This window comes from Aegilops tauschii, chromosome 4 (genome assembly GCF_002575655.3).
Source record: "Aegilops tauschii subsp. strangulata cultivar AL8/78 chromosome 4, Aet v6.0, whole genome shotgun sequence".
Classification (NCBI taxonomy): domain Eukaryota; kingdom Viridiplantae; phylum Streptophyta; class Magnoliopsida; order Poales; family Poaceae; genus Aegilops; species Aegilops tauschii.
Genome location: NC_053038.3, coordinates 74397921 through 74470009, shown reverse-complemented (window position 1 = coordinate 74470009; position 72089 = coordinate 74397921). Strand labels below are relative to the sequence as shown.

General features: G+C 49.0%; 1 protein-coding gene across 4 annotated transcripts; it reads right to left on the bottom strand.

Moving 5' to 3' along the window:
* Nucleotides 1-38200: 38200 nt before the first annotated feature.
* On the bottom strand, nt 38201-70165 carry LOC109743092 (SWI/SNF complex subunit SWI3C homolog). Of its 4 annotated transcripts, none has more exons than XM_020302173.4 (9): nt 70029-70165; nt 69405-69941; nt 68750-69321; nt 67686-68040; nt 67484-67557; nt 61939-62030; nt 61669-61739; nt 61426-61568; nt 38201-38956 (listed from the first exon to the last, which is right to left on the bottom strand). In XM_020302173.4, exons 1-9 carry the CDS (start codon nt 70054-70056, stop codon nt 38471-38473), a joined length of 2358 nt encoding a protein of 785 aa, XP_020157762.1. In that variant the 5' UTR covers nt 70057-70165; the 3' UTR covers nt 38201-38470. The 4 variants fall into 4 exon arrangements, with proteins under 4 accessions (XP_020157762.1, XP_040242625.1, XP_020157763.1 ...); XM_040386691.3 differs by having other exon boundaries at nt 61699-61739; XM_020302174.4 differs by having other exon boundaries at nt 61669-61706.
* Nucleotides 70166-72089: the final 1924 nt, after the last annotated feature.

Here is a 72089-nt window from a genome sequence, read left to right as displayed (position 1 = left end):
TCTAAGGAGCTATCCGTAACCAGCGAGATATGTGCTTCGCCAGATAGCATAGTCTGCTCTGAAGACCTTGTTTTCACTCCAGAATTTTCCATCACCGTGTCAAATGGCTGATGCACACGAAGAGTAGTTGAATGTACTAACATTGTTGACAAATATAATACGTAACAAAAAAAAGGAGGGCCTGATATAATTCACATATAAGATGACTGGCTAAGCAGGATGGCATTGCAAAATTCACATATATGATGCCTGGCTAAACAAGATGGCATTGCATAATTCACATAAACAATGAATAAACTAAACAGATGGCATTCACACAAAGCATGTCTAAACTAAGCAGTTGACATATTTGATGTATAAAGTAAGCAATGCAAGGCACCATATGCATGATATAACAAACATCAGCATGCCAAGTTATAGCGAAGACCTCATGGGGTAAATAGGAGTGGTCTTCTGCTTCTGAATCCCCCTCAGAACAGTTATCTTCCTCTTGATTACGATCCGGAATGGGTGGAGGGGGGGGCTGCCTTTGCGCCCACCATGGAGCGACGTCTGCATGAAATTTTATTGCCATGCAAGGCTCGTCTTTTTTGCTCTACATGTTCAATTCCATTGTGTACAATAACTGACATGCATAGGAATAAAACATAGTGAGATTATGTAAGGAGTGCATGCACAAATCCAGAGTGATGGTAGCAAACTGTGGATAGACCCAAAACCAATGATAGCAGGCAGATAATAGCTTTAGTTAAAAAAATACAGATAATGGCTCCTTTAATGTTTGTTTGCACCCAACATGAAACTCATAGTAGACACCCGAGATTAACCAGATAGTAGACAGATAGTACTGATTGCTGCCCCAATATGTACCCCACAACCATTTAAAAACTCAAGTTTCAGCATAAGTTTGGACCTGAGTCGGAGTCTAATAGGTGAACACGACGATAAAGTAGCATGTCATCATATTAAGCGATGCATAACGTAAGCAGACACAGAAGAGTGCGACCTCTCTTGCAGACCCGTGTAGTCCTCAAGGTCATCTGCTCAGTTGATGATGGTAATGCAATTGTCGTGGCTGCCGGCGGCGGGGAAGAAGATTTGAGGCGGCGAAAGATAGTCTGGAGAGCGGATCCCTGCTGTGGTGAACCCTTCCGTCGTTGGAGCAGCTGAGCTGGGGTGGAACACATCACCGCAGGAGCAGGAAAACCACACAAGGTTTTCTTTGACACATATGTGTAACAGAAGTAATTGTGTAAGGGCTTGTTTGAATTTGACGATTCTAACAATGCAGGGGTAGGAAATAGACAGGAATAGGATAGGAATGCACGTGCAAAATAGAGAATTTAAAAACATAGGATTTCTGCCAGGGTGTTTGGTTCACAAGAATTGGAAGATCACAGGATGCAAAGAAGCATGGTGAGATTAAGTTAAACCACAAGAAGTGTACAACCTCTTTGGCGAAGCCATGTCGATCTCAGCGTGATTGGGTTGGCCGGTGAGGATGCTCCGGCTGACTTGGCTGTCGGAGGAGGGGAAGAAGATCTTAGGCGTCTGGAGATGGAGCCAGAGGTACTGCTCCGCTGTGATGGAGGGTTTCGTCGTTGGAGCAGCTCCGGTGAGTTGTATGACGCCGAGGCTTGACACGTCTCCGTCGTATCTACTTTTCCAAACACTTTTGCCCTTGTTTTGGACTCTAACTTGCATGATTTGAATGGAACTAACCCGGGTTGACGTTGTTTTCAGCAGAATTGCCATGGTGTTATTTATGTGTAGAAACAAAAGTTCTCGGAATGACCTGAAACTCCACAGAACTTATTTTTGGAAAATATTAAAAATACTGGAAGAAGAATCCACGTCAGGGGGGCCTCCACCTGTCCACGAGGGTGGAGGACGCGCCTACCCCCTGGGCGCGCCCTCTGCCTCGTGGGCCCCCTGACGCTCCACCGACCTCAACTCCAACTCCATATATTCGTGTTCGGGGAGAAAAAAATCAGAGAGAAGGATTCATCGCATTTTACGATACGGAGCCGCCGCCAAGCCCTAAACTCTCTCGGGAGGGCTGATCTAGAGTCCGTTCGAGGCTCCGGAGAGGGGAATCCGTCGCCGTCGTCATCATCAACCATCCTCCATCACCAATTTCATGATGCTCACCGCCGTGCGTGAGTAATTCCATCGTAGGCTTGCTGGACGGTGATGGGTTGGATGAGATTTATCATGTAATCGAGTTAGTTTTGTTAGGGTTTGATCCCTAGTATCCACTATGTTCTGAGATTGATGGTGCTATGACTTTGCTATGCTTAATGCTTGTCACTAGGGCCCGAGTGCCATGATTTCAGATCTGAACCTATTATGTTTTCATGAATATATGTGAGTTCTTGATCCTATCTTGCAAGTCTATAGTCACCTACTATGTGTTATGATCCGGCAACCCCGAAGTGACAATAATCGGGACCACTCCCGGTGATGACCGTAGTTTGAGGAGTTCATGTATTCACTATGTGTTAATGCTTTGGTCCGGTACTCTATTAAAAGGAGGCCTTAATATCCCTTAGTTTCCTCTAGGACCCCGCTACCACGGGACGGTAGGACAAAAGATGTCATGCAAGTTCTTTTCCATAAGCACATATGACTATATTCGGAATACATGCCTACATTACATTGATGAATTGGAGCTAGTTCCGTGTCACCCTATGTTATGACTGTTACATGATGAACCGCATCCGGCATAATTCTCCATCACCGATCCAATGCCTACAAGCTTTTCACATATTGTTCTTCGCTTATTTACTTTTCCGTTGTTACTGTTACAATCACTACAAAACCCAAAAATATTACTTTTGCTACTGTTACCGTTACTTCCATATTACTTTGCTACTAAATACTTTGCTGCAGATACTAAGATATCCAGGTGTGGTTGAATTGACAACTCAACTGCTAATACTTGAGAGTATTCTTTGGCTCCCCTTGTGTCGAATCAATAAATTTGGGTTGAATACTCTACCCTCGAAAACTGTTGCAATCCCCTATACTTGTGGGTTATCAAGACTATTTTCTGGCGCCATTGCCGGGGAGCATAGCTCTATTCTTTGAGTCACTTGGGATTTATATCTGCTGGTCACTATGAAGAACTTGAAAGACGCAAAAACAACAATTTATCCCTCAACTACGAGGGGAGGTAAGGAACTGCCATCTAGATCTGCACTTGATTCACCTTCTGTTTTGAGTAATCTTGCGACACCTAAACCTGCTTCTGCTTTTCATTCTGATATGTCACATGTTATTGATGATGCCACTTCTGCTATGCATGATACTTATGATGAAACTACTATGCTTGATACTACTGTGCCACTTGGTGAATTTCTTGATGAACAGCTTGCTAGGGCTAGAGAGAATGAAATTATTGAAACTGATAATATTGAAGATAGTGATGATGAAGATTCTCCCCCTAATAAGTATGAATTACCTGTTGTTCTTGAGGGTTATGTTATGGATGAAGAAGCTGCTAGAGCTATTTTAGCTTGCAATGATAGATATGATCTTAAGAAGTTATTAGCTAAATGGAAGCAGCAATCTCTTAATGCTAGAATGAAACCTGACCCTGCTTTTGCTACTTCACCTATCTGTGTTACTGATAAGGATTATGAATTCCCTATTGATCCTGATATAATTACTTTGGTTGAATCTGATCCTTTTTATGGCTATGAATCTGAAACTGTTGTGGCACATCTTACTAAATTAAATGATATAGCCACCCTGTTCACTAATGATGAGAGAACTCGTTACTTTTATATCCTTCAAATATTTCCGTTCTCATTAAAGGGTGATGCTAAGATATGGTTTAATTCTCTTGATCCTGGTTGTGTGCGTAGTCCCCAGGATATGATTTATTACTTCTCTGCTAAATATTTCCCTGCTCATAAGAAACAAGCTGCCTTAAGGGAAATATATAATTTTGTGCAAATTGAAGAAGAGAGTCTCCCACAAGCTTGGGGGAGGCTTCTCCAATTACTTAATGCTTTGCCTGATCATCCTCTCAAGAAAAATGAAATACTTGATATCTTTTATAATGGACTAACCGATGCTTCCAGAGATTACCTGGATAGTTGTGCTGGTTCTGTTTTAAGGGAAAGAACACCGGATGAAGCTGAAATTCTATTGAATAATATGTTGACTAATGAAAATAATTGGACACTTCCTGAACCAATTCCTGAGCCTATTCCTAAACCAACTCCGAAGAAAAGAGGTGTTCTATTTCTCAATCCTGAAGATATGCAAGAGGCAAAGAAATCTATGAAAGAAAAAGGTATTAAAGCTGAAGATGTTAAGAATTTACCTCCTATTGAAGAAATACATGGTCTAAATTTACCGCCTGTTAAAGAAACATATGATCTTAATTCATCACCTATTGAAGAAACTCATGGTCCTGATAACCCGACACAGGTAGTAAAGGTAATTTCTCTCTATAGATATGATAAAGCTGAAATCCCTCCTACTAAGTTTGCTAGCCAATGCTTAGATGAGTTTGATAATTTTATGGTTAAGCAAGAAGATTTTAATGCTTATTTTGGTAGACAATTAAAACAAAATGCTTATATAATTGAACACTTGAGTAATTACATGGCTAATGTTAAGGGTGAACTTAAACTCATTAGTAAACATGCTTCTATGGTCACCACTCAAGTAGAACAAGTACTTAAAGCTCAAAATGATTTGCTCAATGAATTGAACAATAAGAATAATGACTATGCTGTTAGAGTGGCTACTAGAACTGGTAAAATGACTCAGGAGCCTCTGTATCCTGAAGGCCACCCTAAGAGAATTGAGCAAGATTCTCAGAGAAATAATATAGATGCACCTAGTCCTTCTAAAAAGAAGAAAAAGAAAAATGATAGGACTTTGCATGCTTCTAGTGAACCTATTGCTGAACCACCTGAGAATCCAAATGATATTTCTATTTCTGATGCTGAAACACAATCTGGTAATGAACATGAACCTAGTGATAATGTTAATGATAATGTTCATGATGATGCTCAACCTAGCAATGATAATGATGTAGAAATTGAACCTGCTGTTGATCTTGATAACCCACAATCAAAGAATCAACGTTATGATAAGAGAGACTTTGTTGCTAGGAAACACGGTAAAGAAAGAGAACCATGGGTTCGGAAACCCATGCCTTTTCCTCCTAAACCATCCAAGAAAAAGGATGACGAGGATTTTGAGCGCTTTGCTAAAATGATTAGACCTATCTTCTTGCGTACGCGATTAACTGATATGCTCAAAATGAATCCTTATGCTAAGTATATGAAAGAAATTGTTACTAATAAGAGAAAGATACCGGAAGCTGAAATTTCCACCATGCTTGCTAATTATACTTTTAAGGGTGGAATACCAAATAAACTAGGAGATCCAGGAGTACCCACTATACCATGCTCCATTAAAAGAAACTATGTTAAAACTGCTTTATGTGATCTTAGAGCCGGTGTTAGTGTTATGCCTCTCTCTTTATATCGTAGACTTGATTTGAATAAGTTGACACCTACTGAAATATCTTTGCAAATGGCTGATAAATCAACTGCTATACCTGTCGGTATTTGTGAGGATGTGCCTGTTGTGGTTGCAAACGTCACTATTTTAACGGACTTTGTTATTCTTGATATTCCCGAGGACGATAGTATGTCTATTATTCTTAGAAGACCCTTTTTGAATACTGCAGGGGCTGTTATTGATTGCAAAAAAGGCAATGTCACTTTTCATGTTAATGGCAATGAGCATACGGTACAATTTCCGAGGAAACAACCTCAAGTTCATAGTATCAACTCTATTGGAAAAATTCCATCGATTATTTTTGGAGGTTTTGAATTTCCTCTTCCTACGGTCAAGAAGAAACATGATATTTTTATTATTGGGGATGTGCATATCCCCGTTGAGGTAACATAGTGTTATTCGAAATTTCTCCGGTTCCATGTTATTCGGAATGAGTTTGTTAACAAGACTTGATCAACATTGTTAGTGGATTCCTTTTGATGAGCATGAGATGGATGAAACTAGAAGGCACAACCTTCTGTACCCTTCTTTTACTTTCTGTTATTTAGTTGAAATAAAGTAAAATTAGTATTTTCTGTCTGTTTTCTGAATTATCCGTGCAATATAAAAATATCCCAAAAATAAAAGTTCTCCAAATGCCCTGCCAATTTAATATGATTTTTTCTGAAATATTTGAGAATATCTGGCACTGAGAACACAGCAGGGAGAGCAAGCACCTGGCCACGAGGGTCCAGGGCGCGCCCCCTGCCTCGTGGGCCCATGGTGGCTCCCCTCCACTTATGCCAGCCACCACACACTTCTTCTTCCTCCCAAAAAAATCACCATCCAGCTCAAGCACGAGTTCTAGCTCATTTTGCTGCGATTTTCGATCTCCTTGCTCAAAGCACCTCTCACAAAATTGCTTTGGGAGATTGTTCCTTGGTATGTGACTCCTCCATTGGTCCAATTAGTTTTTGTTCTAGTGCTTTATTCATTGCAAATTTGTGCTGCCTAGGTGACCATGTTCTTGAGCTTGCATGTCAAATTTATATGGTTCCAAGTAGTTCTAATGCATGATATAGTCTCTAGGCACTTGTAGGAGTAGTTGCTATCAATTTTGTTGAGCTTGGTTCACTTTTATTTGAAGTTACTAAAAAATTCAGAATTTTTTCAGAGAAAGAAATATGTTTACGAAAATGTACCAAGGTGGCCCTTCAAGGAAGCAAGGACCCAGGCTCGCAATGCGCGATGCCGATGATGAGCCACCAAGGAACGCTCCAGTGCGGCCTTGTGAATGGCCTTCAGAAGACTTTATGGATCGAGCGGGAATCAAGGAAGAATTTAACGCGTATTTGCGTGACGCTGATCTTGTGAGCTTCGAGGAGGAAAAGTGCCGTCAGTACCACTATCTCACTAGTTCCTTTGTGAGGAGGTTTGAATTTTCATCTTCACGCATTTCTCAAACTGTCCTGTTTGATCTTTATGAAAAATCTTATACGATGGGCTTAGAGGATTTTACCACTGCTTGCAAACTTCCACAATGGGGTAGTGCTAGTGAACCTCGCAAATCTGAATTTAGAGATTTTCTTGCTAGTATAACTGTGGGGGAATCTAGAGATATAGCACAAGCTACCATAGGGAGCATTCATTTTCCTGCTATACATTATTTTGCTCTCTTTATAGTTAGGTGCATAAATGGTAAAGATGAAGCATGTCATATGTGTGTCCCTGACCTCAGTATTCTTAGGAGTGCTGTGTTAGGAGACAAATCTTATAATTTAGGAGCCACTGTCGCACGTAGGTTGCATAATAATAAAATTAATGGAGATTTCTTTGGAGGAATTTATGCAACCCGTATAGCTAATTTTCTTGAGGTACCTATACGTGAGTATGATGTTGAGCTGTCTAATGTTTATTTAGATTATAATGCGATGGTTCATCATCGTTTTCTTGAGAGGAACGAGCAGTCCCTACAGTATCGCTTAATCTTTGACAGACGTCGTGCTGTCTATATTACTCTCCCTGCTCCTGCCTTCTTAGATTATCAGGCAAAGGAAGACATGTTATTACCAGAGAGGAGGCAGATGAGTACGAGAGGAGGGTGGAGGCAGCTCGCCGCCACGCTGCAGCTCAGGAGGCAATAGCCACTGCATCATAGTACGACCCCAACTATAACTTTGGATATCCGCCAGGCCATCCGTGGCAATAAACCAACCTAGGCCAAATGCCTAAGCTTGGGGGAGTACGTATTTCTCACCGACATTACATTCATGTTCACACACTCATTGCTAGATGTCGGTCCATGCTAGTTTATTTTCTTTTTTTATGCTTTCTTCTTGTGTGTTTGATAAACCTTAAGAAAAACCCAAAAAATTAGTAATAGCTTTTAGCTAGTTTACTTTCTTGCTGTAGTAATAATAATTAAAAAGAAAACCTGAAAATATTTCCCGTTCTTCTTTTGCTTGTTGGGAGCTTTCCCGTGTAAATATTTTTATTTCTTTTCTTTTCTTTGGGGGTCGACAGGAGAAGACCATGATTAAATTGTTGAAATGGCTCTTATATGCATTATTGTTGATTTAACCAAGAGCCCATATTGCCTTGTCTTCTCCTGTTTATTGAATGCTCGCAGATTCCAGCTTAGTCCAATGCATGTGCACTGTTATTATTATTCACATCGTTCGGTCGTGCAAGTGAAAGGCAATTATGACGATATATGATGGACTGATTGAGATGAGAGAAGCTGGTATGAACTCTACCTCTCTTGTTTTTGTAAATATGATTAGTTTATCGTTCCTGATTCAGCCCATTATGAATAAATATGTTTGCAATGACAATTAGAGATTATAGTTACTTGTGCCATGCTTGATTAGCTATGAGTTATAATGGTTTACCTTGCGTGCCAACATGCTATTAAAATGGTTGTGATGTGGTATGATGGGGTGGTATCCTCCTTTGAATGATTTAAATGACTTGACTTGGCACATGTTCACACATGTAGTTGAAACAAATCAACATAGCCTTCACGATATTTATGTTCATGGTGGATTATATCCTACTCATGCTTGCACTCAATGTTCATTAATTTTAATGCATGTTCATGACCGTTGTCGCTCTCTAGTTGGTCGCTTCCTAGTCTTTTGCTAGCCTTCACTTGTACTAAGCGGGAATACTGCTTGTGCATCCAATCCCTTAAACCCCAAAGTTATTCCATATGAGTCCACCAATACCTTCCTATATGCGGTATCTACCTGCCGTTCCAAGTAAATTTGTATGTGCCAAACTCTAAACCTTCAAATGAAATTATGTTCTGTATGCTCGAATAGCGCATGTATCAACTAGGGTTGTCCGTATCTTCCATGCTAGGCGGGTTATTCTCAAGAGGAGTGGACTCCGCTCCTCACTCACGAGAAAATGGCTGCTCACCGGGATGCCCAGTCCCATGCTTTATGCAAATTAAATCAAAATAATTGCAAACAAAACTCCCCCGGGGCTGTTGCTAGTTGGAGGCACTCGTTGTTTCGAGCAAGCCATGGATTGATGCTTGTTGGTGGAGGGGGAGTATAAACTTTACCATTCTGTTTGGGAACCGCCTATAATGTGTGTAGCATGGAAGATATCGCCAACTCTTGGTTTTTATGTTGACAATCAAAGTATGCCGCTCAAAATATTATTTATCTCTGCTTTAAAATCGAGCTCTGGCACCTCTACAAATCCCTGCTTCCCTCTGCGAAGGGCCTATCTATTTAATTTCATGTTGAGTCATCACCCTCTTATTAAAAGCACCAGCTGGAGAGCACTGCTGTCATTTGCATCCATTACTATTAGTTTATATTGGGTATGACTATGACTGGATCTCTTTTACCATGAATTACAATGTCTAGTCAGTCCTTGATCTTTAAAGGTGCTCTGCATTTATGTTTTGCGGTCTCAGAAAGGGCTAGCAAGATACCATCTTGTTATATCATATCATGATTGTTTCGAGAAAGTGTTGTCATCCGAGATTTATTATTATTGCTCGCTAGTTGATTATGCCATTGACATGAGTAAAACATGAGACCTAAATGTTATTGTGAATGGGGTTAGTTATAATCTTTGCTGAAAACTTGAATGCTAGCTTTACATATTTACAACAACAAGAGCAAACAGGGTTTGTAAAAGTTTTTCTTTCTCACTTTTAGTTTGTCAACTGAATTGCTTGAGGACAAGCAAAGGTTTAAGCTTGGGGGAGTTGATACGTCTCCGTCGTATCTACTTTTCCAAACACTTTTGCCCTTGTTTTGGACTCTAACTTGCATGATTTTAATGGAACTAACCCGGACTGACGCTGTTTTCAGCAGAATTGCCATGGTGTTATTTATGTGCAGAAACAAAAGTTCTTGTAATGACCTGAAACTCCACGGAACTTATTTTTGGAAAATATTAAAAATACTGGAAGAAGAACCCACGTCAGGGGGGCCTCCACCTGTCCACGAGGGTGGGGGCGCGCCTGCCCCCCTGGGCGCGCCCCCTGCCTCGTGGGCCCCCTGACGCTCCACCGATCTCAACTCCAACTCCATATATTCGTGTTCGGGGAGAAAAAATCAGAGAGAAGGATTCATCGCGTTTTACGATACGGAGCCGCCGCCAAACCCTAAACTCTCTCGGGAGGGCTGATCTGGAGTCCGTTCGGGGCTCCGGAGAGGGGAATCCGTCGCCGTCGTCATCATCAACCATCCTCCATCACCAATTTCATGATGCTCACCGCCGTGCGTGAGTAATTCCATCGTAGGCTTGCTGGACGGTGATGGGTTGGATGAGATTTATCATGTAATCGAGTTAGTTTTGTTAGGGTTTGATCCCTAGTATCCACTATGTTCTGAGATTGATGTTGCTATGCTTAATGCTTGTCACTAGGGCCCGAGTGCCATGATTTCAGATCTGAACCTATCATGTTTTCATGAATATATGTGAGTTCTTGATTCTATCTTGCAAGTCTATAGTCACCTACTATGTGTTATGATTCGGCAACCCCGAAGTGACAATAATCGGGACCACTCCCGGTGATGACCGTAGTTTGAGGAGTTCATGTATTCACTATGTGTTAATGCTTTGGTCCGGTACTCTATTAAAAGGAGGCCTTAATATCCCTTAGTTTCCGCTAGGACCCCGCTGCCACGGGAGGGTAGGACAAAAGATGTCATGCAAGCTCTTTTCCATAAGCACGTATGACTATATTCGGAATACATGCCTACATTACATTGATGAATTGGAGCTAGTTCTGTGTCACCCTATGTTATGAGTGTTACATGATGAACCGCATCCGGCATAATTCTCTATCACCGATCCAATGCCTATGAGCTTTTCACATATTGTTCTTCGCTTATTTACTTTTCCGTCGTTACTGTTACAATCACTACAAAACCCAAAAATATTACTTTTGCTACTGTTACCGTTACTTCCACTTTGCTACTAAATACTTTGCTGCAGATACTAAGTTATCCAGGTGTGGTTGAATTGACAACTCAACTGCTAATACTTGAGAATATTCTTTGGCTCCCCTTGTGTCGAATCAATAAATTTGGGTTGAATACTCTACCCTCGAAAATTGTTGCGATCCCCTATACTTGTGGGTTATCAAGGCTGAAGCAGGACAAGAGAGACAACGTTAACCTGAGTGGAATTCTAATAGCATCTCCAATAGATGACGTAAAATACATAACCACAAAGTGCTAGATGTATACATCAGCCGCTCATCTCTGAACTTAACTGTCGAAACTGAGTTTAACTGTCGAAACTGAATTTAACTGTCGAAACTGAACTTAACTGTCAAAACTGAATTTAACTGTCGAAACTGAACTTAACTGTCGAAACTGAATTTTGCTGACGAAACTGAATTTTACTGTCGAAACTGAACGCACTAGAGGTGAGGCTACACGTCAGTCGACTGACTTTTTCATCTCTGGTCAGTCGATTTTGCAGCCGTTGGATACGAAATCAAGGGCATGTAGTTTATCTTCAACCTCTACCCCCCTGAGCTGCCAGCCACCACCGGCCAAACTGCCGCCCCCCGCCCGCCCCGAAAACACTCCCCACCGCCGGTCCGCCGCCGCCCCGGCCATCCCTCTAAGCCCCCCCGTGCCGAGCTTTTTCTCCGGCAATCCCCATGCCACCGCCCCACCACCGCCGGCGACCACCGCCCCCACCCTGAACCCTAAGATAGATAGTGGGGTACTTCTCCGGCGAGGCCCCCTCCCCGCTGTGGCCGGTTCTTCCTTAACTCCGGCGAGCCCCCCCCCCACCCCCTGAAAATCGACTGACCCAAAAGTCGATTCAGTCGACTGAAGTGTAGCTAAATCGGAGCAGCATCGCAAGCAAGAGCAAGAGCAAGAGCAAGAGAAAGAGCAGACCAAGCAGGGGACCGAGAGCAAGAGCAGAGCAGCAGCGCGAGCGAGAGCTAAAGCAGCAACATCTCCTACTGATGTGGACGTCGCCGCCGAGGGAGCGACGCCGTGGAGGAAGTGGCCGGCGACGCCGCGGTGGATGGAGCTGCGCCGTGTCGGCTCGGGACCGAGCGCCGGCAGCACCGTGAGATCGAATCAAGAAGAAAATGCGGCGATTAGTGTACAACCTCTTTGGTGGCGCTGATTAGGCTGCAGCTTCATCCGAGGAAACGGTGATGCTGATGCTCTTCCGGTGGTGCAGGTGAAGACGGCGGTGTGGGAATGGAGGTGGTGCGAAAGACGAGGGGAACATCGGGGCATCTCCTTGGAGGTGGAGGACGGGGTGGCTGAACCGGCGGGACGACCAGATCGACGACGGATCCTCATCCGGTACGGTGGATGAGGGACGTCGAGGTGTTGTTGTGGACGATGTCGTCGGGGAAGAGGCTCTGGCTGGGTGGCGGACGGAGGAGGGTGTGGGGCTTCGCGGGTTTTCCCGGCCTCGGTGTACGAATGGATGGACAGATGGGATGGGAGTGGGGAACCATGGCTTAGGGACGCGCTTGTCCGAAATGTGGGGTAAGTTACAAAAGTACCCCCACCGATTTGAGGCGGTTCTTTCGGTTCAGGGGTCACGGGCATTTCGCGTGTCGGGATTTCACAGGAGGTGGGAGTTTTCGCGCGCGTTGTAATTTTGGAATAGCAAGGCGCGGGTTGAGATGGAGGGAGTTGTCGGAGCACAACGAGACAAAGATATATCTTAAATATTTCGGGCTAACAAGGCGCGGGTTGAAATTTCCGGACAAGCCTAACGTGTACTGTACCAAATCAATTCGCACTACAATTTCATTCAAAACTTTGAATTCATGTTATGTTCAATTAAAATATTTCGCTACGTGTATAATGCATGCAATCTAGTACTCAAATGAACGTTTTAGTGCATTCCAAACGTATATACTACCGCTTCAATATGAACTAAATTTGAATTCGTTTCTCTATTTGAATAAGATCTACAATAATGATTGTTGTGAAGTCAAAGCGTTTGAATTCGTTTCTTTGTTTTAGTAAGATCTACAATCGTCATTATTGTCAAGTTAAACCATCGTTTGTGTATTATCTTCACAGCACACCACATGATTAGTCTCGAGTTACATATGAACTATTTGTACTATATGAACTCGAACTCGATTTTTGGAATCCACTTTATGTTGATTTCAAATCATAGTACATTTCAAGCTCTAGCTAGATCTTTACAAACTAAACCATGTCTCATATGTATAATGTGTTTATCACATTATGTATGGTGCCCCGCCCCCTATGCCTACAAGTATTTAGATGTGAGTTGCAAACACCACACATTACCACAAATTCAAATAAAATGTGAGAATGTTCGATATATAGTATTGTTTAGATTGTTCGATATTTAGTTGTAAGCTGCAAACGCCACACATTATCACAAATTCAAATAAAATGTGAGATTGTTCGATGTATAGTATGGTTTAGATTGTTCGACATTTAGCTGTGAGTTGCAAATGCCATGCATTATCACATTATGGTATAACATGTGCAAAACCACAACACGCGTATCACCGCTATATTCATGCATGCATATGTTTGAAAAACTGTGATCTCCTATTCAAATATATGAATCCACTTTCATATCAAATTATGATCTTTGTTAGTCTCTTACACCCACATAATCCCCTAACCTTTGTAGCTACCACTAACTTTCTATCGTGCATGCACACGCCCTCCTCGCCCTCCCCCTCCCTCAGCATTCTATCCATCGCGCACATTCATTTTTCTTCTTCTTTAGGTCGTTCTCCCACAGTCTCCACAACTCCTTTCCGACACACACCGATCGATAAACCTCTCCAGCGATGTCTGCCTACAACATACACATGCACCTTCAATCTCCTCCTTTATGTGTCCTTGCCTCGTGTCTCTCATACGGTCCCACTCACGTGTAAACTCTCGCCCCTCTTTTCATCGATCTCACAACCGCACACTCCCCCCTATCTAGCTAGTAGCTGGGCCTCTCGCACCACCTCCTAGCTCCATTCTCTCTGTCTATCCATCTCGCTGGGCCTTATTTGCCTCTAACAAATGGACGTACACCGACCGATCTCCCGCTATACATATAGCTAGCTAGGTCCTTATAACTCGTTTTTCCCCACGCGTCGATCGATCTACCTCATTAGTTATGTCTCTCCCTTCCTCTGACAAACAACAATTGATCTGCCGATCTAGTTAGGTTTGCTTACCAAACACATGGTTCCCCTTCATCATCCATGGATGTGTCCCGACAGATCTATCACGCACAGGCACACACAGAAACACATCCCCACTCTTATTGATAATATTGCAGTTCCACCCTCAGTTTGTCTAGTAGGCCTCTCCCACCATCTTCGAGAAGCAACTCCATCATCCATCCAGCACTCTACCCCTCTCCCTCTCTCTCTCTCTCTGTCCCATCCTACTTCTCGTCCTTCAGTTATGTATGGATGTCGACCGATCTCCCTCAAGACATAGCTAGGTCTCTCCTTCTCAACACATATACGAGTCATTCTACCTCTATAGTTAGGCCTCTGCCTACCCCTCCCCCACCCCCTCGCACACACACACACACCGATACATCGAGCACTCTAGTCATGTCTCCCTGCCACACACAAAGTTGACCTGTGCCCTCTGACGTTCCGGTAGCTAGGTCACTCGCCCTATATCTTTGACTTGCACACACACAATTTCGATGGCTCTCTTCATCGATCTCGCACCCACCCACTTGATCCTCTCTTCGACTCTATCGATATCTATGACCCCGCCCTCTCTTCTCGTGGATCGCCCGAACCTCTATATATGATATGGATAGGCCTCCATTTCACACACATTGCATGCAGAATTTTGTTTGAGATGTCATCGACACATATTCCCACAAATACATTCACGAAATCAACCTCCCCCCCAAAACAAAAAACACTCACGAACGCACAAGCCATTTGTCTAGGTTTGTATCTCTCACACACACCCACGTAGGTGGGGGACGTGCACGAAGAGAAGAGGTGCACGCACAGCGCACGTACTCCCGTCTCTTTCCCAACCACACCCGTGCAGGTACGTACGGTGGAGCTCATTTCTGTATGAAAAGGCAGCCCACGTGGTAACTTGACACGTGTACTGGTTGTCCACTAGATGGAGGGAGGATCATCTACCACGGGTGAACAAACAAATTGCGACTTGACGCGTTATGTTAAAAAAGAGGCAAACCATGTGGGGCCTACCTTAGAGGCAAGGCTCTATACACTGGAGTACTTTTGATGTGTCCCGTCAACTCACAGAACAAGGAGAAGCTTGCTTAGTACGCCGTCTCCCCTGCCCACGGGTGCGGTGGCTCGCAGGATGAGGTGAAGTGTGCTTACTACGCCTTACGCCCGCTCCCTCGTCCACGCGCGCGGTGGCTCGCAGGACGAGGAGAAAATTTTACTAGTACTCCCTCCGTTTTCTCCTCGTCCCTACCTTGGTTAGAGAGATTATCATATTATTTGGAATATATGTCCTTTAGTAGATTTCAATATGAACTACTAGTACATACTCCAAATATTGATGTATATAGATGTATTTTAGAGTGTAGATTCACTCATTTTGCTCCGTATGTAGTCCATATTGAAACTGACGTAATAGTACGCACTCTCCCTCGCCCCTCGACCCTCGCTACGTGGTGGACGTGCAGCAATTCATTCGGTCTCATATAGCCAGAACGATATATACTGCAGTACCGTTATTGCTCGACTTCCCGAAGAGGCGAAGAGCCAATCGCAAGGTTAATAGTTTGGAGATGCTAAGCGCAAGGTTTATAGGAGAACGAGTAGTAGGTGCCGCGTCATTTATAAATAAAGTTTTTTTCTTCAGTGGCATGTATGCAATATAAATAAGTTCATATGGAGAGAAAAGGAAATCGCTCCACTATATACATAGGCAGGACGAGCCTACACGGTTGCTTGCTGGGGTTGCTCTCTTCAGTTTTCACACTCTCTCGCACAAAAGCACTGTGGCCACATCTCTAACATCCCGGCGGATCACGTTCGCCGGGGGAAGGGGTGGATGCTTAGTGTAGATGCGGTCGCCGTCGCCGACGGCAAAAACCCACTGTCGGCACGTCCCGATCAGGGGTCCCCGCCATTCTCTCTCACAAAGCTGGTGAGGTTGCCTTCGTCCATTGCTCATTGCCGCGACGTGGGTAGTTGCCTCCTCCCGCCGCCCTCCTCTAGGTTGAGCTACGTCCCATCATCCTCAGGTACAACTCCCTTTACAGCTGGCTTGCACCACTGCTCCAGCTGCCCACATCACTCCATGTGGATATTTATCTACTTCTTTGCCCCGCACATACCTCTACTGGCTTCTACGCACTATATTTGTGATGAGTTTATGTCTCATCAACTAGTTCCAGTAATCTTATTCTAATCACACTCTTCAATTTCTTTGCCACAGGGATGCTCATCTCGATTTTGGTGAAACTGCACAAAATGATCTGATGGTCGAAGGGTTGCAAACTTCATTTCTTAGGAAGCGCCGACGTTGCCAGAAAATTAAAGCCTGGTTAGGGTTTACGGTTCAAGGGCTAGGGACTGCATGGATCATTTTTTTAGCTGTCTCTGTTTCAATGGCTAGGGACTGCATGAGTAGTAGTAGTACTGTACGCCTTACGCCCGCTCCCTCGCCCACGTGCGTGGTGGCTCGCAGGACGAGGAGAAAATTTTACTACTTCCTCTGTTTACTCCTCGTCCCTACTACCTTGGTTAGAGAGATTATCATATTGTTTGGAATATATATGTCCTTTAGTAGATTTCAATATGAACTACTAGTACATACTCCAAACACTGATGTATATAGACGTATTTTAGAGTGTAGATTCACTCATTTTGCTCCGTATGTAGCATAAAGTTGAGACACTTATTTTGGAACGGAGGGAGTACATATTTGCTATGATCTGTCAATCATTGAGATGCAATAGCATGCATGTTAGTCTCCTTTGTATTTGATGAAATGTTGAACGGGCAACCTTGGACGCAAGATACATGTAACAAAAGCTGGAAGCTTCATAGCATTGTACTATCTCACTGATAAATTATAGTACGTACTATACAAGTACTTCCTCCGTTCCTAAATATAAGTCTTTGTAGAGATTTCACCATGAACCACATACGGATGTATATAGATGCATTTTAAGTGTAGATTCATTTATTTTGTTCTGTATGTAGTCCACCTAGTGGAATCTCTACAGAGACTTACATTTAGGAACGGAGGGAGTACTATGTAAAGAGTTAGGTGTCGCACGGTGTCCAGAAAATATGGTGATAGTGTGAGGTGGGCCATGTAATCACTGAGTCTGCGTGTTTTCACTGCTCTTGCACTCCTCCACCGTAAGAATGGAGAAAATTATAATCTAGAAGTACCTCCTTTCGCCGAAAGCGTGGGACATCCAGCAGTCCTACCACCTCAGTAATAATGACCAATGAGCCGTCAAATCACATAGACCCAGCAGTAAGTTGGACGGACGAAGCAACCATCACTCTTGAATCCGCTTCTCCCTTCAATGCATGCGCCAGTGAGAGGTCGCGTCCTTTCTGCCCGGGCATGAATGCGGCACCGATTCTTTGGAGCGGCGCTGACCGTTTCGGGCGGGAAGCGCGCGCGGGCGATGGAGGGGCTTTGGGTGGGCCAAGCTGGTCAGGAGCGGGCGTGGCAGCTGTCCGCCTGTCCCTACCGGACGCCCGGAAACGAGAGGATGCACCGACTCTCGTGGCTAAAATCGTACACTACACACCATCTCTCTGTAGGAGTAGGTCGATCTGTCGCTCTCTCTAACACACACATGCTGTTAAACACAGGCACGCACACGCACACACAGGTTCATAGAATAGGAAAAGCGTGTGAGTGCGAAGCCACAGGAAGTGAGATACAAATGGAGTACGCACAAGAAGAGAAGAGGTGACGAATATTCCATCAAACCTGGACTGAGGAGTAGTACTCCCTCCGTCTAGGTGTTAAGTCATCCTACGGAAACCAGATATTCCCAAAATGTTTAGGCGTCGTCCATTAACTTCGCATCTCAATCCCCTCCTGGCCTCGTTGCTAGCGAGCGTTGTTACTTAGGGAGCGTTTGGATCCTTAGCAAGAACAGCTTATAGCATAGCCGGGCAAGGTTAGGCATTTGGAATTGTTAAAATATGTTAGCTTTTGTGTGCCAGCTAGCTTGGGTGGGCTAGAAAAACCTTGCTAGCTCAGGAGAGCCAGATCGCCTCACTTCCGACGGCAAACTTCGCATAGTAGTAACATAGACTAGTAACATATGCATGTTGTACTAGTCCAAGTTACTCACCACTATGACCAGCCTAAGCAATGTAACCAAACGCTCCTTAATTACTCTGCCTTGTTATCTCCCCCGGAAACCCAATGCATGGAGCGCAACTACGCGTTGATCAGTCAAGAAATCAAAGTCGGCTTGCATGCGAGTTAATACATGGCCCTGCATGGTAGCTAAAACGGCATCTTTAGTTGTTTGGATTAATTGTTGCGTTTAGAGACAGAAATCAGGGCTTTGATTGGATGAATGACCGGTCAAGTTTCTCCTTCTCCTCCAATCTGCTTGCACCTTAGTCCGGCTGCACCTTCTAACGTGACTTATTACACCTAGATGGAGGGAGTCGTACGAGATACGGTGGCACACTGACTTAGGTCGAATACAAGTGCCCAAAATTGTGTGCATGTTATAATAAGGATTCACTTAAAATAGTACGTGAGCGAACAGAGGGATCAATTGGACAGTGTTCCCGAGCAGTAGCGAGATGTGTGAGGTAAGATACACCGCTGGCGCTTTTAATTTTTCTTATTAATTTGTTTGTTTCACCCTCTGACTGGTGGGACCCAACGTACTACGTGGAGAGAGGTAAGGTGACTAAGGCTGCATTATTTCTGCACCACTGTGGATAGTCTTACCACCAAAGCCACATGACACGATTATGATTTAAATCCCAATGACTCCCACACACAAAAAAACACGGCATGCTTGTCACACGAATGCAGGAATGTATAAAAGGTTATTTTCCTCTCGTTGAACATAACGGGAGGGTTGTGTAGCTGGTTAGCCTGTTCGCTCATCGAACTTGAGGTCTCGGGTTCGATAACTACACTTGAGCATATTCGTGCTAGGAGGATTCTTTGACTGGTCAAAATGGATGGATACGGAGCTATACAATCTCGTAGTGACCGTATAATCTCCTCATCACGTATAAGTTGCAGCCTCGGCGCTTGTTTTCTAGGGTTTGCACTCTTCACACTCTCTCCAGTATATATATACACGCTGGAGCCTCAGCGCTTGTAGTTGCTCTTTCACACTCTCTCACCCTCTCCAGATCTAAACAAGACTTCGTTGGCCTCTCTCTCCCCTCACAGCTGGCCTGCTTGTAGTTGCTCTCTTCACACTCCCTCACCCTCTCCAGATCTAAACAAGACTTCGCTGGCCTCTCTCTTTCCCCTCACTGCTGGTCAAAGAGCCGGCAGGATCCGTCCGCCGGGAAGGGAAGGAGGCTTAACGTTGTCGCCGTCGGCGAGGGAGGGAATCCACTACCGGCGCAGCTGTTCACTTTCACCCAGCGGCGGCGCGGGAGGGCCTCCGACCCCTTCTTCTTCGCCGCCGTACATAGTGTGGGTCGAACGGCCTTCGGTCGCCCACCGAACCACACCCCAAGAACCTCCGGATGTGGGAGGGCCTCCGACCCCTTGCTCTAGCTGCATGTGGGCTTTTTCCGCTTCTGCACTCGAATCTAGGTGTTGGATCAAACAGGAAAGTAGTGGAGAAAGTTGTATACCATGAATCTAGGACGTGGTTCAAAGAGGAAAGGAATGGGGGAAAGTAGTGGGAAAAGTTGTATAGCATGAATCTAGGACGTGGTTCAAAAAGGAAAGGAAGGGGGAAAGTAGTGGGGAAAGTTGTATCGCATGAATCTAAGACGTGGTTCAAAGAGGACAGGAATGGGGGAAAGTAGTGGGGAAAGTTGTATAGCATAAATCTAGGACGTGGCTATCCCTGTAAACAAACACCCTCTAATAATGCCGCTGGAAAATTGATGCAATGCCACAGTTAAAAGCAAATTACATGTTTAACGAATTTTATTGTTAATATAATCTCTCTGTTAATATTAATCAATGCCACCATTTGAGAAATGCTGCTGTCTTGCTTTCTTTCCCATTTAGATAAGGTAGATGCTTCTTTTTGTTGGCTTCTGTGTCATCCACCGCTATTGACCACTAGTTGTTTCCTTTGCACCTCTGTGTAAACAGGGTTATCTACTTCACCTCGTTGCCATTGTGACCTTTTTTTGCACTGCACAAAACACTTTTGTTTTAAGAGTGTTTTGTGCAGTTCAACCAAAATGTCACACTGACAATGTTGCTTGATTGCTTGATCTTAGTGGAACTGCACAAGAGGAGATCTTACTTCCTATCCGTGTTGGCAAATTTGGTTCAGATCTTCTTCTTGTGAGTTGTTTGAATTCCGCCTCATGAGAGGTCAGTACTAGCCTTCTTTCACATGATTCTGTAGTGTGCTTTCATATGTTGTGCTACTTGTACGGTAATGTTGCTTGATTTTAGTGAACTGCACAAATGGAGACAAGACTTCCAATCTGTATGTGCACCGTAATATCCCATTGAGGTAAGATAAGGGTATTTCACAACTGTTGGCCTGTATTTTGCCACTTTCACCAGAAAATTAATTTCATTGTTTAGTGCTATACTTGTGCAACCTAATTGACATGCCAAATCTTACATTGAAGGCGAAGCTTGTCTGTTATTGAACCAAGTGATGAAGGGGAAGAACAAGCGGAAGAAAAACAAAAATCAACTCCTGGTGCTGTAATGAAGCACTGGAACTGTGATGACACAAGTAATGATATAGTTTTGCATCTTAATTTATTGCTATGGCTGGAATGAGCAATTGTTTTGCCACTGATTTGATGCCACTCTTAATGTAATACGTAATTATCTCTACTTGTGCAAACAGGGATCTTCTTTGAAGATACCATATATTTTAGTGGAACTGCACAAGAAGATGTTGGAAACATTAATCTAATCGAGGAGTATATAGTAAGCATGGCCACCACAGTAGATAGCAACAGATGGTTCCGGAGAAGTGCTTCATCTGTATGCTCTACACAATAAGCCTCCTGACAAAGGTTGGTACTCGCCCACTGATTTCATCCATATGATTGAGCTTTGTCATCTCTATTGGTGTTGTGCTACTGTTTAGATGATGTCATCAAAAAGTGGTATTGTCCTTGAGAAGTGCTTCATCTGTGCTGTTTTAAATATTTCCTTACCTTTTTTTTGAGCAAACAGGGATGCTAGCATTTAGTTATCCTCTTGTCTTTGCACAACAGGATCATCCTCCTATGAAGAAGAATATGGAGTACGTGAAGTGACTAGTTCCGATTATGCCAGGATGAAGAAGCATGTCTATCTTCTCATCAGAAGGAGCAGTTGAAGGATGGTTACATTACCCCCCACAAGACCAAACTAACTTCAGCTCAGAAGGACTGACAAATCTCCATTTTCTTGTTGTGATGCGCGAGTACAATGTTGTTCTAGGATTCTTTCTGGTGAGTTCCATTTTTGTAAAAGTGTGCTCTACATGGACCATGTAGGTGCCTATTTAAACTGTCAATTCATAGTACAGCTTGCTTTATACTAATCACTTTTTTTGTATTTGTGCAAACAGGGGTGCTCAGCTTGATTTCAATGGGAACTGCACAAAATGTTCATGAATACATCGAATCATTCATTTCCACCACAAGAAAGGAGGTGCCGATAAGTTCAAGGCGTTGCAACATATAAAGGGCAAAATCATACAAGCTACGCGCGAATTTGGTTGAACAACTGGTTTATTTAGCACGAGGTGCCATGTCAATGTCCGAACTGATGGCAAACCCTGCCCATTCCACAATCATAGGCATTTGATATTTTGGAATGGGAAAACCTTGTCAAATTTTGCTCATTGATTTTAGCAAGAAGACATGCGTTTGATATTTTCGAATGCGACGCCCTTTGCTGTCAGCAGCGTCGATCCATTTTTTCTTTATTCTTTAGTTGTGAAGTAAATATTGGCTCTGACATGTGAATCGCTGAGATGCATAATCATTGATTCTTTTGAATGTTCTCTATGACATGTGAATCGCTGTGATTGCAATGTACAGGAACGCTAAAAAGCTGCTCAAACTCTTTGTACTCCTTCTTTTCCTTTTTTACTTCGCACATTGTCCGGTAGCATACAACTGAAGTGCTCAAGTTCTCTAGCAAATGACTGTATCTCATGAGCTTGCTCAACCACGGACCGCTCTTCAATCATCCTGTAATCATAGAATTGCTCCATGATGTACAGCTCAGTGCCAGCAACCGGAGGGTAGCAGCGGTGGCCTTACTTGGACCCGAGCGGCGGCGACCTACCGTGTTCTGCTCTTCCTCGTTTTTTGTGTGGCGCGACCTCGTTGGTAGCGGGGCGGGGCCTCGGTGGAGCCAGCGATGTCCTCTGTCTCGTTGCCGGCGGGCGGCGCCTCGGCGGAGCGGGGGAAAATCCTCCCCCTCGTTGCCGGCAGGGTGGGGCCTCGGTGGAGCCGGCGGTGTCCTCTGCCTCGTTGTTGGCACCGCGGGGCCTCGGCGGAGGAGGGCCTCGTTGACACCAGTGGAGCGGGGACTCGTCGGAGCCGGCATTGTCCTCTGCCTCGTCCTCGGTCTCGCCAAACAGCGCCTCGGCCGCTTCATCGCCCTCTTTGTAGGCGGCCGCAGCCTCCGCCACCCGCATGCGGTACGGCCAGCGCTCGAGGCGGCCCTCGCGGGCGGAGCGGTATGAGTCGAGCAGCGCCTCCTGCTCCGCCCACTCCGCGGCGATCTGCTCCTCCGCCTGCAGGTGCTCCTGGAGGAGATGGTGGTTGTAGGCGGCGTCGGCCTGCGCCTCCCGGAACTGCTCCTCACGCTTCTACCTCACCGTGTCCATATATTGAGCACGGGCCTCACCGATGGTCATGGTGCAATGCACCGGCGAGGATGGCGCGGAGGAGGGGGTTGGCGCCGGATCGTGGACTACCATGTTCTCCATTGGGACGTCGTCGTCCTCCGGCTGCCTGCCGGCCAGCTAGTCGGTAGCAATGGCTGCCATCTCCTTGTGGTCCGTCGTCCGCCCATCCCGAAGAGCGCTGGACTGCAAGGAAGCCATGGTGGGCAGTAGTGGTGTGGACAGGAGAATAGGAACGGATGCGGATGACTACGACTATGGCCGGCGCAACAGTTTATATAGCAATGGTGGGCGGCGGAGGGACGGACGTGTGGCGCCGGAGTAGCCGCCTCGGCAACCGCGTATCACTAATGTGGGCGGCAGAAGGACGGACGGACGACACTTGTGTCGTTTGAAGGCGGAGCAATCGCATGCACCGAGAAGCGGGGCGGGCGGCGCTGACCGTTTCGGGCGAAAAGCGCGCGCGGGCGAGGGAGGCGGTCTGGGTGGGCCAGGGCAGTCAAACTCGTGCTTGGCAGCGGGTCGGTCCAGCAGCCGGACATGCTGGCTCGCCAGCTACCTCGCCGAGCTGAGCGACAACAATCAGACGATGGACGTAGCTTCCGACCAGGAGCCGGCGCCACTGTCCAAGCCGGTTCATGCCGTGTTCACCATAGAGCAGGTGCGGCCGCACTTCGACGCCCTAATGGCGGAAGAGCTACCAGTGCAGGAGGACCTGTGCTGCAACCTCTGTCTCCTCAACGAGCACCGGTGAACAAGCGAACGACAATGCCGTCGCGGACATGTGGCCCTATGATCCTGGCTTCCCGAATGAGCAGCGGGCGCTGTATCAGACCATCCGTAGGGCCCGCGAGGCCCTCTCTGTCGTCCTTCGAGTTGTTGCGCTTGCCGTGGCGCCGTCGTCTCGCGTTGTCAACATGGCCAACGGACATGAGGATGAGGAGATGACTTTACTTGGAGAGGATGACAGCAAGTGCCTCCTTATTACTCCCTCTAAAAACGTTCTTATATTATGGGACGGAGGGAGTAGTATATAAAACTATAATTTTTTTGCTTCCTCCTGGTTTCCTGACATCACAGTCCCACACCATTGTCAACCTATGTAGTCAATAAACGAGAGAATTGCACAAGAAGTGGCCGGCAGCTGGGACCGAGCAGCTCGAGCAGTATTAGTGTTTTTGAGGTGTGAGCACCGCAGAGTTTTTCTTGAGCGATGTTTAGCCCAGATATTAATTTTTCTCCTCTAAACGATAACGAAAACATCGCTGCAGCTATTAAATGGGCGGGCTATGGCCCGTCTAGCCCAGGCCAGATATCCAGCCCAGATATTAATTTTTTTTCAAGCTGAAAATGGCTAGCCCAGCTATACTTTTTTTAGGAATACCCAGGCAAGGTCAAGTTGTTATTCTCCGCCCCGCTGGGCTGCAAATCTTTCCTAGGAGGGATGCATTAGGCTTAACAAGAAAATGGACTTTAAGAAATAATAAATGGGATGTAATTATAAAAACCGGGCAGTAACTATAAAAAATGCACCAAACACGTAATTACTTTATAAAATATTATTTTTGGATATTGAAAATTTTAATTTCATTAATTGTTGCGAGCGCAATGTTTCGTTGGATTTTTACGTAATATAAATTTATATTGAAATTGTATTTAATCTGACTAGAAATTTCGGGATAAAAATATTTTGGATCCCATCAAAATGTGGGAAATGTTATTGAATTCTGTTTTGAACGGTTGATTGAAATGGGCTGTACTTTTAACAAACTGTAAATGGGCTGTAGTAATTTCCATTAGAATTCAAAAATTGGCTGCACATTCTTACAAATCACAAATGGGCTATAAGTTCTCTGCCACACACTTGTGGCCTTACTAAGTTGACGCGTCCCCTAAAAAAAGAGAGTTGATGCGTATGCAAGGCTTTGTCAACTTATAGTCAACACACGGTTCTAGCAGCAGTGGCCGTTGGATGTCCATCCAACGGATGCCGTGCTTCTTCTTCAATCCCGGATATTCTAGCTTCACCCGCCCAAAAAATGATTCCTCCCCCTGACATCTGGGGCGCACCGTTTCGGAAGCTGACCTATGGGCCTACTAAGTTGACGCGTACCAAGGGCTTTGTCAACTTAGTCAATATAAACGATTCTAGCTGCAGTGACCGTACGATGTCCATCCAACGGCCGTAGTGCTTCTTCAACCTCTGGTCTTCTTGCTCCAGCCGCCCAAAGAACCGTCGTTCGTGCCTCATGCTCCTGCCTCCCGTGGCTGGCTGTGCTGCCGCAGAGGCCTCACCGCCCCCTACAATTCCCACCGCTGGCCAGGCCCTGCGGTGACGGCAGCCTCACACCGCAGCTGAACCAGTGAACCCTCGTACTCCTCTCTGCGCGGGCTTGCACTGCCGCTTCTTCCCCGGCTCCGCGTCGTCCCCTTCCTAGGCCTCGGCGTCGTCCACCGCCCTGGTGCTCTCGGCGCGGTGTGGTCAACGTGGTCAAGGAACGGCTTCCATCAGACATGGACTGTACGTGGAGAGGCTGACAGCTGGGTCCACGACGGCAGCAAGGAAGTGCCTCCTTATTACGCGGAAAATAATGATTCCTCCACCTGACAGCAGGGACCCACTGGACGGGCCACCATATTTCGCGAAAAAAACGTTTCCCCCCTGACTGCTGGGACCCACCGGACGGGCCACCGTATTGGGCGAAAAAACGTCCCCCCCGCTGTTAGCTCGGACCCACCGGAAGTGCCTCCTTATTACGCACAAAAAAATGAATACCCCCCTGCTGGTTGGGACCCACCTTGGTGGGAGGCTGACTTGTGGGACCCAACTTAGTTAATATGAACGATTCTAACTCCAGTGACCGTACGATGTCCATCCAACGGCCGTAGTGCTTCTTCAACCTCTGGTCTTGTTGCTCCAGCCACCCAAAGCAGCGCCGGTCGTGCCGCATGCTCCTGCCTCCCGTGGCCGGCTGTGCTGCCGCGGAGGCCTCACCGCCCCTACTATTCCCACCGCTGGCCAGGCCCTGCGGTGACGGTAGCCTCACACCGCAGCCGAATCAGTGAACCCTCGTACTCCTCTTTGCGCGGGCTTCCACTGCCGCGTCTTCCCTGGCTCCGCGTCGTCCCCTTCCTAGGCCTCGCCGTCGTCCACCGCCCTGGTGCTCTCGGCGCGGCGTGGTCAACGTGGTCAAGGAACGACTTCCATCGGAAGAGTACTGTACGTGGAGAGGCTGACAGCTGGGTCCAAGGCGGCCGCAAGGAAGTGCCTCCTAATTACGCGCAAAATAATTATTCCTCCACCTGACAGCAGGGACCCACCGGACGGGCAACTGTATTTCATGAAAAAATCGTTTCCCCCTGACTGCTGGGACCTACCAGCTACATCTTCGCACGCAAGGAAGTGCGTCCGGGCAAAAAAAACGATTCGCCCCCCTGACTGCTGGGACCCACCAGCTACATCTTCGCACGCAAGGAAGTGTTTGACAGTCGGGACGCACCTGGTCGAACGTACGTAGTGTTGTCATTCTAGTCGTGAACGTGTACGTACATACTAGTCTGTAGAGACGCGCACGTGTCGTAGTAGAGGCGCGCACGTAGCATGTACACGTACGTACAACGGCCAGTACGCAACAAAGAAAATACGGCCACGTATGTACATACGGGCAGGGTCTCGAACGCCTATTCGCGCATACGTACGGCCAGGGCTCGTGTACATGGCTGGGTCGGAACGTAGAAACTGCGTCGTCGTCGTGTTCATGGGGAGGCAACGGAATGCGTCGGGACCCACCTGGTCGAAGCGTACGTAGCGTTGTCATTCTGGTCGCGAACGTGTACGTACATACTGGTCGATGTAGAGGCGCGCACGTGTCGTAGTAGAGGCGTGCACGTAGCATGTACACGTACATACAACGGCCAGTGTGCAAGAAAGAAAATACGGCCACGTACGTACATACGGGCAGGGTCTCGAACGCCTACTCGCGCATACGTACGGCCAGGGTTCGTGTACATGGCTGGGTCGGAACGGAGAAACATCGTCATCGTCGTGTTCATGGGGAGCCAACCGGCTGGGTCAGAACGGAATGCGTCGTCGTGTTCATCGGGAGGGCTTGGACGGAACAACCGATGAAAACGAGGCCTGGCGTACCCAGAACAGAGGAAATGGCCTTGTGTTCGACCGGCCACGTTCGAAACGGGATCCTGTTCATCGGGAGGGGTCTGGCATACCGCAAAACGGAGGAAACAGACCTCCTACGGTCGAAATGGGGGTCCTGTTGATCGGGAGGGGTGTGGCGTACCGCAAAACGGAGGAAATGGACTTGTGTTGGAGCGCTACGGTCGAAACGGGGGGTCCTGTTCATCGGGAGGGGTGTGGCGTACCACAAAACGGGACTCCACGGGATACTGTTCATCTCCATCGTCGACCCCCTCCAGCCTTCACGGGCTACTGTTCATCCACCGTCGACCTCCTCCAGCCTCCACCTGCGACTGTTCATCCACGGGCTCCTGTTCATCCAGCCTCCACCACGCGCTACTCCACCGGCTACTGTTCAACCAGCCCTCTCCACGGGCTCCTATTCAACCACCCCTCCACAGGCTACTGTTCATCCAGCCCTCCACCGTCTACTGCTCATCCTACCCTCCACGGGGTGGTCCTGTTCATCCTGCCCTCCACGGGGTCCTGTTCATCCAGCCCCAACCGGCTCGATCGATCGGGGTCCTGTTCATCCAGAGGCAACACCACGGGGTCCTGTTCATCCACCCCCACCGGGAACTGTTCATCCAAACCCCCCAGCAACGCTCACTGTTCATCCAGAGGCAGCATCGATCGGCTTCAGTTAGCAGCAGTAGCGAAGGAATCGCTCGATCGGGTTCAGTTAACAGCCATCGATCGATCGCTCGGGTTCAGTAACGCGTAGCCTGCAGTGCAATCGCTCGGGTTCAGTTAGAGCCCAACGCCTCGCTCGGGTTCAGTTAGAGCCCAACGCCTCGCACCCACGCGCGTGCGTGTACGAGAGAAACGCGCATCGCTCGGCCCCGACCACCCACCGTAACCGGGAACACCCTGATATTTTCCTCGCCCTTGCTTCTACCACGGTTTTTTCCGTCATGGATGACCCAAAGAATGTCATGCAGCTGCGTCTCCGGCCCGCCCAGGACGAACAACCCATTTTCTACCATGATTTTTTGTCATAGAAGTAGGACCCCACCATATCTATGATGATACCGGGTTTTGTCACAATTATCGTCATAGAAGTGTCATAAGTATGACAGGAAAAAAATTCGTTCGGCCCAAAATGTCACGGATGTGTCTTTTTTTTGTAGTGAATCCATTACAAGAGAGTAGAGGGGGAGAAACATCATAAGATCCAACTATAATAGCAAAGCTCGCGATACATCAAGATCGTATCACCTCAAGAACACGAGAGAGAGAGATCAAACACATAGCTACTGGTACATACCCTCAGCCCCGAGGGTGAACTACTCCCTCCTCGTCATGGAGAGCGCCGGGATGATGAAGATGGCCACCGGTGAGGGATCCCCCCTCCGGCAGGGTGCCGGAACAGGGTCCCGATTGGTTTTTGGTGGCTACAGAGGCTTGCGGCGGCGGAACTCCCGATCTATTCTGTTCCCCGATGTTTTTAGGGTATATGGATATATATATAGGCGAAAGAAGTCGGTTAGGGGAGCCACGAGGGGCCCACGAGGGTGGGGGCGCACCCAGAGGGCAGGCGCACCTCCCTGCCTCGTGGCCACCTCGAAGCTTCCTTGACTTCAACTCCAAGTCTCCTAGATCACGTTCGTTCCAAAAATCACGCTCCCGAAGGTTTCATTCCATTTGGACTCCGTTTGATATTCCTTTTCTGTGAAACACAGAAACAAGGGAAAAACAGAACTGGCACTAGGCTCTGGGTTAATAGGTTAGTCCCAAAAATAATATAAAAGTGTTTAATAAAGCCCATAAACATCCAAAACAGATAATATAATAGCATGAATACTTCATAAATTATAGATACGCTGGAGACGTATCAGCATCCCCAAGCTTAATTCCTGCTCGTCCTTGAGTAGGTAAATGATAAAAGAAATAATTTATGAAGTGTGAATGCTAGCAGGTGCACAAGTTTGATCAATGATAATTTCAATCACCTTTTCTAGCATCATTATATATCATAACAGTAGCTCATCTCATAAAGCTTCTCATGATCAAGTAAAAAACTATTCACATGTTAAAGTATAGATCATAAACTTTCTTGAAAACTAACAAACCGTGTTATTAGTCATCAAACAATTACAATTCATCTTATTTTCAGGAAGAGTCTATGTCAGAGCTTTGACTCAGCAAACTTCACATACTCAACTATCATTTAGTCTTTCACAATTGCTAACACTCACGCGATATTTATGGGTTCAAAGTTTTAATCAGACACAGAGAAAGATAGGGGCTTATAGATTCGCCTCCCAACCTTTTGCCTCAAGGGTAATGTCAACAATAATAGCTCATGATGCCTTACATCCAATTGGATATATATATATATCAGAATCTTTCCAACACAATGTGCTTGCCAAAGGATAAAATGTAAAATGGAAAGGTGAATATCACCATGACTCTTGCATAAGGTAAAAGACAAGAATAAAAGATAGGCCCTTCGCAGAGGGAAGCAGAGGTTGCCATGTGCTTTTATAGTTGGATGCACAAAATCTTAATGTGAGGGAATGCCACTTTATATTGCCACTTGTGATAGGGACCTTTATTATGCAGTTCCTCGCTTTTATTGCTTCCATATCACAAGATCGTATAAAGCTTATTTTCTCCACACTAAAAGATCATACATATTTAGAGAGCAATTTTTATTGCATGCACCGATGACAACTTACTTGAAGGATCTTACTCAATCCATAGGTAGGTATGGTGGACTCTCATGGCATACTGGTTTAAGGGATGTTTGGAAGCACAAGTAGTATCTCTACTTGGTGCAAATAATTTGGCTAGCACGAGGGGGAAAGGCAAGCTCAACATGTTGGATGATCCATGACAATATACTTTATTTCAGACATAAGAAAACATAACCCATTACATTGTCTTCCTTGTCCAACATCAACCTTTTAACATGTCATATTTTAATGAGTGCTCACAATTACAAAAGATGTCCAAGATAGTATATTTATATGTGAAATCTCTCTTCCCTCAATATTCTTTCATGAATTGTTCAAGTGACCAATACAATGTTTGCTAACCTTCAATAAATTTACCACCTCTACTTCTTATATGTGAAGTCATTACTCCCCATGGGATAAGCATATAAAACATATATAATTTCAGATTTATGATATTCGCTCATTCAACTATTTACTCATAGGATATAAGTGAAGCACACGAGTAAATGACCAACTACTCCAAAAAGATATAAGTGAAGATCATTGAGTAGTTAAATAATCATTTAGCTATGTGAAGACTCTCTCTCATTTAATAATTTCGAATCTTGGGATATTATTCAAACAGCAAGCAAAACAAAATAAAACGACATTTCAAGGATAGCACTATGTGAAGAAGCAAAAACCTAGGCTCAACCGATACTAACCGATAATTGTTGAAGAAGAAAGGTGGGATGCCTACCGGGGCATCCCCAAGCTTAGATGCTTGAGACTTCTTGAAATATTATCTTGGGATGCCTTGGGCATCCCCAAGCTTGAGCTTTTGTGTCTCCTTAATTCCTCTCATATCACGGTCTCCCTAAATTTCAAAAGCTTCATCCACACAAAACTCAACAAGGACTCGTGAGATAAGTTAGTATAAACCAATGCAAAAACCTTATCATACTCTACTGTAGCAAATCACTAAAATTATTATTCAACATTGCATACTAAATGCCTCTGCATATTTAATAGTCCTATCCTCAAATAGAATCATTAAAGAAGCAAACATATGCAAACAATGCAATCTGCCTAAACAGGGCAGTCTGTAAAGAATGCAGCAAGATCCATACTTCCCTAGCTCCAAAAATTATGAAAGAAAATTCCCACTATAGTAAATTTATCAAAGCTTATTATGCAAAAGGTTTCAACATTTTATCACATTCTGACTTTTCTAGGGAATTTTTGCAACAGAGGTAAACTCTCCATTTTCAAACAGCAACATGTAGACTTGCAAAATAGGCATAGTAAAGGCTATCAATGCCACTTTTATTGAAATAGAAGATGCAAAACATTGTTCTAAATAACAGCAAGCAAATCCTAACAAAATAAATTGACGCTTCAAGCAAAACACATATTATGTGGTGAATAAAAATATAGCTCCAAGTAAAGTTACCGATGAACGAAGACGAAAGAGGGGATGCCGTCCGAGGCATCCCCAAGCTTAGGCTCTTGGTTGTCCTTGAATATTACCTTGGGGTGCCTTGGGCATCCCCAAGCTTAGGCTCTTGCCACTCCTTATTCCATAGTCCATTGAATCTTTACCCAAAACTTGAAAACTTCACAACACAAAACTTAACAGAAAATCTCGTGAGCTCCGTTAGCGAAAGAAAACAAAACACCACTTCAAGGTACTGTAATGAACTAATTCTTTATTTATATTGATGTTAAACCTACTGTATTCCAACTTCTCTATGGTTTATAAACTCTTTTACTAGCCATAGATTCATTAAAATAAGCAAACAACACACGAAAAACAGAATCTGTCAAAAACAGAACAGTCTATAGTAATCTGTAACTACGCAAACTTCTGGAACTCCAAAAATTCTACCAAAATAGGACGACCTAGATAATTTGTTTATTGATCTACTGCAATTGGAATCAGTATTTTATCATGTTCTGGTGATTTTTAACAATTGTTTTAGTGAACAGAAAGTTTCTGGAATTTTCAGCAAGATCAAATAACTATCATCCAAGAAGATCCTATAGGTTTAACTTGGCACAAACATTAATAAAAACATAAAACCACATCTAACCAGAGGCTAGATCAAATATTTATTCCTAAACAGAACCAAAAAGCAAAAAAATAAAATAAAATTGGGTTGCCTCCCAACAAGCGCTATCGTTTAATGCCCCTAGCTAGGCATGATGATTTCAATGATGCTCGTATAAAAGATAAGAATTGAAACATAAAGAGAGCATTATGAAGAATATGACTAGCGCATTTAAGTCTAACCCACTTCCTATGCATATGGATTTTGTGAGCAAACAACTTATGGGAACAATAATCAACTAGCATAGGAAGGCAAAACAAGCATAACTTCAAAACTTTAAGCACATAGAGAGGAAACTTGATATTATTGCAATTCCTACAAGCATATGTTCCTCCTTCATAATAATTTTCAGTAGCATCATGAATGAATTCAACAATATACCCATCACATAAATCATTCTTTTCATGATCTACAAGCATAGAATTTTTATTACTCTCCACATAAGCAAATTTCTTCTCATGAATAATAGTGGGAGCAAACTCAACAAAATAATTATCATGTGAGGCATAATCCAATTGAAAACTAAAATCATGATGACAAGTTTCATGGTTATCATTATTCTTAATAGCATAGAAGTCATCACAATAATCATCATAGATAGCAACTTTGTTCTCATAATCAATTGGAACCTCTTCCGAAATAGTGGATTCATCACTAAATAAAGTCATGACCTCTCCAAATTCACTTTCATAATTATCACAATAAGATTCAACATCCTCCAAAATAGTGGGATCATTAATTCCTAAAGTTGACACTCTTCCAAACCCACTTTCATCAATATAATCATCATAAATAGGAGGCATGATTTCATCATAATAAATATTCTCATCAAAACTTGGGGGACTAAACATATCATCTTCATCAAGTATAGCTTCCCCAAGCTTGTGGCTTTGCATATCATTAGCATCATGGATATTCAAGGAATTCATACTAACAACATTGCAATCATGCTCATCATTCACATATTTTATGCCAAGCATTCTATGTAATTCTTCTTCTAGTACTTGAGCACAATTTTCCTTCCCATCATTTTCACGAAAGACATTAAAAAGATGAAGCATATGAGGCAATCTTAATTCCATTTTTTTGTAATTTTCTGTTATAGACTAAACTATTGATAAAACAAGAAACTAAAAGATTCGATTGCAAGATCTAAAGATATACCTTCAAGCACTCACCTCCCCGGCAACGGCGCCAGAAGAGAGCTTGATGTCTACTATGCAACCTTCTTCTGGTAGACGTTGTTGGGCCTCCAAGTGCAGAGGTTTGTAGGCAGTAGCAAATTTCACTCAAGTGGATGACCTAAGGTTTATCAATCCGTGGGAGGCGTAGGATGAAGATGGTCTCTCTCAAACAACCCTGCAACCAAATAACAAAGAGTCTCTTGTGTCCCCAACACACCCAATACAATGGTAAATTGTATAGGCGCACTAGTTCGGCGAAGAGATGGTGATACAAGTGCAATATGGATGGTAGATATAGGTTTTTGTAATCTGAAACTATAAAAATAACAAGGTAACTAATGATAAAAGTGAGCGTAAACGGTATTGCAATGCTAGGAAACAAGGCCTAGGGTTCATACTTTCACTAGTGCAAGTTCTCTCAACAATAATAACATAATTGGATCATATAAATATCCCTCAACATGCAACAAAGAGTCACTCCAAAGTCACTAATAGCGGAGAACAAACGAAGAGATTATGTAGCGTACGAAACCACCTCAAAGTTATCCTTTCTGATCGATCTATTCAAGAGTCCGTAGTAAAATAGCACGGAGCTATTCTTTCCGTTCAATCTATCATAGAGTTCGTACTAGAATAACACCTTAAGACACAAATCAACCAAAACCCTAATGTCACCTAGATACTCCAATGTCACCTCAAGTATCCGTGGGTATGATTATACGATATGCATCACACAATCTCAGATTCATCTATTCAAACCAACACAAAGAACTTCAAAGAGTGCCCCAAAGTTTCTACCGGAGAGTCAAGACGAAAACGTGTGCCAACCCCTATGCATAAGTTCATTGAACCCGCAAGTTGATCACCAAAACATACATCAAGTAGATTACGTGAATATCCCATTGTGACCACAGATAAGCACGGCAAGACATACATCAAGTGTTCTCAAATCCTTAAAGACTCAATCCAATAAGATAACTTCAAAGGGAAAACTCAATCCATTACAAGAGAGTGGAGGGGGAGAAACATCATAAGATCCAACTATAATAGCAAAGCTCGCGATACATCAAGATCGTATCACCTCAAGAACACGAGAGAGAGATCAAACACATAGCTACTAGTACATACCCTCAGCCCCGAGGGTGAACTACTCCCTCCTCGTCATGGAGAGCGCCGAGATGATGAAGATGGCCACCGGTGAGGGATCCCCCCTCCGGCAGGGTGCCGGAACAGGGTCCCGATTGGTTTTTGGTGGCTACAGAGGTTTGCGGCGGCGGAACACCCGATCTTTTCTGTTCCCCGATGTTTTTAGGGTATATGAATATATATAGGCGAAAGAACTCGGTCAAGGGAGCCACGAGGGGCCCACGAGGGTGGGGGCGCGCCTCCCTACCTCGTGGCCACCTCGAAGCTTCCTTGACTTCAACTCCAAGTCTCCTGGATCACGTTCGTTCCAAAAATCACGCTCCCGAAGGTTTTATTTCATTTGGACTCCGTTTGATATTCCTTTTATGCGAAACACTGAAACAACGGAAAAAACAGAAACTGGCACTGGGCTCTGGGTTAATAGGTTAGTCCCAAACATAATATAAAAGTGTTTACTAAAGCCCATAAACATCCAAAACAGATAATATAATAGCATGAATACTTCATAAGTTATAGATACGTTGGAGACGTATCATCGCCCGCCGCCGCCGTAGACCCCCGTGCGCCTCTACTCCGACACCGTCGCGACCGGCCAGCTCCTTCACCGACCTCGCGGCCTCTTGCGATAGGCGGCCCCTCATGGCCGCCGTCTGCGTGCTGGCCCACCAGTCGATCTACGCCGACCGTCTCCGCCCTCTTCGACTGGGACACCTGCATCGCCTCCACCCGGCGGCCTCGCGCGATGTGGCGGCCAATCATAGTCGCCGCTCGCACGTCGGCCCCCCAATCGATCCACGCCACCCGCCTCCGCCGCGTCTGCACGACGGACCTGCGGTCTACCTCGTCGGCCTCGGCCCCGACGGCGTCAGGATCGTCGACTGTCTTAGCTCGGGCGCCGCTGCTACGTTGGTCGCCCGAGCCTCGCTGCTCGGGCACCGGCGCTGCTTTGGCAGCCCGGGTGCCGGGCGCACGACGTCCCATGTCGTCCGCCATCGCCGGCTTCATCTCGGACTCCTCCGCCACCTCGCTTCCACCGGGCGGCGTCCCCGACCTCGCGCGCGATCGGATTGATCACCCGCCCGCCGCCGCGAACCGCCTCATCTACGCCGTGCAACCGACCTGGCCCATCGGTTGCGCGCCTTCGCAGGCCCCGTGAAGACCGTCCCGAGTTCAGCGCGCCCCTCCACCGATCGAGCAACGGGCTGCCGCTGCGTCGCCCCGTCAGGCCGCAACGCCGCCACCCCGTGGTTCTTTCCTGGCTGCACCGACCCCCGTCACCGCTGCGTTCCTTCGGGCCATAGTGTCGCGGCCCGCGGTCCACCGCCGCCCCGAGGCCGTCCGCTCCAGGCCGTCCCGTGGCTGCACCGACCCTCGTGCCGCCACTGCGTCGTCCCATCGGGCCTTAGCGAGCGTGGCACGCGGTCCACGCCGCCGTCCTAAGGCCGTCCCCGCGGCTGCACCGACTCGCAAACCCGACGTTGCGTCGCCCCTTCGGGCCGCAGCGTCAAGGCCCATGGTCCCCGCCGCCGCCCCGAGGTCTTCCCGCCGTCGCCCCGACCCGCCTGCCGCCGCTGCGTCGCCCCTAAGGGCCCTAGCGTCGCGGCCCGCGGTCCACTTCACCGTCCCCGTGCATCGACTTCCCGTGTTATGCGCCGCGCCGTCTCCCTTGGCGCGGGAACGCCACCGTCCGCACCGGTGTTCGTCACGATGTTAGGGTTCTTCGCCTACTTCGAGCATCGCCGCCGCACTCCTAACCTAGCAGCCGCCGCCGCTCTTCTTCAGCCGCTACCGCCGCTACCCCCGTAGCCGCCGCTGCCGCCCGTCCAACCCCTTTGTCTTCATCCAGCACCAGCCCGTCGCCAGCGTCGCCATCATCTACCCCGACCCGCTTCATCTACTCCGACAACCGCGGGCGACATTGGCCCTGCGCCGATTGGCGCCGCAACCATCGTCGAGTCCTTCTCTGCTTGCCTCTCCGACTTCTTCGACATGGCGTACAGCTCGTGCAGGTCCCAGTCTATGAATGCCCGGTGCTGGCAACACCGATGCGTGCCTTTGTCCACGATGTGTCCCCGGACCTGGCAAGCCTGGTGCGGCGCTTCGTCAACTTCGTCTTCGTCCGTCTACGCATGCCCGGTGCTGGCAACACCGGTACGTGTCTTCGTCTACGATGTGTCCCCGGGCTTGGCAAACCCGCCGCGACGCGTCGTCAACAACATCTCCTTTCCGGCGCACCACTATTTCGACACCACTTACGCCCATGCTAACTCGGCGCCCCCTTGCGTCCGCGGCTCCACGACGACTTCCTCGACACCGGCCACCCCGACTCGACATCGACCACGGTGTTCTACGCACGGCTACACCACCCACGCTCTCGGCTACATCGACAAACGACACAAAGGGCTACCGCCTTGCTTGAGCAACCTCGTCGGTTTCCAGTCCAGCCACGACTACGCGATGCGTCGACCGTTACGACTGTGTGTGTGAGGGGGGGGGTGTCCGTCGGCTTGCCTTCGGATTCTTCTCCAGTCTCACCGTCCGCGTCGCTACCGTTGTGACTGCGGGGGGATGTTGAGTATAAGGATTATTAGCTGGTTCATGGGGCTGACTGGGGCGCGGACGCGCTGGTTCTTGACCTTGCCGGAGTGCACTAGGGACCGTGGAGATGAGCCATCACACGCTAGGAGCTGCGGCAGCGATGCCATGGCCGTTGCCGACCGGGTCAGCGACCGGATCAAACAAAGGAGGACTCGCGCGAGGCGAGCAAGGTGGGGAGGGAGTGTAAGCGGTGGGGTGGCACTCCGGTGATGAGCTCGCCAGCTGGAGCAATTTCGGCAGTCGAGTGCGCCGCAAGAGAACGGAGTGTGGGCGGCGGTGGACGTGTTGTGTGCAACACGCTCGAAGAAATGCATAAGAGGGTGAAGTGTACGTGCAGTCTACTAACGGGTGGGCCCTTTGTTAACTTAACGTTCCAGCAGACGACATTAGGTTTTGGTGCCACGTCAGCCTTGACAGCGGGCCCAACCTGTCATATTTCGCATTAAACGGCTCTCAATCGAGCGTTTAGTGCTTTCAGCAAACAATTACTCAAAATTGACGTTTTCGACATTTTTTATATGGAAACAGTGGTTTTTGGCATTGCCAGACGTAATTCTAGCGGTTTCTGGCAATTTACTCAACACAGGGTGAAGCGACTCCTAATTGAGAGTTTGGGAGCTTAAATGCTCTGGCTAGTGGTTCCTTGGAGTATAGTGCTTGGGAACAGTTCCAATACAGGTTGGCTCGATTCTGATACATCTCTGAACCATTGGTTTCGAGCTCTCCGAGAGTATATAGTGTCCGGGGCCGGTTCCGATACAGGCCGATATTGGCCGGACGTTAATCTTGGCTTCCTACGCGATACTCTGCAGCTTGACTTGTACTCCCTCCGTAAACTAATATAAGAAATAGTGATCTAAACGCTCTTATATACTTTAGTGATTTAAACGCTCTTATATTAGTTTATAGTTTACGGAGGGAGTACATCTAATATTGTTTGGACACTGACCATGGCTTTCTGTGTGATTCTATGCGGCTTGACTTGTATACCTTAGGTTTCGGGTCCCAACAGATTCTTGAAGATCCATGGCTCCCTCATCAACCTTACCGCAGACGTGATTCCAAAATGGCATAAAAAACTTCTGGACCGATTGATTTCATTGCATTTCGCGGCAAGCGATGTAAAAGTAATCTCATCAAACAGATTTCACTGCATTTCTTCGACCTGAGTCAACTTTCAGAATTGGCATGTATGTTGATCAACTTGGTTAGTCCGAGAAAATCCGCGGTGGTTACTAAAATATTAATATTTTATGAACACTTGTCCCAGTTTTCGTTGTGATTACTCAGTTTCAAAAATACTAAAAAGTCTGAATGTTGTCGAATAAAAGTCACTGTTCACCAAATCGGTTGCATTTTCTCTACTGTTGGCGATAACTGGTCCCTTGCTGTTTAAAAAACACAGGGTACGCTCTCCCACTCCAAGGTCTTCTGCAGACCGTAAAACAAACGGAGCTCTAATCATAAATACACACGGTCAACAGAAAATGTCGAACAATTGAATTGCAAAATTGAGATGCCTGTAAGAACAATATAAAGCTAGCTAACAAAGTTGAGCTTGTGAACTATCTATCCTAGAGTAGTGTTTCCTGAAGACGATGACCTCAACAGATGAGGATGGTGATTTGGAGTTACCGAACCCGGCATTGCACCAGAGCTGAACATAATGTTCGGCGCCTGTGCAACTGGCTGAGTCTGGATAGCCGTAAACGGTAAGCGAGGCCCAAACGAGAGCATCTGTGGCCGCCGCTGCACGAACGGCATTTGTGGATGCCCCTGCCCCTGCATGTAATTAGCGTATGCCGCTGGTACCGTGGCTTCAGCCATGGAGCGTGGCATGGCCAACGGTCTAGGGCTTATGTTCGTTGGATTGGGTGACATAGTGCTACCACCACTGGTGGGCAGACTAGTTTCCGGGGGATTTGAGCAGGCTCGCATCGCCTGGATACGGCCAGCTGAAATCCTCTGCTTGGCTCTCTCCACTTGCTCGCATTCCTTCAAAACCAAGGTCTCGACTTCAGCAAACTGCTTCAGCTTTAACTCCAGCCTCTTCAACTGCAAGTTCAGTAATTGCAGACGGTATCAAAACAAATATGTAAGCATCAAAACTTCCAAAGTAGCTTAGGAACTAACTGTGATAGATGGTAAGAAAAATATTGATCATGAGTTTAACTTTCCACCCTTGTTTCAGGACATTAAAATGTAGGCATGAGGACAAAAACCTTCAAAAACTCTTTAGATTTCACCATCGAGCACCTTCTAGACAATTAATACAGCTAAATGATTATTGTATAGGAACATACGAGGTAATAATATTTTAGGACTTCTGTGCCAAGTTCGACTTATTAACAGATTTAGATGTGTTTTGTTCACTGGCTATCCCTGGGTGGGATATAGTGGGCCAGTTTTTAGTTTGTTATCACCTGTTTCGTCGAGAGGATGAGGGATAGAGACAACCACATATATGGATTACACCCTCCAGATGCTGGTTGAGCAGACCTGGAAATTTTGCCGAATGAGGACGACCACCCGCACTCGCTCCGCTCGTCGCCGCTTGCCTCACATGGCTCGCTCCGCTCGTTGCCTCACGTGGAACTTTCTTTTCCCATTACATCACACCCTCCCCCAAAACCGAACCCTATCTCTTCTCCTCACCCTCTCATTTCTCTCGTGTGGCGGCGGCAGGACCTAGGGTGATGGTGGTGGCTGGACATCAGCTGCGAGGGAGATGCGTCTTCACTGGACATCTTCTCTTGAGTAAGCAGACATGAAGGTTGTGCTTGCTTCGACGTTTGCAATCACCGAGGACGGAGTGGAAAGATCCCACAGGTAGGTCACCAGAAGTATGAACGTCCAACTCATGGCAGAGGCAGGGGATATAACAGAGGGGCAAGTGGCAGAGGCAGGACTGCTAGAGGAAGAGGTGGATACTTGAGAAACTCAGGGGGGCAGAGGGCACACATGGCAGTTGAAGGGGACACTCGGACGTCAAAGGCAAAGGAGTAGATGCTGACTATGGAGGCTTTGAGCACTGTGGCTCCACTGATGAAGGTAATCCGGAAAAGGCACCTCTTGCTACTAATGAGAATGCTCCCCAGAGTGGGTCCTACACTCTGGAGCATCTAACCATGTTTGTGAGTAAATCGTGTGTATTTGAGTCTTACAATAAGCATCCTCCTGCTCACAAAGGCACGATACAAACTGCTGATGGTACAAAACAGCCTGTCATAGGGGTTGGCACAGTAAAGTGCACTTCAACCATCTCCCTACTCTTAGTTTTACATGTGCTAGCTTTTCTTGTCAATCTGGTCTCTCTCAGTGCTCCAATTGATCAAATAGATTGTCGTGTAATCCTTGAAAACTTTGGTTGCGTGATTCAGGAGCGACAGACGAGGCCAGCGGTTGGGACTGGCACCAGGCGTATGGGGCTCTGGTATATGGACCAGGAGGTGCAGCCGGACTTGGTATGTGCAACAACGATGGAGGACAAAAGCAGGCGATGTCCATCAGTGTAGGATGGGACATGTATCTTTTGATAAGATGTGTAGAATATTTCTGAATGTTATGTGTGGGGTAGGCAAGGGCAAGTTGACCTGTGATGCTTGCGAATATGCTACACACACAAGAGCCTCATATGTGAGTTGGCTTAGGATCATATTTCCTTTTATGCTTGTTCATTCAGATGTATGGACTAGCCCGATGATGTTAGTGAATGGAATGAAATATTTTGTTACCTTTATTAACTGCTATTCTCGTATGACTTGGATTTACTTGATGAGTCACAAGGATGAGGTGTTCAATTGTTTTCAGAACTTTTCATGCCTGCATGCAGACTCAGTTTCAGGTGCAGGTGAGATCAGGACTGGTAATGGCACGTAGTATGTGAACAACACCTTCGGGGCATTCTTGCCTGACCAAGGTATCCTTCATCAAACATCTTGGCCAGACCCCCCCCCCCCCCCCCCCCCAGAATGGAGTGGCAGAAAAAAGAATCGACATATTCTTGAGGTTGCTCTGTCGTTGATGTCTACAATGAATGTGCCCAAGTTCTTGTGGAGTGAACCAATTATGACAGCCACATACCTGATCAACAATACTAGGTATACAATGTATGGACACCATCAAGAATACTAGGCATGAAATCTCCTAGTGAGTTGATGTTTGGAGAAACGAAGTTTGTTGTTCCCCCAAAGTTGTTTGGCAGTACTTGTTTTGTTCGAGATCACCAACCTTCTGTGGGAAGTTAGATCCGCAGGCAGTGAAGTGTGTTTTTCTAGGCTATTCTTCAAGTCAAAGGGGTATAAATGTTGGTGTCCCTCTGAGAAACGCAGGCTTGTCAGTATGGATGTCACCTTCAGGAGTCTGAACCAGCTGACAGATCTAAGTTTGTTGTTTGCAGAGCTTCATCACTTACACTCTGTGAAGGATGGTCAAGTGAGGGAGCAGGCTGCGTCTCACACTCAGGGTGATTCTGTGGGCACTAACACTGATGACGATGTGCAGGTTCAGGTCCAGCCAATAGTGGGTCAATTCCGATTGGTACTCTCACTGATGATGATGTGCAGATTCAGGTCCAGCCAACAGTGGGTACAATTCAGATTGGTAATCTCAAGCTTCCTGTTCAGGATCAGTGGCAGAAGATTCCCCTAGTGTACTCACGACGGCAGCCACAAGTGCATAGCTCATCTGACACACTCCTGGTATACTCACGACGGCAGTCTCAAGTGCAGGGGGAGCAGCAAGGTAGTGATGCAAGCTCATCTGACACAGTGAAACTGCCTATTGCGTTGCGAAAGGAGACTCGTGAAGCTGCAAGAAAGGGTGAAGTGGCAAGGAAGGCTCTACCACAGGATGATGTTTGTGATGACCATGACATTTGTTGCCTCTCTTCAAACTGTCCATCCCAAAGGATTGGAAGGCTGCAAAGCAAGATCCAAAGTGGCGTGTAGTGATGATAGAGGAGTTGGATGCATTGAAGAAAAACAAGACGTGGGTGCTAACCACATTGCCGGCAGAAAAGAAAACAGCGAGTTGTAAGTGGATCTATACCATTAAGAATCCTGAGGGAAAGGGAACGATATAGTCAAACTTATGGAATGGACTATGATGAGACGTTTGCTCCAGTGGCAAAGATGAACACATAAGAATATTGGTTTCCTGTGTTGCAAACTATGGGTGCAAGTTGCATCAACTAGATGTCAAGAATGCCTTCTTGCATGGTGAGCTGCAGGAAGAAGTGTGCATGGAGATACCACCAGATTTTGGTACTTCAGTGACCACAGGGAAGGTATGCACGCTCAAGAAATCCTTGTTTGGGCTGAAGCAATCACTGAGGGCATGGTTTCATAGGTTCAAACGTGTTGTCTGTGGTATTTGGGCCGAAGCAATCACCGAGGGCATGATTTCATAGGTTCAAACGTGTTGTCTGTGGTATGGGGGTATGACGAGTGTAACGGTGATCACACGATGTTCTATACACACTCTAATCGGAAGATCAGCATTCTAGATGTTAGGAATATGCAACTTGTATTCCCATGAGGCCATAGGCCAGTATATATACATGTACAGGTGCAGTAAATATGCAGAAAACCCCTTATGCTGGTAAATACAAAAGGTTACATGGCTATATATATATAGTACTCTAACATCCCCCCTCAAACTCATGGTGGATGAACAACACTGAGTTTGGAGAGATAGAAGCCATGCTGCGCTCTAGTCTAGGCCTTCGTAAAGAAATCCGCCAACTGTAACTCGGAAGGCACATACTGAAGAGCAATAACCTGATCCTGCACACCAGCGCGCACATAGAAAGCATTAACACCAATATGCTTGGTGAGCTCATGCTTCACAGGGTCGCGCGCAATGCTAATAGCACCTGTACTGTCAGACGAGTATAGTAGGTAGTGACAGAAACACCAAAGTCCTGAAGTAACCACCGTAAGTCACCTCTGCCGTCAAAAGAGCCATAGCTTGCAACTCAGCCTCTGCACTCGAACGCGAAACCAGAGCGAGGAAAGAACAGGCGGTGAGAGATCGTGCCTCGAAGATATCGAAGAACATGAAGGAGGTGACTATGGTGAACCGAAGTGGGGGCGGAGACAAACTGACTCAGAATATGGACCGGATAGGAGATATCAGGATGAGTGACAGCTAGATAGACAAGACTCCCAATAAGATGACGATAACGAGTCGGATCAGGCAAAGGGTCACCATCAGTATCACAAAGGTGAACATTGAGCTCCATAGGAGTCTCAACAGTGCGCTCATCAGTAAAAGCAGCACGAGCAAGAAGATCCTGGATATACTTTTCCTGGGAAATAGAAGCGCCATCAGAGGTAGAAGAGACCTCAGTCCCAAGAAAGTAGCGAAGACGGCTAAGATCAGACATAAGAAACTGCTCACTAAGGCGAGCCTTCACAAAGACAATATACTCGGGGTCGTCACCAGTGATGATCATGTCATTGACATAGAGAAGAAGAGTCCGACCACGAGCTGAGAGATGGACAAACAACGCTGGATCATGAGCACTCGCTGAGAACCAGCGGCAGTCACCATAGAGGCAAAACACTCAAACCAGGCGCGAGGGGCTTGCTTAAGGCCATAGAGAGAGCGACGAAGACGGCATACCATGCCATCAGGAACAGAATACCCAAGTGGGGGCTGCATGTAAACCTCCTCACGCAGCTCACCATTAAGAAAGGCATTCTTAACGTAAGCTGAGATACAGACCAGTGGCAGACAGAGGCCACGGCAAGAAGTGTGCGAACAGTGGTCATATGGGCCACAGGAGCAAAAGTCTAATCGTAATCACGACCATGCTCCTGCTGAAAACCACGAGCCACAAGACGAGCTTTGTAACGCTCAAGAGAACGATCAGAGCGAGTCTTAACCTTGTAGACCCACTTACAAGTGATTGGACGAACACCAGGAGGAAGAGAAACAAGGTCCCACGTGCCGGTATGCTCAAGGGCAACAAGCTCCTCTGCCATCGCAAACTGCCATTCGGGATGAACAACAGCTTGACGGTAAGAAGTCGGCTCAAGAACAGCAGCACCAGCGCTTGGAAAACCAAGGCGATCAACTGGCGGAAGCGGACGAGGACGCAAGCCATAAGTAGGCCGAGAGGAGGAAGAGGACACATCAGAAGTAGATGGCTCATCAGTAGATGCATCCACGACACGTGGACGACGAGTATAATACTGAGGAAAAGATGGAAGAATCCGATCCAAGGTAGACTCAGGGGATGGAGACGAAGAAGTCGCCGGGGATGAAGGTGCAGAATCCGGTGACAGGCAAGGTGAGGAAACCATGGGAGATGGTGATGGTGGATCGACAATAGGATGGATAGCACGACGAATAGACAAGGGTTCGATAGGAGTGATAGGTGTGTTAGGAAAAGTGAGGAAAGAGACTCATCAAAAGTCACATCCCGAGAAATACGCATCTGACGACCGATAGGATCCCAACAACGATAGCCCTTATGCTCATCACTATGCCTAAGACACACTCAACGGACTAAGCGCTCAGTTTGGTGCGTTCACGGGGGGCAAGAAGAACATAGCAAACGCAACCAAACAAACGAAGCGCCGAATAATCAAGAGAACGATCAAAGAGACGCTCCAAGGGAACACCACCTTGTAGAGCAGCGGATGGCTGAAGGTTGATGAGATAGGTGGAGGTGGAGACAGCCTCGGCCCAAAAATTAAGGCAGAAGAGAGGCGGCGATCATCAACGCACGAGCCGTCTCAAGAAGGTGACGATGCTTTCGCTCAGCCACACCATTCTGAGCATGAGCACCAGGACAAGAGAACTGAGAAAGACTCCCCTGCTCAGCAAGAACACCAGGCAACATCTTGGAAATATACTCGCCAGCAGAGTCAGCAAGAAACACACGAATGGGCAAAGAGAACTGTGTGTGAATCATGGCAGCAAAATGCTTATAGATAGACAAAACCTCACTGTGAGGTCATAAAATAAAGCCAAGTATAACGAGAGAAATCATCTATGAAAATAATATAGTATCGATGGCCCCCTTTCGAAGCGAAGGGAGCTGGACCCCATACATCAAAATGGACTAAATCAAAAGGACGCTGAGACACTGACTCACTAGTGGGATAAGGTAACTGAATCTGTTTGCCAAGCCTACAACCCTGACACTCTAAAGAGATATCTCCTGAGACAGACCCCAGAAGACCTCGACGAACTAAAGATGACAAACGAGAACCACAAAAGATGACCAAGTCGATGATGCCACTGCTGGAAGGAGCCGGTAGCTGAAGCGACAGAAGCGGATGAACTGGCGATAGTGGTGGCAGCAGAAGGAACATGAAGCCAGTCTAACTCCCAAAGACCCTGAGAGTCACGGCGACGAGGGCCAGCCCCAACCAAAGTGTGCGTGGACGATTCTGAACAGAACAAGAGTCAACGTCAAGAATGACGCGACAACCAGAATCAGCAAGTTAACCAGCAGAAAACAGATTCATGGTAAGTCGAGGAACATGAGCCACATCAAGAACATAATAAGAAGAAGTGGTAAGATTGCCTCGACTAGCAACAGAAAGAGGAGTACCATTAGCAGTGAGTACATGAACAGGAAAATCAAGCAATCTAAGAGAGGACAAACTGGAAGAATGAGAAGACATATGAAAAGAAGCTCCGGAGTCCAGAACCCATGGGGATATACCTGACTGTGTAGATGGTGGTTGCTCAAGGCGGGAAGCATCAGTCACAGAACCTGCAGTACCCGTCAAAGAAGAACCTGAAGCGGCAAGTAGACGCTTAAGTCGCAGAATATCCTGTTCAGTCAAGGCGGTGGCTGAAGATGTCGAAGTAGGAGACATCCTTGAAGATGATGTTCGCGCCTTGCGCAGCTGACGCTTCTTCTGCAAGCACTGAGACTCAACATGACCATCCTTGTTGCAGTAGCCGCAATGAGGACGAGAGCGGCCCTGACCGCTAGTAGGAGTGGGCAATGGCGGTGGAGCACTGGAGCCGGAAGGAATCGGTGCAGCAGGCAGCATAGCAGGAGCTCGAGTAGCGAGCACAGAGAGAACCTCAAGTAAACCAGCACCAGATAAGCGAGTCTCCTCATCACGAATCTCAGAAAGTGCCTCCATGAGAGAAATACGGCCACGAGCAAACAACTGAGCGCGTTGGGGCTCAAACTCCTTACGGAGCCGAGACAAGAACTCGTAGACACGATGAAACTCCAAATTAGCTCGCAGAGCCTGGCAACACTGACAAGTACGACAACCAGCAGCGCGAAGAGAATCAAGCTGACGCCAGATAGCAGAACTCTGTGCATAGAAATCATCAACGATGGAGTCACCCTGCTGAAGAGCATGCTCCTGGCAGACCACAGACAGGTATAAGGCATCACCAGAAGGCTGATAGCCCTGACGAAGACGGGTCCACATCTCAACTACGGTAGAGAGGCCCAGGAACTCAGAGGCAAACTGAGGCAGAACACTAGCAGTGAGAACAGCGGCGGCACGAGCATCATCATCAAGCCACTGAGTGTAAGCAGACAAAGCCTCATGATAAGTGTGAAGAGCCTCCTCATAAGTCAAAACCTGCTCATCATAAGCACGAACGGCAGCATCAGCAGCAAGCTTAGCTGCATCCTTCACAGCCTGATTAGCATCCGCAGCAAGAACTGGTGGCGTCGGCGGAGTAGGGGCCACAGGAGGAACCGGACACGGCGGACAACGGACCTCGCCAGAAAGAACGCCCCAGAGACGAATGCCATGCATATGAATGCGCATCAAGCCAACAAACTCGATGCAGTTAGTGCCATCAAAGATCAGCGGGCAACGAGGAACTGCAATATAGCCCGGTGTAGTAGACATTTTTTTCTTTCTTTTTTTCTCTTTTTTTTACTGAAAACTATGCAGCCCAGCAACGAAACAGACGGCGGTGGATTAATTCACCTGATGCAGCAGGGGAACGAATCCGGCGGCCGGCGGCGGAGATCGGTGGGTGGCGGGATCGAATACGACTGGATCATGGGCAGAACCTGGCGGTTGGATCGAGACTTTGGCTGGATCGGGAACCGCCCGCTGGATCAAGACTTCGGGCTGGTGGCTGGATCGGGACGTCGGGAGGAGCAGCAACCGCCCGCTGGATCGGGAAGTTGGGCGGTCAGCGGTTGGATTGCCTAGATCGGGGCCTGCCGAACTGCTGTGTCATGTGGAGCGAACGAGCGTGAGCGTCGGCGAGAGAGAGAACACGACGCGATAGCAATCGGCCGGAGAAAATAGGAGCGGCGGCCGACACAATAACGGGATCAAAAAAGCACAAGTTGCACGTGCTAAAAAAAACCTTAGCTCTAATACCATGTTAGGAATATGCAACTTGTATTCCCATGAGGCCATAGGCCAGTATATATACATGTACAGGTGCAGTAAATATGCAGAAAACCCCTTACGCAATGGGGTAAATACAAAAGGTTACATGGCTATATATATAGTACTCTAACACTAGACACTTTGATCGAAAGATCACCATTCTTGCAGTTTATGTGGATGGCATTATCATCACTGGAGATGATAAGGAGAAAATAGAGAGATTGAAGGGGTGCCTGAGCAAGGAGTTTGAGGTAAAGGATGATGGATAAGTCTGTGTACTAGGGTCGTTGTGGGGCTGCAGCACATGGTCCTTGTGGCAGTTAGGATAGAGTTCCTGACCATCAAGGATTGTTAGTTAGGATAGCATCTTAGACTGGCATCTTAGACTAGCATCTTGGACTGGCATCTTAGCAGCATCTCAGCATATGCTTGGCTGGCTAGCAGCCTATAAGTATGTAACCCCAACCCCTCAGGTTGGCATGGCATTGTGTGAGAAATAAACCAATGAAAATTGTCCCAACTCTCCTAGTGTCATCCACAACTATCAATGCTCAGGTTCAAAGGTCTAACAAGTGGTATCAGAGCCAAGTTATCTTGTACCATGAGCATTTCCTGTGAGCAGCCTAAGTCGATAGCAGCAGCTGCTCCGTCTGTCTCTGGTTACCTTCCTCCCTCTGGACTGTCGAGCAGCAGTTCGTCTTCAATAGCCTCCTCTTCACGCAACAGCCCCCCTGCAGCAAGCCATGTCTGCAGGTCGCTCTCAGCACACGGCTACCTCGAGCATACGACGTCGGCAGGAGGCCGAGCGCGCCGTGGCAGAGGAGCGTGAGCGAGCAGCTGTAGCAGCAGCTGCTGCGGCAGCAAGGGTGTCGAGGCTGGCTGCAGCAGAGCTGGCAGCAGCCAGAGCGGAGGTAGAAGCAGCCAGGGCGGAGGTAGAAGCAGCAGCAGCAGCACGTGAGGCTACGGCGGATGCCAAGGTACTCCACAGCGGCTACGGCAGCTCCAACAGCTCTGCGCCTGCGGACGACGGCGCTGACGCAGACCACGCCAAAGTGGCACTAGAGCGGACAGCGCAGTGGGCAGCCGAGCACGCCCGCGCTCCAGGTGGAGGTGCGCACCGCGACGGCGGCTGCAACGACCAGGACCGCGGCCTCTACGAGGTCCGGACTGTGGTCAGGGATGTTGGTCCCAGTGCTGGGTGGCCTACCCTCACTAAAACCAACTACGTCAATGGGCCGGGATCATGAAGGTCAGGCTCCAAGTGCGGCGCATGTGGGAGGCAGTCCAAGAGAGCAACGTCGACCACCAAGAGGACCGACGGGCGCTGGACGCCCTCATCGCCGCAGTCCCGCCCGAGATGCAGTTCTCGCTTTCCAGCAAGTGGACTGCCAAGGAAGCTTGGGACGCCATCGCCGCAGCACGCATCAGCAGCGACCGTGCTCGCAAGTCCACTCTGCAGGCACTTCGTAAGGAGTGGGAGAGCCTGGCTTTCAAGCCAGGTGAGGACGTTGATGACTTTGCTCTCCGTCTCAACACTCTGCTGCAGAAGTTGGTGAAGTTTGGTGATGCCACCTACACCGAGGAGAGAGCTGTCGAGAAGCTTTTTCGGTGCATCCCCGAGAAATACAAGCAGATGGCTCGGTCGATCGAGTCTTTGCTGGACCTCTCCACGATGACAATCAGGAGGTGATAGGTCGCCTCAAGGTCGTCGACACCGACGAGCCACAGCCTTCCTCGGGGCCCATCACCACCGGCGGGAAGCTGCTCCTAGCTCGGGAGCCGTGGGATGCCAGCCTTGGTGACATGAAGAAGGGGGAGCCTTCTTCCACGACGGGCGGCCGCAAGCGTGGCAAGCAGCGTAAGACGCGAAGAGGCCCCCCGGGCAGGGCACAAGGACGTGCCGAAGGTGACGCCCGCGGAGGCGCCAAGGACGGCGCCGCTGGCAAGCCGAAGCCGGCACAAGACAACAGTTGCCACAACTGTGGCCGGTTTGGCCATTGGGCCAATGAGTGTCGGCAACCACGACAAGGCCAGGCTCACGTCGCACAGGCGAAGGAGGAAGAGACGGCTCTGTTCATGGCTCATGCAAGCATTGAGCTATCCTCAGCGACACCAGTCGCAAAAGCTCTCATCCACCTCGACGAGCCAAAAGCGCACGCTCTTCTCGGCGATGGCTCCGGGAAGGACAAGACTACGGGGTGGTGCCTCGACACCGGCGCCACCCACCACATGACCGGTCGAAGGGAATTCTTCGCCGAGCTCAACTCCGATGCGCGAGGCTCCGTCAAGTTTGGGGATGCCTCCGCTGTGGAAATTAAGGGCGTCGGCTCCGTCATCTTCACCACCAAGACGGGAGAGCACCGGCTGCTCACCGGTGTCTACTACATCCCCGCGCTAAGGAACTCCATCATCAGCTTGGGACAGCTGGATGAGAACGGCTCACGCGTGCTAATTGAGCATGGGGTTCTACGCATCTGGGATCGCCAGGGTCGCCTTCTCACCAAGGTACCCAGAGGTGGAAATCGACTTTACGTCCTTGATGTGCAGGTGGCACAACCGGTCTGTCTCGCTGTCCGTCGGGACGACGAGGCGTGGCAATGGCATGAGCGCTTTGGGCACCTTCATTTTGAGGCCCTGAAGCGTCTAAGTGCCAAGGAGATGGTACGAGGCCTGCCATGCCTCGACCATGTGGAGCAGTTCTGCGACATCTGCGTACTGACGAAGCAGAGACGACTCCCCTTTCCCCAACAGGCGAGTTTTCGGGCCAAGGAGAAGCTGGAGCTCGTGCACGGAGACTTGTGCGGCCCGGTGACGCCAGTCACACCAGGAGGTCGACGCTACTTCCTGCTGCTCGTCGACGATCTCTCTCGCTACATGTGGGCGATGATTCTCGGCAGCAAGGGAGAAGCGGCGGACGCCATCAGGCGCGCGCAGGTTGGTGTGGAGGCGGAGAGCAGCCACAAATTGCGCGTGTTGCGCACTGACAACGGCGGTGAATTCACGGCGGCTGAATTCGCGTCGTACTGCGCCGATGAGGGCATCCAGCGCCACTACTCCGCGCCGTACAGCCCGCAGCAAAACGGAGTCGTCGAGCGGCGCAACCAGACGGTTGTGGGGATGGCTCGGGCTCTCCTCAAGCAGAGAGGGATGTCGGCTGTTTTCTGGGGAGAGGCGGTGCTGACGGCCGTCTACATCCTCAACCGCTCGCCTACAAAGGCACTCGACGGCAGGACACCGTACGAGGCCTGGCATGGGCGGAAGCCGGCGGTCTCCCATTTGCGGGTCTTTGGCTGTCTTGCGTTCGCTAAGGAGCTCGGCCACATCGGCAAGCTCGACGACAGGAGCACTCCGGGAGTCTTCATCGGCTACGCGGAGGGCTCAAAGGCCTACCGCATCCTCGACCCAAAGACACAGCGTGTGCGCACGGCGCGAGACGTCGTGTTCAACAAAGGGCGAGGGTGGCAATGGGACAAGGCGGTGGACGACGGCTCGACGCCGACGTATGACGACTTCATTGTCGAGTACGCCCACTTCAAGGAAGCCGGGGGAGCAAGCAGCTCCTCTTCACCGGGCACATCTACCCCGGCCCCCAAAACTACATCGACTCCGGTGCCTGCTACGCCGACGGCACCACAACTGGTGACGCCGCATACTCCAGCCCCGGCAGTCACCACTCCGGGTTCGTCTTCATCAGCACCAGCTCACGCAGAGCAGAACCCGATGAAGTTCGCTTCCCCGCTCACTCACGACGAGGAGCGGGTCGACGCGTATTATGGAGGCGAACAGCTGCGGTATCGCACGATGGATGATCTACTCGGCGACCAGCCGGTGCCGGGACTGATGCCACGTGACCTGGAGGCGCAGCTACAACTCGCGTGTGAGGACGGCGAACCACGGTCCTTTGCAGAGGCCGAGAAAGATGCGGCATGGCGCGCCACGATGCAGTTGTAGATGGATGCGGTCGAGCAAAACCGCACCTGGGAGCTCGCTGACCTCCCTCATGGTCACCACGCAATCAACCTTAAGTGGGTGTTCAAGCTGAAGAGGGATGGAGCCGGCACCATCATCAAGCACAAGGCTCGCCTGGTGGCCCGAGGCTTCTTGCAGCAGGAAGGAGTCGACTTTGACGACGCCTTCGCCCCCGTGGCACGGATGGAGTCCGTGCGACTTCTCCTTGCGCCGGCTGCCCAGGAGGGCTGGCGTGTCCATCACATGGATGTCAAGTCGGCATTCCTCAACGGTGACTTGAAGGAGGAAGTCTACGTGCATCAGCCACCGGGTTTTGCGATTCCCGGCCAGGAGGGCAAGGTACTCCGCCTGCGCAAGGCCCTCTATGGCCTACGGCAGGCACCTAGGGCGTGGAACGCCAAGCTGGACTCCATGCTAAAGAAGATGGGCTTCGAGCAAAGCCCACATGAGGCTGCCGTCTACCGACGGGGCAGTGGAGGAAATGCCTTGCTGGTGGGCGTCTATGTTGACGACTTGGTGATCACCGGCACCAAAGATGCAGAAGTGGCGGCGTTCAAGGAAGACATGAAGGCCACCTTCCACATGAGTGATCTGGGGCTCCTCTCCTTCTATCTAGGGATTGAGGTGCACCAGGACCACTCCGGGATCGCGCTTCGACAGTCCGCCTACGCCAAGCGCATCGTTGAGCTAGCTAGGCTCACCGACTGCCATCCAGCTCTCACTCCAATGGAGGAGAGGCTGAAACTGAGCCGCGACAGCACGACGAAGGAAGTGGATGCTACGCAATACCGACGCCTTGTGGGGAGCCTTCGCTACCTCACCCACACACAGCCGGACTAGGCATTCTCCGTCGGCTATGTCAGTCGGTTCATGGAGCGACCGACGTCGGAACACCAGCAGGCAGTGAAGAGGATCGTCCGCTACATAGCAAGGACCCTCAACCACGGCCTCCACTACCCTAGGTGTCCGGGGGCGGCACACTTCGTCGGGTACAGCGACAGCGACCACGCCAGCGACATCGACACCAGCAAGAGCACGAGCGGGATCCTCTTCTTCCTCGGCAAGTGTCTCATGAGCTGGCAATCAGTCAAGCAGCAGGTGGTGGCCCTGTCCAGCTGTGAGGCTGAGTACATCGCGGCCAGGAGGGCAAGGTACTCCGCCTGCGCAAGGCCCTCTATGGCCTACGGCAGGCACCTAGGGCGTGGAACGCCAAGCTGGACTCCATGCTAAAGAAGATGGGCTTCGAGCAAAGCCCACATGAGGCTGCCGTCTACCGACGGGGCAGTGGAGGAAATGCCTTGCTGGTGGGCGTCTATGTTGACGACTTGGTGATCACCGGCACCAAAGATGCAGAAGTGGCGGCGTTCAAGGAAGACATGAAGGCCACCTTCCACATGAGTGATCTGGGGCTCCTCTCCTTCTATCTAGGGATTGAGGTGCACCAGGACCACTCCGGGATCGCGCTTCGACAGTCCGCCTACGCCAAGCGCATCGTTGAGCTAGCTAGGCTCACCGACTGCCATCCAGCTCTCACTCCAATGGAGGAGAGGCTGAAACTGAGCCGCGACAGCACGACGAAGGAAGTGGATGCTACGCAATACCGACGCCTTGTGGGGAGCCTTCGCTACCTCACCCACACACAGCCGGACTAGGCATTCTCCGTCGGCTATGTCAGTCGGTTCATGGAGCGACCGACGTCGGAACACCAGCAGGCAGTGAAGAGGATCGTCCGCTACATAGCAAGGACCCTCAACCACGGCCTCCACTACCCTAGGTGTCCGGGGGCGGCACACTTCGTCGGGTACAGCGACAGCGACCACGCCAGCGACATCGACACCAGCAAGAGCACGAGCGGGATCCTCTTCTTCCTCGGCAAGTGTCTCATGAGCTGGCAATCAGTCAAGCAGCAGGTGGTGGCCCTGTCCAGCTGTGAGGCTGAGTACATCGCGGCCTCCACCGCCTGCACTCAGGCGCTCTGGCTCGCTCGACTGCTTGGTGATCTTCTCGTTCAAGACACCAGAACGGTGCAGCTCCTGGTGGACAGCAAGTCCGCCCTGGCCCTGGCAAAGAACCCCGTGTTCCACGAACGGAGCAAGCACATCCGACTGAGGTATCACTTCATCCGCAGCTGTGTGGAAGAAGGGAGCATCGAGGCGAGCTACATCAACACCACGGATCAGCTCGCAGACCTGCTCACCAAGCCTCTTGGGAGGGTCAAGTTCCTCGAACTTTGCTCCAGGATTGGGATGATTCAACTCTCCCACAAGACGACGTACAAGACTCAGGGGGAGAATGATGGATAAGTCTGTGTACTAGGGTCGTTGTGGGGCTGCAGCACATGGTCCTTGTGGCAGTTAGGATAGAGTTCCTGACCATCAAGGACTGTCAGTTAGGATAGCATCTTAGACTGGCATCTTAGACTAGCATCTTGGACTAGCATCTTAGCAGCATCTCAGCATATGCTTGGCTGGCTAGCAGCCTATAAGTATGTAACCCCAACCCCTCAGGTTGGCATGGCATTGTGTGAGAAATAAACCAACGAAAATTGTCCCAACTCTCCTAGTGTCATCCACAACTATCAATGCTCAGGTTCAAAGGTCTAACAAAGGATTTGGGCAACCTAAAATACTTCCTAGGCATGAAGTGGCTTGGACAGAGAAGGGAATATCTTTGTGCCAACAAAAATACACCTTGGATCTCTTGCGTGACATGGGCATGATGTCATGCAGCCCTTACTCTCATTAAACAAAATCATCAAGTGACAGCATAATTTGGAGAGCTAGTGAATAAGGAAGATTATCAAGTGGTTGGGAGATTATTGTACTTGTGTCATACCAAGCCCTACATTTCGTATGCCTGGGTGTGGTGGCAGATACATGCATGAACCAAGGAGTGGGCATCTTAATACTGTGCACAGAATCCTCAGATACTTGAAGAGCACTTCGGGTAAAGGGTTGTGATTTGCAAGTGGTGGCAGATACATGCATGAACCAAGGAGTGGGCATCTTAATACTGTGCACAGAATCCTCAGATACTTGAAGGGCACTTCGGGTAAAGGGTTGTGATTTGCAAAGAGTGGACATCTGGATGGTTGTCACGATGATAGAAGATCAACTTCTGGCTACTCTGTGTGTGTTGGGGGGGGGGGGGGGGGGGATTTGGTGTCACGGAGAAGCAAAAAACAGATAGTGGTGTCTAAATCAACTACAGAAGCCGAGTATAGAGCCTTATCTCAAGGGTTGAGTGAGATGCTCTGGGTGAAGCACCTCCTAAGCGAGTTGAAACTTCTAAGGAAGGGACCCTTGCAGATGTGATGTGACAATCAGTCAGCTATAAGCATTGCTAATAACCCTGTTCAACATGATAGGACAAAACATGTGGAAATTGTTCGCTTCTTCATTAATGAGAAACTTGACGCTAGGATCATCAGCCTTACTCATGTCAGCTCTGGGCAGCAGTTTGTAGGTTGCTTGACAAAGGGATTGAGAACAAAGGATTCTAACTTGGCATGCGACAAGATGGGGATGATAGATATCTAGGCGTGTTGAACTGGTATGGGCCTTACTGCCCATCTCCACTTAAGCCCATGTGGCCCAAGCCCATGGCCATGACCTAGAAGAGGAGGAACATTCCAGCCAGAGAACTCCGAGCCCCCACACGTAGAGAGAGAGAGCCAAGGGTACGTCTCTCCCGCGACTCAACAGTATTGTTACAGCAACTAGAGAGCACACAACTAGAGAGCACGTCTTAATTGGGCAGCTACGAGTTAATCATCATGCAGCTGATTCCAAGTTCTCTGTCTATCAGTATTCATCTGGTTCCCAGCCACAAAGTCATATCATTTCTATCATCCGGTGCCGAGGAGCTCATGATGTACGGCCACGGCATTGAGGGCATGGGTTTCTTCCACATTGAGGTGCCGGACGTCCCACCCCCTCCCCTTCACTCATGGCGATCGTCTCCGTCGTGGGTGAGGGCGTCGCTTCTCCTGAGATGATCGAGGCCGAGCTCAACCACCTGTGCCGGTGTGAGTGGGACTGGCAGGTTGCCCCCACCTCTGCCAACACCTTCACGGTCGTGTTCCCGGACGCCATCAACATGGAGTACTGCACCCGCAACGGCAACATCACCCTGGTCCTCAACCAGCTGGTGGTGGACATCTCTGAGCCGAAGTGGGATCCCAAGGCGGTGGCGGTGCTGGACACGGCGTGGATCCTCATCGCCGGCCTCCCCGACATTGCCCGATCCGAGCGAGTTATTCGCAACATGTCCAAGATCCTCGGCAAGGTGGTGGTGGTCGATGAGCTCTCGCTCCACAAGCCGGGTCAAGGTGAAATCCCTGGACTCCTCCAAGCTCCGCGCCTCCGTCCGCGTTTTCTTCAACGACCAGGGATTCAACCTCAAGATCTGCCCCAAGCCACCGAACCACGTCGGCCGCCCCCGCTTCTTCGACGACAGCCACTATGGGGGTGGCCCGGGCGGTGGCGACGACTCCCACCACCGGCGTTCTCGCCCTTCCGCCTCGACGACCAAGATGACGATGAGGAGCTGTCGGAGCGTTCTCGCTCCCCTTCCCGCGAGCCGTCCAACCCCCCCCCCCCCCCCGGGGCATGGCGGTTCCGGGTCCAGGCGCACCCGAGTGATGGCCACCGACCTCGCGGTTGCCCTTGGGCTGACCCCCCCCCCCCCCCCCCGCCAGCCTCCTCCCGCGTCAGAGGTGTCCAGTGACATCTCCATCGTGGGACTGCTCATCCTCCCTCCTTCGTCGCCTCGCTCCCCGTCCGCCAACTCCGCGTTGCGCCTGCCTCTGTCGTGCCCGCCGCCCTCGCCCCCTCGTGGTCCGACCCCCTCGGACCACACGGGCGACGGCGGCGGCTGCCCGCTCCCGCCGACCCCGGCGGATCCTCCACCCGCAGAGGGCTCGGCCGCGGACACCCCTGTGGCCGTCACCTCTCCGCTTCCCCTCCAGGTGACCGCTGAAGACCCCCTCGCCTCCCGAGCCCACTGTCCGGGATGGTGCCTGACGTCGTGACTACTCCTGTCACCTTGCACCCCCACGGACGATGGCATACGCTAGGCGGGCCCGCTCCACCTCGACGCCGGTGACTGCCTCTCGCCGCAGTGCCCGCCTCGACGCGGCCCGTCCGGCGGACCTCCCAGCCCCGTCTGTCCCCGAGCGTGCAGAGCTTCGGGCGGCGGCCAGGAACCTCGAGCCAGGTGCGGACTCCATCCCCACCCCCCCCCCCAGTTCTTCCAGTTGTTCTTTCTCCGCACTTGAGGCTCTCCCCCTTGGCCACCTCGCCAAGGTGGCCACCGGCTCGGCCATCATCTTCAGAGGGGAAGTTGCCCCCCCCTAGAGCAGATCGAGGCCATCCGGGCCCGTGAGATCCTAGATGGCAGACTCGCCGAGACCCGGGCTCGCCTCACCCGGCTTCCCGCTGAGCCGGACGCCACCCCCTCTGTGGTGGGGGCTCCAGCGGTACCCGGTGAGCTGATCCGTGGTCGCACCCGCTCTCGCACTGCTGCCCTCCGGGCACAGAGCGCCTCCCGTGTTCTGGGGTCAAGCAGCCCCCCGATGGCAACTTGATGCGGGTCCTCTTCTGGAACATCCGCGTTTTCGGCCATGATGGCCGACGCCGCCAACTCATCGAGTACATGCGAGACGAGCACATCGACATCATAGCCATCCAGGAAACCATGCGAACTGAGTTTTCCCTCCCCGAGCTTGATAGTCTTAGCCCCCACTTATTCGCTTGGCACTGGCTCCCTTCTAGTGGGACCACCGGGCACTCGGGTGGCATCCTTTTAGGCGTGAAGGATGCCACCTTTGAGGTGGGCGGCATGGACCGAGGCGAATTCTTCGTTAGTATGGAGATCTTTGAACGAGCTCTCAACTTCAAATGGGAGGTCGTGATTGTCTATGGCCCGGCGGATAACCGTCGTTCCCCGGCTTTCCTTGCCGAGCTTCAGCAGAAGGTCTCCGCTTCCCTCCTCCTTGTAGTGGTGGGAGCAGACTTTAACCTCATCCGCTCCCCTGATGAGAAGAACAATGACCGGATCAACCTCCCACGGATGCAGATGTTTAACGACTGCATCGCGGAGCTTGGCCTCCGCGAACTAGATAGGACAGGTGCCAGGTTTACCTGGACCAACCGTCAGGCGGATCCGACGCGATCGGTTCTAGATCACGTCCTAGTTTCCCCTGAGTGGGAACTTAGGTGCCCCTTGGCTTCTCTTTGTGCGATCACCCAGATCAGGTCCAACCACGTTCCTCTCCTCCTATCCACCTCCGACGAGCGCCCCCCCCCCCCCCATCCTGCCGCGATTTCGGTTTGAGCTCTTCTGGCTGAACCAGGCGGGATTCGTCGCGGCGGTCGCGACTAGATGGATCTCCGCGCAATCATCTCCCCACCGGTCCATGTCCGCCGTTGACTCGTGGCAGTTTTGTGCCAAGCTCGCCCGCCAATTTATGAAGGGGTGGGGCGCGAACCTTAGCCGGAACCTCCGCGAGCGCAAGAAAGCCCTCCTGACTGCCATCCAAGCCCTTAACGCCCGCGCGGACACATCCGGGATATCCCCGGATGAGTGGATGCTGAGATATGATCTCGAGGATCAGCTCTGGACCATCTACATGGATGAAGAAGCATACTGGAGGCTCCGCGGCACCCAACGGTGGGTGCTCCGTGGGGACGCCAATACGACATACTTCCAGGCGATTGCCAATGGGTGGAGGCGTCAAAACTCCATCCATTGTTTGTGGGATGGGGATACCCCTCTCGTCCGCCCTTCGGACATACGAGTCCATGTCAATGGCTTTTATAAAGCCCTATTCTCCCCCACCCCTAGGGGGTGGGGTGGGGCTGCACTGGCCCCCGACACTTGGTCAGCTACCCAGTTAGTTTCTGACGAGGCGAATGCCGCCCTGGTGGCGCCTTTCTCCGAGGACGAGGTCCTCGCGGCCATAAAGGGCATGAACCCCTCCTCTGCCCCGGGTCCTGATGGGTTGCCAGTGATGTTTTTCAAAACGTTCTGGTAGACCATCAAACCGGAAGTCATGGCCCTCTTTGATGAATTCTACTCGAGGGCTATGGACCTTGGGCGCCCAAACTATGGGGTCATCACACTCATCCCCAAAGTTCCGGGCGCCTCTGACATCCGCCAGTTTCGGCCTATCACTGTGATCAATGTGATATTCCGGATCTTGGCCAAGGGGTACGTCAATAGGGTGACCCTTCTCGCTGACACCGTTACTCACCCCAGCCAATCCGCCTTCATCCAAGGGCGGTTTATTCTGGATGGGGTGTTAGTCTTCCACGAAGTTATTCACGAAGTCCGGTCCAAGCACCATCGAGCGGTCTTCCTGAAGCTCGACTTCCATAAAGCACATGACACGGTTCAGTGGCCCTTCCTTCGGGAAGTCTTGCTCCGCAAGGGCTTTGATGACCGGTGGGTGACCAGAGTTATGCAGCTCGTCACCTGCGGTCGGACCGCGGTTAACATTAACGGCGAGACCGAGCCATACTTCCCCACTCTTTGTGGGGTTCGCCAGGGCGACCCGTTCTCACTGTTTCTGTTTAACATGGTGGTCGATGCCCTTGCCGTCATCCTGGATAAGGCCAAATCTGCTCGCCATATCCATGGCGTAGTCCCTCACCTGGTAGGAGGGGGAGGGGTCTCCCTCTTACAATATGCAGACAATACCATAGTAATGGTGGAGGGTTTCGCGTCAGACATCGCTAATCTGAAGTTCCTCCTCCTCTACTTCCAACAGATGTCCGGGCTCACAATCAACTTCGATAAGAGCGAAGTGATGATTCTGGGTTACTCTCCTGAGGAAGCCCAAGCCATGGCTGACCGGTTGAACCGTCGGCTGGGTACTTTCCCCACATCTTATTTGGGGATACCCATTAGTGACTCGCGACTGACCGTGGCTGACCTACGCCCGGCGGTGACTCGGATGCAGCACTGGGTGGAGCCATGGAAGGGAAGGTGGCTCTCGAAGGCGGCCAAAGTGATCCTCATCAACTCCTCGCTTTCCAGCCTCCTCTCGTTCCTCATGAGCTTCTATAGCCTTCATAAGACTCTCCATCAGGAGATCGCCAAATACCAGTCCAGGTTTTTCTGGGCAGGCGAGGGCGAGAAACAGAAATACCATATGGTGAGTTGGCCCGACATTTGCAAACCTAAGAACCAGGGAGGTCTTGAGATCTTGTCTTCTCGGCGCATGAACATTGCTCTCCTAACCCAATGGCTCTGGCGAATCACCAATGGGGAGGGGGGACTCTGGCTCACCATCATCCGCAGTACCTTCGGGGCCAACCTCTAGCTTTCTGCCAGCGTTCTGGTGGCTCCCAGTTCTGGCAGGCTGTGATACAGCTGCTACCCGTGCTCCGCATTGGCACGTCCATTTCGGTTGGCTCCGGGTCCCTGACCCTGTTCTGGTTCGATCGTTGGGTGGGGGACTCCCCCTTGGCTGCTCGATTCCCGGAACTATTCTCCATAGCGGTTGACCCTCGGGTCTCTGTCGAGACGGCCCTTATTGACTTAGGGCGTCTAGCTTTCCGGCGCCCCTTCGGCCCCCTCGAGGTGGCCGCTTGGGACTCCCTCCTCCAGGACATCGCCCTTCTGCCAATGGACGTCGAGGGCGCCCCTGACTCCATCTCTTGGCGACTGGAGTCCAACGGCTGCTTCTCCACTAGGTCCTTATACTCGGCTATCGCTCCTTCGTCGGCCCCTGAGCCCTTTAGCCTGATTTGGGACATTCGCCTCCCTCTGAAGATCAGGATCTTCCTGTGGCAGTGGATCCAGTGACGCCTTCCCTCTGGGGTTGAGGTCCTCAAGCGTAATGGACCAGGAGACGGGATGTGCCCCCTATGTGGCACGGTGGAGGATGCTAATCACATCTTCTCTTGCTCCACAGCCCAATTCCTGTGGTCTTGCTTTCATGAGGCGGTCGGTGGACAGTGGTGCAACACCAACTTCCCGGACCTGCTTGCTGAGATCCACGCCTCCGCCCCACGCCACCGCCATATTAGATGGTTGTGCGTTGGGGTCCTCGCCTGGACGCTTTGGACCATCAACAACAAGCTTGTTATTCAGAAAATGCCTCTTCGACGTGCGACTGACGCGATCTTTAAAATGTGTGGTTACCTGTAGCTTTGGAGGCCGCTTAGCCGCCCCCAGGACCGGGACGCCATCAACACCCTCCTCGCCGATCTTCGCTCAATGGCCTTCCGCGTGGCGCCCCCGCTGCCGCCCCCACCTCCGGAGCCCGATTAGGCCTGTTGTTCGGGTTGTTGTGCGTGTGTTTGTGTTTTGGATTTCAGGGATTGTTGAGCTGTGCCCTCAGCATTAACCCCGTTGCTACTTTGTGTGTTTGAGGAACTTGTGTGTGTGTGTGAACCTTGATGGATGTTTGGCTTGGGCGGTTTGCTTTATCTATAAAGCGGGGCAAAAGCCTTTTTCGGTAAAGGAGACTCAAATTTTTCAGGGACTTGACAAGTAGAAATCCGGATCGAAAATGTGAACCATCGAATCAAAGCCGGATGGATGAAGTGGCGCCAAGCTTCTGGCATTCTCTGTGACAACAGAGTGCCACAAAAGCTAAAAGGCAAGTTCTATAGGATGGTTGTTCGACCCGCAATGTTGTATGGCGCTGAGTGTTGGCCAACTAAAAGGCCACATGTTCAACAGTTAGGTGTGGCGGAAATGCGTATGTTGAGATGGATGTGTGGGCACACGAGGAAGGATCGAGTCCGGAATGATGATATACGAGATAGAGTTAGGGTAGCACCAATTGAAGAGAAGCTTGTCCAACATCGTCTGAGATGGTTTGGGCATATTCAGCGCAGACCCCTAGAAGCTCCAGTGCATAGCGGACGCTAAAATGTGTGGAGAATGTCAAGAGAGGTCGGGGTAGACCGAATTTGACATGGGAGGAGTCCGTTAAGAGAGACCTGAAGGATTGGAGTATCACCAAAGAACTAGCTATGGACAGGGGTGCGTGGAAGCTTGCTATCCATGTGTCAGCCATGAGTTGGTCGCGAGATCTTATGGGTTTCACCTCTAGCCTACCCCAACTTGTTTGGGACTAAAGGCTTTGTTGTTGTTGTTGTTGTTGTTTGACAAGTAGAAATCCATACACAGAAATCAGCCGTGCCAGTTCACAACAAATTGTGCATGCAATAAAATGACAGAATGCAGACTAACCTGATGATTTATGACGGTAGCAACTAGTCTTTGGATTTCACGTTCCTCCTGATCCGCAAAGAGTTTAGACTTAATTGCCGCTGCTGACAAACCGCACAGGGTGGCATGCTTCACATTTTCTAGAGAAATGGACGATGAAGCACCTGTTACAGGATAGGATAATAACTTAATGGTAAACTCTTGAATGAATAAACAAATGAGATTTCACATCAAAATTAACTGTAATAAATATGAAACAGCTACCATTATGGCCACAAAAGTTTGGATGCGCACCATGGACCCTATCATCAATATGCATTCTTTCAGAAATCACCCTTCAGCAAAAGGCAAGTCAAAATCACACTATAGCAGAATATGGGAAGGGAACTGGGAGCAATTTCAAAGGTCGAAATATCATCACCAAACAGATTTATTTTTTTACCTCAAGTTAAGGATGTAAATTGTTCAAAGTGCCAACCCTTCCGTGTTTGATAATGTTAATAAATTCACTCAATACAAAAAAAGATGGCTAACCTCGGATCATCATCTCTTGTCAACGCAGATAATGCTGCACTTGCACACGATGCTGCAATTCTTGGTCCAATTGCAGAGGCCAAGAATGCAACCTACACAATATTTATGAACAGTGAGACCAAATATACAGAAGACACAAAAGCCTACAAATGTTTTGGTTATGAGGAAGTATAAAGTGCAGTACCCTACAGCCAGTGCGCCCATGCGTTGCAAGCAGATAAACTCAGTGAGAGAACATGGTATGTAAATACACTCAGGATAATACTTACTGACTTTTGTTACTTATCATTTTCTTGGTCATTAGTACTTTTAGTTTCTACTTTGTAGTAGATGTCTTACTTTTTTAGTGTAATCATGTTTAGTTTCTAAGCATAAATATTATGCAAGCAATTATAGTATCTCTCCATCAGCCAATATATACCTTTTCAGATGACTAACGCCATGGTTTCATAGGATAACATGGAAGTACAGTTGTGCACAACATGCACGACATCCCTTGGAAGAGTACACACAAAGTGCAATTTGAGTTCACTTAGACCTGGACGTTCAGCAGTGAATTGTACGCTTTTCAATTTGAATCAGACAATTAATGGTGTTAAAGGGAAACAAATTTGATGTGTGTCAAATTGGAATTCTGACATAAAGAAAGCAAATGGCACTAAAAAATAGTACGTTTTCATATCTCTACTAGTAAAGGGGAGTTGGTAGCGTCACCTCCCCTGGTTTTTTCTGCCCCGCGCCTCCTTCCTGTTAAGCTTCATGCACTAGCCAACGCAACCAAAAGTCCGAACTTATGGAAAGGGCTAGGCAATCCACATACACACTTCAACACCCCCTCCCACGTGTGACGCGGGAAGTCAACACGTGAATAGACTCAGAGGTATGACTCATGAGGCCTATACGTGGACACGTAAGGGGGCAGCAGGAATTTAAATTGCGAAAGTCAGGACTTAAGCTCAAGACCTTAGCTCCAATACCATCGCTCGCCTAGACTCCCAAATGGGTCTCAGCCTGCTACCGCAACTACTGCACCGTCCTTCTCCGGCGCCGCTACCACCTCCGTGCAGGAAGCTACCCGATCCGTTGTGCTTGTCCTTTGACGACTGCCTCTCGCTGCCCGCCGATCGTTGCATTTGTCTTTAGATGTAAGCTTCGATTTCTGTTGCTCATGGTGTTGCGCGCGATGTGTTGCTCCTCGGTGATAGAGGATGAGAAGAAGCCCGAAGATGCACCACAGTATGAGGTTGAGAAGTCGAGGAGAGTGCAGAGAATGAACAGGAAGAAAAGGATGCTGACCATAAGATATTTTCTGGAGTTCGCTATCAGGCGTGTTGGGACGGAGTGAGCTACGTCGTGCGTCAGCTGCGTCAATTCAGGCGGCCAGCGGATTTGGCGCCACGACGGCCGACCGGCGTGTTGTGTGTGCATGATGGTGTTGGGGTGTTGTGCATGAGAATTGGCTACCAGAGGGCATGCACGGCTGGCCGACGTGTGTGGCTGTTGGCTGGCTGTGCGTGCATGTTCAATACCGTTGTGTTGTGGTTGTGTGCGTGTTGGCCGGAGTGTAGTCCACTAAGCCAGGTGGCAAGGCGCCGGTCGAAGAAAACGGTGTGCTTCTAATCATTGAAACCCGTTTGCTTTCGTTCCATCGTTCTGTTGTGCGATTCGGCAATATGTCGGTTCGTGGTATAGAAGGTCTCGAACCCGCTGTTCGAGAAGAGGCCGAAGGATTCGGCATCTGCAGCGTTCTTCCACCCCACAACCTCCATCGCTTCGTGAAGTGGCCCAAGAGTGTGTACCGAACGCCAGTGCCACGTCCTCAAGCAGCACCTCAAGGTGCCCGCGGTGCCCCCTCCAATTCACCTACGCATTGGACAATAACCTTGGTATACTTCCTAACTGTTTTTTATGGAGCTTTGCACTAGGAGCTCTCAAAACAAAAAATATATGAACAAACTTAATCCATCATAATATCGGTATACGGATCACAGATAGGATTTGTAGTCTTCAACTCAAATCTATAAATGGTTTTAAGTACACGCAATACCAATATGGTTGCCTTATTGATCGCACTGAAAATGGATCAATTATTAAAGATTCTACTTGAGACTCAATTACTGAAGATTCTAGAGTCTCGACCTATGTAGTCATGTAACCGATTTACTCCATAGGTTTTTAGGTCTATGAGTTTCTACTCCAATTGCCACAAAATACATAATTTTACGACAAATAAATATAGCAAACACATGTATGTTTCAAACATTTTCTTTTTGAATTTTTAGAATATGTTAATACTTATTTTTTATCAAATAATTGTTCACTCCAATACGAGTGTTAACCTTTTTTTGTTAGATAAACACGATTCCTCGTACTTGTTCTTTTATTTTTGGAGCGAACTTGCAACTAATCAATTATTTATTTGTTTTCATAAACTTCTTAACTTCTGCATATGGTGAGAACATTGTGGGTAATAGGTTTCAAATTACCACTTTAGCTTTTAATATTTTATCATTCATCATAGTTACAACACACACCCACACGGAGAGAGGGGGGACAAGAAGGACGATAATAGCGACATCAGTCGGGTGTCATATTGAAAAAGACGACGTGGATGTATGTGCGTGCGTGCGCAGGGGTGAGGGGGTCTGTCATGCTTATTATGTTAGGGGCATGCGACATTTTTTTCCCCTGTTGCAACACACGGGCATGTTTGTTGGTCTTACCAAAATCTCAACTAAATCAAAACTTCCCTTGGCTTTTCCTATCCATAATCAAATAAAATTAAATCTTACCAAAATCTAATATATGGTGGATTTCTCTATTATCCCTATTGTTAAAGGAAGACCGTACGTCATGCTCATGTCACTTCGCTTCATAACACCACCGATCAATCAAAGGAAAAAAAATCCGCCCTCTCGCTCGATCCCACCAGCGTGCAAAAAAAACGAGTTAAAAACCCAACAATGGAATCCCACACACATGCACGCATGCCGACTCCACCCTCGATTCCTCGAGCAACCTCTCCAATCAGCACCTTCGAATCTTCGAACCCCACGCCGCCGCCCCAAGCATGCCACCTCCCGTATGAGTCCCCTCCTCACCCACAGCGCCACAAGCCCTGCCCCCAGGCGCCGCCGCCCCAAGCATGCCGGCCCTTCCCTATTTCGCCTCTGCCACCACCTCCGCCCTCCAGCACAGACCTCGCCCCATTCAAGCGTCGGTGGGTGGTCGATCAGACCCACTCCAAGGGCAAGGTCGAAATCGAGCGGTCAAGCCTCAGGGCGGCAGCGTGGTGACGGCGGATAGTCGTCCGCCGCGTAGATGTGGAGCGAGTCGCGGGAGAGGCGGTTAGCAAGCGCGGGCTGGACAAGAAAGTGATGCCAGCGAGGGCAGCCATGCCGGCGGGTAGGGCAGTGTTGACGGTGGCCGTCATGGTGTTTCCGAGGGAGAGCGAGGCATCCGCCATCATGCAACCGAAGAAGTCGAAGTCCGGGCCGAGGTTGGCCACCGTGGTCGGTGTGAAAGTTAGCGGACCTGAAGGCCGGTGACGGGTCCACCGTCGCCGCACCGCCTCTGAACTTGGTGGAGACGCAGAAGGAGGGCGGTGAAGTTGTGAAGACCGACGCATGCTTTTAGGGAGGAAGAGCTTTTCAATTTAGATGGTAGTCAGAGTCTGCCGGATACTTAGCAAAAGCTTTAGCTGGTTTTTTAGAATAGAGATGGAGCATGGGTAACTGACAAGATCCAACGCAGAACATGAAACAGTGTAATTCGGTCCAAAAAGGAAAAATTGCTAGAGAGAAGGACCAGCCAAAGGGAGAATATCTGGTAAACACGGTCCTTTTGTTGGCATCCTTATTAAATGTTTTGAAAAACATCTTATAAATCCTTTTGTTGGCATCCTTAAGGCTGGTCATAGTGGGGAGTAACTTAGACTAGTAACATGCATATGTTACTAGTCCATGTTACTATCTTCATAATGGGTAGTAACATATGGATGATAACATACAAGCCTTCATTAATTGAGACATACTCATTTTACCTCGGGGTGTGTTATGTTACCACAAGCATCTCTCCCCTCATTAACTCCATGCCACATAAGCAACTTTGTCTTGGGATGTGTTATGCTACTACCTAAGTTACTCCCACTATGACTAGCCTAAATGTTTTGAAAAAACATCTTGTAAATATGGTTGGCTCTTAAATATTTTTGAAAAGAAATCTGAAAAATATGACATAGATGAGATAGACCATATTTGCAAGATGGAACACCCGTGTCACAAATCTGAAGTCAAATTCATAACATAGTGTGAGAAAAAAATGCAAATTTGACTCTGATAATACACAACATTACTTGGGCTTTAAAATTTGCCCATTACCTCTGTTGATACTATTTTTTGTTTTTCGAGTTGGGTTTCAAAAGGTACTTGATTTTTGTGACATTATCGGTTCATCTTATGCCTATCTATGGACTTTTCTCATATTTGTTTGGAACATTCGTAAGTACAAGCCGATGTCGGGAGCACTACAAGCCTTGGTGCACCCAACAGGACGAACAGAGTAATGGGAAGAAGGCTATGCCCTGGCTACTGGAGTTACGGAAGACCATAGTGAAATCTTGACGAGCGCGTGCCTGCCCGTAGTGAGTGGTCAAAGAGACCGATGCAGGTGGCCACCACAGTCTCATGAGCTTGATAAAATCAACAGTACTTGCCAGTGACGGATCTAGACTTTAGCAGATGGGGTTGAGGAAGTTGGCCGGATTAAAACAAGGTCAGCAGCTGCGAGAAGATAGCAAGCAAGGGCTTGCTGGCGGAAGAGTTCACAAAGACTAGCTAGCGTCGGCAGTTGAGCCGGGAACTTGCCGACGTTGGCAGTTGTGTCAGGCTTGTCAGCGGCCACATGCTAATGAGGTTCGCCTAAGGTTCACCGGCTGTAGAGATGAAGGAGTGACGTCTATGGTCTTGAGCTGTGAGCTAAGCGATTGTTTCCGATTACATTTGTTTCGGAGCAGAAGAGCTCATTATTGGATGAGGCCATGAGGGGCCTTCACAGTAGTCCACCAAAGCCCACCGAACTGGGATCCAAAACCAATTCTAGTTTCTGGACCATCCAAACAGTTGGTATTGACGATGAACAATTCCAATTCCGGAATACCGACTCCAATTACAACATCCAAACGGAGTCTAATTGACATTTCTTATATTTGAAGTACATAAGTAGGCAAGTGGATGTGGATGATCGTTGCCTTATATATAAAGCAGGGTGAAAGCCTTTTTCGGTAAGTAGGCAAGTGGAAGTACTGGCTTCCATTTCCAACATTCTCTATGGTTGAAGACAGAACCATGCTTAGTGAAACTTTTAAGTATGGAGGCTAATCTAACTTTACTAAGGGATTTGATATAAAATTAAGTGCCAATAAACATAGTCAGCATGTCATTATAGTGCTATACATTATTCGCAACCCTCTAGTCCTCTAACCAGGTGGAATGTAGGAACTCCGTGCATCAATTGTCTAAACAGAAAGTGATGAAAAATAATTTACCAGAGACATGACTGGATTAGAAGAACTGATGAACGGAAGTTCGTTTCCATGTTGAATACTTTGAGGCAGATTTCCTGGATAGAGAATAAACAGAATTGTCATTGTTAAAAATGGAAGTGATCAAACACAGTTTACAAAAGGTGGAGAATAAACTAAGGAATTCTGATGGTGGAGCAAATAACAACTCAATGATGTAGAAGACCTGAAGTACTGCCATTGGAATCTGAATGTGGATATCCATTGCTTTGCGGTCTAAATGGCATGGATGCATCTGGTACCTCAATGTTCTCTAACAAACTATCCTCCACTGGAAGACGAATAAAATGGTAAATACACTGTGCCTTTGACTTTGTTCCAACATGATCTGCGATGCTATTCCAGTTGTCTTTGTGCTTTTCTATGCCCTCCAACATCAATAATGTTTCTTGATCAGTCCAGTTATCCCCCTCATTTTCTGATCCATCTTTAGCCCCATCGACTCTCTGAAAATCTAAGCATGAATGCCCGATAACATATCTTGCATCATGGAAGCAATCAGAGCAAATAGCAATATCTGCCTGCTCAATCAGTTAAACAACAAGCTTTTAACCACTAGCTTCTTACCCACAGAAGAGAAAAGAAAAACAAGAAGCAGACTGGCTAATTAACTTGAAAGAATGATACAGCCTTGCAAACTCCCCCTGTTCATCACGTCAAAGAAGAAAACGGTATCGTAGTTCGTTGATACATCATTAACAAAACAGGACGAGCTGAAATTCGAAACAGAACATATCTGGCCCAAGCCACACATATCACAAGTTAACCAACGCTAAGTTACATTGCACCTAGACGCAAGTCGTTTCACATCACACATAAGTGACACTATAAGGATTTGTGTTCTGAATATTTTTGGTTCACGCATAAAATGGTGGAGATATTACTATGGGCTTCCAACATTATGATGCATAAGCAAGATTTGTGACAACCACATGGGCACCAGTATCTGCTGGGTCAGAAAATCATGAATCAAGATAAATTGGGGTTTAAAATTAAATAACAAACTGCAGTCTTTCTGAACCCAAACAAAATTCGGCAGTATACTAACTCTGCAACAAGACTATTTAACTTACTGTGATGTGTCTTGCAATGTTTTGAAAATACACCTTTTGAGCACATGTGAAATTCATAGGGTTAATAACAATCCTAGATACAGAACAAGTTTTCCTACATATGAAAAAAAATGAAAATATAATATGTATATGTAAATGTAAGTATGAAGATGAGCACCTCTTTCTGCGACTGATAATGCAAACTGCGCAAAGACTGTGAGCAGTAACTGCAATAGCTCTCTGATAGACGCTCTCTAATCTTCCCTTCCAATTCAGTAAACTCAGCACCGGCATCAAAATCCACCACCTCCGAATTCGATGAAGATGAAGCCAGTGAAGAAATGTCGTCTGCTTGGAGACTACATTTAGGCCGATCAAACAAAACTAAACCATCAATGGATTTCAGCGGTGCAGTCAACAGTTGCAACTCCCCTGCTGGTTCCTCTATTAGAAGTGATGCTGCCACCCTCAGACCCCGGTGCACCAACCCAACCGCGAGGTAATTGATGATTCCCCAGGTGTCCAAGAACCGAACGATCCTACTCAAATCATATAGTTCACCTGTGTTAACAACAAACCCCTGGCACTCCGCAAACGCAAGCCTCTTGCCAGGGTTCTCCAAATATTTGGCAATAATTTTATTCCTTAACATTATGAACTTCTCCGGAGTGTGCCCTGGAGATTTCCCTGTGAAGAAGTGTGGAACAACCTGCCTTTCCAGCCTGTGCACCGCCCCAGGAGAGAACCAATCTACAAATTGTAAACTAATTCATGTTGCAGTGAACTTAAAAACGTATGTTCAGTAATTCAGGGTTTGGTCGCAACAAGCGAACCTGAGTGCTTGGGCACGACATGGAGGCGGCCCTGGAACTGCTTGTGCACGCCATGCCCCTCCGTAAGGGGAGGTGGCGTGCAGACGTAAGAAGACGGCTTGTCAGGATCCGTCGAAAGGGACGGGTGGTCAGGGAGCGCCACGGAGAGCACCTGGAGCTGCCCATGCGAGATGTTCTCCAATACCGGTGGCGCGGCGGCGGAGACATCACCCACATACGCAGATCGCTCAGCTGCAACGACGGCCATGACCGACGGATGCGGCCGGTTGACTGTGCGGCGGGTGGCGGCAGGGAAGGCGGAGATGACCTCGGCCGAGGAGAGCAGCTCTGCCTCACGGAGGTCGGGCACGGGGTCCCTGGCCGCGGCACCGGCCAGTATTTCGTCGTCGGCATTGTCGACCGCGGGCGATGGAACGGCCGTGTCGTCGTCATCATTGTCGGCAGCGGAGTCGGAGTCGTCCGAGTGGTCGGCCGCGGCTGACGGCAAGGGAAGGGCGTCGGAGTTTCGCTTCCGTTTCCGCCATTTGGTGCGCGAATCTGGGAGTTAGGGTTCGGACGGCGAGTGCAAAATCAGTTGGTAACAGCTCAGATAATTAGGTCCGGCGAGAGGTTGGACGTACGAACCTGGCGTGCAGGAGGCCTTGCGCGGCATCGTAGGCGGCGGCGACGCGGGGGCTGCCGACGCCGAAGAGGTGGTGAGGATTCGGAGTGTGACCGCGAGAGAGGGGACCGACCGTCTAGACGATGACGACGAAGGGAACACGTGCGAGGAGAAATTGGATCATTTTGCGGCGTTGGACAAAACGGCAAATTTGACAAATTTAACATGTGGACGAAATCAAATCACAGAATGAACTGTCCGTGAAACTATTTCACGCGGATGACATTTTTGTGTGACGCCCGACACGAAGGCGCCACACTACACTGTGCAACGCCTCACAGATAGGCGCTACACGCCTGGCCAGCGTTGCACCCCAGACTGCATAAAAATTGCTAAGTCATTGTGCAGAGCCTAAGAGCTAGGCGCTGCATTGTATAGTGTGGCGCCTAGCTCTCAGGCGCTGCACTAGTGGTTGCACTACAAATGAAGCAACCACTAGTAGGCGCTGCACACTGACTTAGTAATTTTCGTATCAGTGCGACGCTGGCCAGGCGTGTAGCGCCTATCTGTGAGGCGTTGCACAGTGTAGTGTGACGCCTTCGTGCCGGGCGTCACACAAAAAGGTCAGCCGCGTGAAATAGTTTCACGGGCAGTTCATTCTGTGATTTGATTTCGTCCATAGGTCAAATTTGTCAATTTTGCCGGACAAAACCCCCTGAATTTTTTTTTCCAAAAAGAGCGACGGTTGTCATTTTCTATGGAATTGTAGAGCAAGAGCGCCCCCGCCCCCCACCCCGACCGCCGTGCGCCACTCCGGCGCCGGTGTCCACCGCGCTTTGCGCACCCCGGCTCGCGCCACTCCGGCCGTTCCGGCCACCCCGTCTTCCTCTCCGGCCCCGTTGCTTGCCGCGGCCATGGCCTCCAGTCCCAGATCAATCTCATCCACGATCAGGCCGGAGGGTGAGAGACCGATCATTTCCGGGGTGGGGCTCTCGGAGGGCTCGGCGGAGTCCGATTTCCAGCCGGCGATGGAGTCTGCGCCGCACTCGGAGGCCCGTGCGGCGGCGTGGGAGCGGCCGCCCCCGTCCAAGAAGGAGCTCTGGCGGCTTCGTCATGGCCAGGGGAACCAGGCGGGTCCTTCCAAGGCCAAGCATGGAGGATCGCCGCTGTCGCGTGTGGAGGTGATCCCGGAGTTGAGGGACAAGTGCTTCAGGTGCCTTGAAAAAGGCCACTACTGGCATGATTGCACCAACCAGGAGGAATGTTTCCGGTGCGGGCTGCCCGGCCATGGATCCCGTGACTGCAAGCGACCCAGGAGCCCTTCCTCTGCCGACGAGCTCATGCGTGAGGCTATCGCCAATGTGGCTCGCCCCACGTCTCCGCGAGTGAGCCCGGATCGCCCGGTGGCCCGCGTGTCCGCCCCGCCGCCTCCTCCTCGCTGCTGCGGGCTGCCGAGGTGGCGTGGCCGCGGCTTGCGCCCCCCCGGCTCCAGGTCGCCATGGATGCTGAGGATGGCGAGTCCGAAATCTGCGTGGTCCGGCGCTCGCAGTCCACGGCGGAGCTGGAGCGTCGGCTGCGCTTCGCCATGGTCGCCTACGTGGGCGGCGCTCGGAGGAGGCTGGCGCCGCAGCGTTTGCTCGAGATCCTAGCGGGCAAGCTCAACATCACAGAAGATCAAGTCTCGGTGCACCCGTATAGGCCAGAGGATTTTTTGGTGGTTTCTGCCTCAGCGGAGATCAGAAACAGAGTTGCGGTGTGTCCAGCGGTGGAGTTTCAAGGAAACAGGCTGTTCTTTAGGCCTTGGAACTGGCAGTCGCAAGCGATGCATTCGATCTTGGGATTCAAGGTTTGGATCGTCATGGAGGGGATCCCGCCCCGTGCCTGGGAGCGGGAGACGACGGAGGAGTTGCTGGGTACGGCGTGGAAGGTGGACACGGTGGCGCCGGAAACTAGCTCCAGGGCTGATATCTCCGCCTTCAGGCTAACGGTGTGGACTGATAACCCGACAACGATCCCTACCCTCCGCTGGCTCGCCATCCCGGAGCCAGGATCGGAGATTCCTCCGCCGCTGCTGCAGTACAAGG

Bases quoted from the DNA above. Each gene is read 5' to 3' on its own strand.
- LOC109743092 (XM_020302173.4), bottom strand. From the start codon at position 70,056: ATGCCGCGCAAGGCCTCCTGCACGCCAG. The intron at 62,031-67,483 runs GTAAATTATTTT...AATATTGTGTAG, and splicing joins CTAATCCAGTCATGTCTCTG to GTTGCATTCTTGGCCTCTGC. The intron at 38,957-61,425 runs GTTAGTCTGCAT...CTGAACTTGCAG, and splicing joins CTACCGTCATAAATCATCAG to TTGAAGAGGCTGGAGTTAAA.